We start from the raw sequence: 71,215 nt of genomic DNA, 5'->3' as shown, positions 1-71,215 counted from the left end.
TACCAACCAAAAATCGCGCGATTTTTGCTGCTAGCGGCCAAAAATCGGGCTATTTTTGCCGCTAGCGGCCAAAAATCGACGATTTTCGCCCCTAGCGGCCAAAAATCGTGCGAATTTCGCTGCTAGCGGCAAAAAATCGTGCGAATTTCGCCGCTAGCGGCCAAAAATCGTGCGAATTTTGCCGCTACCGGCCAAAATCGCGCGATTTTCGCCGCTACCGGCCAAAAACCGTGCGATTTTCGCCGCTGGCGGGCCAAAATCGCTCGATTTTCGCCGCTAGCGGCCAAAAATCGGGCTATTTTTGCCGCTAGCGGCCAAAAATCGACGATTTTCGCCGCTAGCGGCCAAAAATCGACGATTTTCGCCGCTAGCGGCCAATAATCGGGCTATTTTTGCCGCTAGCGGCCAAAAATCGACGATTTTCGCTGCTAGCGGCCAAAAATCGTGCGAATTTTGCCGCTACCGGCCAAAATCGCGCGATTTTCGCCACTAGCGGCCAAAAATCGCGCGATTTTCGCCGCTACCGGCCAAAAACTGCGCAATTTTCGCCGCTAGCGGGCTATTTTTGCCGCTAGCGGCCAAAAATCGGGCTATTTTTGCCGGTAGCGGCCAAAAATCGTGCGAATTTCGCCGCTACCGGCCAAAAACCGCGCAATTTTCGCCGCTAGCGGCAAAAATATCCCGATTTTTAGCCGCTAGCGGCAAAAATCGCGCGATTTTCGCCGCTACCGTCCAAAAACCGCGCAATTTTCGCCGCTAGCGGCCAAAAATCGGGCTATTTTTGCCGCTAGCGGCCAAAATCGCGCGATTTTCGACGCTACAGGCCAAAAATCGCGCGATTTTCGCCGCTAGCGGCCAAAAATCGGGCTATTTTTGCCGCTAGCGGCCAAAAATCGACGATTTTCGCTGCTAGCGGCCAAAAATCGTGCGAATTTTGCCGCTAGCGGCCAAAAATCGTGCGAATTTCGCCGCTACCGGCCAAAAACAGCATAATTTTCGCTGCTAGCGGCGAAAATCGCGCGATTTTGGCCGCTAGCGGCCAAAAATCGGGCTATTTTTGCCGCTAGCGGCCAAAAACCGCGCAATTTTCGCCGCTAGCGGGCTATTTTTGCCGCTAGCGGCCAAAAATCGTGCGAATTTCGCCGCTAGCGGCCAAAAATTGTGCGAATTTCGCCGCTAGCGGCCAAAAATCGTGCGAAATAAGCCGCTAGCAGCCAAAATCGCCGCTAGCGGCCAAAAATCGTGCGAAATAAGCCGCTAGCGGCCAAAATCGCGCGATTTTGGCCAATAGCGGCGAAAATCGCACGATTTTGGCCGATAGCGGCGAAAATCGCGCGATTTTGGCCGCTGACGGCCAAAAATCGGGCTATTTTTGCCGCTAGCGGCGAAATTTGCGCGGTTTTTGGCCGGTAGCGGCCAAAATCGCGCGATTTTGGCCGAATGCGGCGAATTTCGCACTATTTTTGGCCGCTAGCGGCGAAATTCGCACGATTTTTTGCCGCTAGGGGCGAAAACCGTCGATTTTTGGCCGCTAGCGGCCAAAAACCGCGCGATTTTCGCCGCTAGCGGCCAAAAACCGCGCAATTTTCGCAGCTAGCGACCAAAAATCGGGCTATTTTTGCCGCTAGCGGCAAAAAATCGTGCGAATTTCGCCGCTAGCGGCCAAAAATCGTGCGAATTTCGCCGCTATCGGCCAAAATCGCGCGATTTTGGCCGCTACCGGCCAAAAACCGCGCAAATTTCGCCGCTAGCGGCAAAAATAGCCCGATTTTTGGCCATCAGCGGCCAAAATCGCGCGATTTTCGCCGCTACCGGCCAAAAACCGTGCGATTTTCGCAGCTGGCGGGCAAAAATCGTGCGAATTTCGCCGCTACCGGCCAAAATCGCGCGATTTTCGCCGCTACCAACCAAAAATCGCGCGATTTTTGCTGCTAGCGGCCAAAAATCGGGCTATTTTTGCCGCTAGCGGCCAAAAATCGACGATTTTCGCCCCTAGCGGCCAAAAATCGTGCGAATTTCGCTGCTAGCGGCAAAAAATCGTGCGAATTTCGCCGCTAGCGGCCAAAAATCGTGCGAATTTTGCCGCTACCGGCCAAAATCGCGCGATTTTCGCCGCTACCGGCCAAAAACCGTGCGATTTTCGCCGCTGGCGGGCCAAAATCGCTCGATTTTCGCCGCTAGCGGCCAAAAATCGGGCTATTTTTGCCGCTAGCGGCCAAAAATCGACGATTTTCGCCGCTAGCGGCCAAAAATCGACGATTTTCGCCGCTAGCGGCCAAAAATCGTGCGAATTTTGCCGCTACCGGCCAAAATCGCGCGATTTTCGCCGCTAGCGGCCAAAAATCGGGCTATTTTTGCCGCTAGCGGCCAAAAATCGACGATTTTCGCCGCTAGCGGCCAAAAATCGACGATTTTCGCCGCTAGCGGCCAAAAATCGCGCGATTTTCGCCGCTAGCGGGCTATTTTTGCCGCTAGCGGCCAAAAATCGTGCGAATTTCGCCGCTAGCGGCCAAAAATCGTGCGAATTTCGCCGCTAGCGGCAAAAAATCGTGCGAATTTCGCCGCTAGCGGCCAAAAATCGTGCAAAATAAGCCGCTATCGGCCAAAATCGCGCGATTTTGGCCGCTACCGGCCAAAAACCGCGCAAATTTCGCCGCTAGCGGCAAAAATAGCCCGATTTTTGGCTGTCAGCGGCGAAAATCGCGCGATTTTCGCCGCTACCGGCAAAAAACCGTGCGATTTTCGCAGCTGGCGTGCAAAAATTGCGCGATTTTCGCCACTAGCGGCCAAAAACCGCGCAATTTTCGCCGCTAGCGGCCAAAAATCGTGCGAATTTCGCCGCTACCGGCCAAAAACCGCGCAATTTTCGCCGCTAGCGGCAAAAATATCCACATTTTTAGCCGCTAGCGGCAAAAATCGCGCGATTTTCGCCGCTACCGGCCAAAATCGCGCGATTTTCGCCGCAAGCGGCCAAAAACCGCGCGATTTTCGCCACTAGCGGCCAAAAACCGCGCAATTTTCGCCGCTAGCGGCCAAAAGTCGGGCTATTTTTGCCGCTAGCGGCCAAAAATCGGGCTATTTTTGCCGCTAGCGGCCAAAAATCGACGATTTTTGCTGCTAGCGGGCAAAAATCTTGCGAATTTTGCCGCTACTGGCCAAAATCGCGCGATTTTCGCCGCTACCGGCGAAAAACTGCGTTATTTTCGCCGCTAGCGGTAAAAATAGCCCGATTTTTGGCCGCTAGCGGCCAAAATCGCGCGATTTTCGCCGCTACCGGCCAAAAATCGTGCGAATTTCGCCGCTAGGGGCCAAAAATCGAGCGAATTTCGCCGCTAGCGGCCAAAAATCGTGCGAAATAAGCTGCTAGCGGCCAAAATCGCGCGATTTTGGCCGTCAGCGGGCAAAATCGCGCGATTTTGGCCGTCAGCGGGCAAAATCGCGCGATTTTCGCCGCTACCGGCCAAAAACCGTGCGATTTTCGCAGCTGGCGTGCAAAAATCGCGCGATTTTCGCCGCTAGCGGCCAAAAACCGCGCGATTTTCGCCACTAGCGGCCAAAAACCGCGCGATTTTCGCCGCTACCGGCCAAAAATCGCGCGATTTTCGCCGCTAGCGGCCAAAAATCGGGCTATTTTTGCCGCTAGCGGCCAAAAATCGACGATTTTCGCCGCTAGCGGCCAAAAATCGTGCGAATTTTGCCGCTACCGGCCAAAATCGCGCGATTTTCGCCACTAGCGGCCAAAAATCGCGCGATTTTCGCCGCTACCGGCCAAAAACTGCGCAATTTTCGCCGCTAGCGGGCTATTTTTGCCGCTAGCGGCCAAAAATCGGGCTATTTTTGCCGGTAGCGGCCAAAAATCGTGCGAATTTCGCCGCTACCGGCCAAAAACCGCGCAATTTTCGCCGCTAGCGGCAAAAATATCCCGATTTTTAGCCGCTAGCGGCAAAAATCGCGCGATTTTCGCCGCTACCGGCCAAAAACCGCGCAATTTTCGCCGCTAGCGGCCAAAAATCGGGCTATTTTTGCCGCTAGCGGCCAAAATCGCGCGATTTTCGACGCTACAGGCCAAAAACCGCGCAATTTTCGCCGCTAGCGGCCAAAAATCGGGCTATTTTTGCCGCTAGCGGCCAAAAATCGACGATTTTCGCTGCTAGCGGCCAAAAATCGTGCGAATTTCGCCGCTACCGGCCAAAAACCGCGCAATTTTCGCCGCTAGCGGCAAAAATATCCCGATTTTTAGCCGCTAGCGGCAAAAATCGCGCGATTTTCGCCGCTACCGGCCAAAAACCGCGCAATTTTCGCCGCTAGCGGCCAAAAATCGGGCTATTTTTGTCGCTAGCGGCCAAAAATCGACGATTTTCGCTGCTAGCGGCCAAAAATCGTGCGAATTTTGCCGTTACCGGCCAAAAACAGCATAATTTTCGCTGCTAGCGGCGAAAATCGCGCGATTTTGGCCGCTAGCGGCCAAAAATCGGGCTATTTTTGCCGCTAGCGGCCAAAAACCGCGCAATTTTCGCCGCTAGCGGGCTATTTTTGCCGCTAGCGGCCAAAAATCGTGCGAATTTCGCCGCTAGTGGCCAAAAATTGTGCGAATTTCGCCGCTAGCGGCCAAAAATCGTGCGAAATAAGCCGCTAGCAGCCAAAATCGCCGCTAGCGGCCAAAAATCGTGCGAAATAAGCCGCTAGCGGCCAAAATCGCGCGATTCTGGCCAATAGCGGCGAAAATCGCACGATTTTGGCCGATAGCGGCGAAAATCGCGCGATTTTGGCCGCTGACGGCCAAAAATCGGGCTATTTTTGCCGCTAGCGGCGAAATTTGCGCGGTTTTTGGCCGGTAGCGGCCAAAATCGCGCGATTTTGGCCGATAGCGGCGAAATTCGCACGATTTTTGGCCGCTAGCGGCGAAATTTGCGCGATTTTCGCCGCTAGCGGCCAAAAACCGAGCAATTTTCGCAGCTAGCGGCCAAAAATCGGGCTATTTTTGCCGCTAGCGGCCAAAAATCGACGATTTTCGCCCCTAGCGGCAAAAAATCGTGCGAATTTCGCCGCTAGCGGCCAAAAATCGTGCGAATTTCGCCGCTATCGGCCAAAATCGCGCGATTTTGGCCGCTACCGGCCAAAAACCGCGCAAATTTCGCCGCTAGCGGCAAAAATAGCCCGATTTTTGGCCATCAGCGGCCAAAATCGCGCGATTTTCGCCGCTACCGGCCAAAAACCGTGCAATTTTCGCAGCTGGCGGGCAAAAATCGTGCGAATTTCGCCGCTACCGGCCAAAATCGCGCGATTTTCGCCGCTACCAACCAAAAATCGCGCGATTTTTGCTGCTAGCGGCCAAAAATCGGGCTATTTTTGCCGCTAGCGGCCAAAAATCGACGATTTTCGCCCCTAGCGGCCAAAAATCGTGCGAATTTCGCTGCTAGTGGCAAAAAATCGTGCGAATTTCGCCGCTAGCGGCCAAAAATCGTGCGAATTTTGCCGCTACCGGCCAAAATCGCGCGATTTTCGCCGCTACCGGCCAAAAACCGTGCGATTTTCGCCGCTGGCGGGCCAAAATTGCTCGATTTTCGCCGCCAGCGGCCAAAAATCGGGCTATTTTTGCCGCTAGCGGCCAAAAATCGACGATTTTCGCCGCTAGCGGCCAAAAATCGACGATTTTCGCCGCTAGCGGCCAAAAATCGTGCGAATTTTGCCGCTACCGGCCAAAATCGCGCGATTTTCGCCGCTAGCGGCCAAAAATCGGGCTATTTTTGCCGCTAGCGGCCAAAAATCGTGCGAATTTCGCCGCTAGCGGCCAAAAATCGTGCGAATTTCGCCGCTAGCGGCAAAAAATCGCGCGAATTTCGCCGCTAGCGGCCAAAAATCGTGCAAAATAAGCCGCTACCGGCCAAAATCGCGCGATTTTCGCCGCTACCGGCCAAAAACCGTGCGATTTTCGCCGCTGGCGGGCCAAAATTGCTCGATTTTCGCCGCCAGCGGCCAAAAATCGGGCTATTTTTGCCGCTAGCGGCCAAAAATCGACGATTTTCGCCGCTAGCGGCCAAAAATCGACGATTTTCGCCGCTAGCGGCCAAAAATCGTGCGAATTTTGCCGCTACCGGCCAAAATCGCGCGATTTTCGCCGCTAGCGGCCAAAAATCGGGCTATTTTTGCCGCTAGCGGCCAAAAATCGTGCGAATTTCGCCGCTAGCGGCCAAAAATCGTGCGAATTTCGCCGCTAGCGGCAAAAAATCGCGCGAATTTCGCCGCTAGCGGCCAAAAATCGTGCAAAATAAGCCGCTATCGGCCAAAATCGCGCGATTTTGGCCGCTACCGGCCAAAAACCGCGCAAATTTCGCCGCTAGCGGCAAAAATAGCCCGATTTTCGGCTGTCAGCGGCGAAAATCGCGCGATTTTCGCCGCTACCGGCAAAAAACCGTGCGATTTTCGCAGCTGGCGTGCAAAAATTGCGCGATTTTCGCCACTAGCGGCCAAAAACCGCGCAATTTTCGCCGCTAGCGGCCAAAAATCGTCCGAATTTCGCCGCTACCGGCCAAAAACCGCGCAATTTTCGCCGCTAGCGGCAAAAATATCTACATTTTTAGCCGCTAGCGGCAAAAATCGCGCGATTTTCGCCGCTACCGGCCAAAATCGCGCGATTTTCGCCGCAAGCGGCCAAAAACCGCGCGATTTTCGCCACTAGCGGCCAAAAACCGCGCAATTTTCGCCGCTAGCGGCCAAAAGTCGGGCTATTTTTGCCGCTAGCGGCCAAAAATCGGGCTATTTTTGCCGCTAGCGGCCAAAAATCGACGATTTTTGCTGCTAGCGGGCAAAAATCTTGCGAATTTTGCCGCTATCGGCCAAAATCGCGCATTTTTCGCCGCTACCGGCGAAAAACTGCGTTATTTTCGCCGCTAGCGGTAAAAATAGCCCGATTTTTGGCCGCTAGCGGCCAAAATCGCGCGATTTTCGCCGCTACCGGCCAAAAATCGTGCGAATTTCACCGCTAGCGGCCAAAAATCGTGCGAAATAAGCCGCTAGAGGCCAAAATCGCGCGATTTTGGCCGTCAGCGGGCAAAATCGCGCGATTTTCGCCGCTACCGGCCAAAAACCGTGCGATTTTCGCAGCTGGCGTGCAAAAACCGCGCGATTTTCGCCACTAGCGGCCAAAAACCGCGCGATTTTCGCCGCTACCGGCCAAAAATCGCGCGATTTTCGCCGCTAGCGGCCAAAAACCGCGCGATTTTCGCCGCTAGCGGCCAAAAACCGCGCGATTTTCGCCACTAGCGGCCAAAAACCACGCGATTTTCGCCGCTACCGGCCAAAAATCGGGCTATTTTTGCCGCTAGCGGCCAAAAAGCGACGATTTTCGCTGCTAGCGGCCAAAAATCGTGCGAATTTTGCCGCTAGCGGCCAAAAATGGTGCGAATTTCGCCGCTACCGGCCAAAAACAGCATAAATTTCGCTGCTAGCGGCGAAAATCGCGCGATTTTGGCCGCTAGCGGCCAAAAATCGGGCTATTTTTGCCGCTAGCGGCCAAAAACCGCGCAATTTTCGCCGCTAGCGGGCTATTTTTGCCGCTAGCGGCCAAAAATCGTGCGAATTTCGCCGCTAGCGGCCAAAAATTGTGCGAATTTCGCCGCTAGCGGCCAAAAATCGTGCGAAATAAGCCGCTAGCAGCCAAAATCGCCGCTAGCGGCCAAAAATCGTGCGAAATAAGCCGCTAGCGGCCAAAATCGCGCGATTTTGGCCAATAGCGGCGAAAATCGCACGATTTTGGCCGATAGCGGCGAAAATCGCGCGATTTTGGCCGCTGACGGCCAAAAATCGGGCTATTTTTGCCGCTAGCGGCGAAATTTGCGCGGTTTTTGGCCGGTAGCGGCCAAAATCGCGCGATTTTGGCCGAATGCGGCGAATTTCGCACTATTTTTGGCCGCTAGCGGCGAAATTCGCACGATTTTTTGCCGCTAGGGGCGAAAACCGTCGATTTTTGGCCGCTAGCGGCCAAAAACCGCGCGATTTTCGCCGCTAGCGGCCAAAAACCGCGTAATTTTCGCAGCTAGCGGCCAAAAATCGAGCTATTTTTGCCGCTAGCGGCCAAAAATCGACGATTTTCGCCCCTAGCGGCAAAAAATCGTGCGAATTTCGCCGCTAGCGGCCAAAAATCGTGCGAATTTCGCCGCTATCGGCCAAAATCGCGCGATTTTGGCCGCTACCGGCCAAAAACCGCGCAAATTTCGCCGCTAGCGGCAAAAATAGCCCGATTTTTGGCCATCAGCGGCCAAAATCGCGCGATTTTCGCCGCTACCGGCCAAAAACCGTGCGATTTTCGCAGCTGGCGGGCAAAAATCGTGCGAATTTCGCCGCTACCGGCCAAAATCGCGCGATTTTCGCCGCTACCAACCAAAAATCGCGCGATTTTTGCTGCTAGCGGCCAAAAATCGGGCTATTTTTGCCGCTAGCGGCCAAAAATCGACGATTTTCGCCCCTAGCGGCCAAAAATCGTGCGAATTTCGCTGCTAGCGGCAAAAAATCGTGCGAATTTCGCCGCTAGCGGCCAAAAATCTTGCGAATTTTGCCGCTACCGGCCAAAATCGCGCGATTTTCGCCACTACCGGCCAAAAACCGTGCGATTTTCGCCGCTGGCGGGCCAAAATCGCTCGATTTTCGCCGCTAGCGGCCAAAAATCGGGCTATTTTTGCCGCTAGCGGCCAAAAATCGACGATTTTCGCCGCTAGCGGCCAAAAATCGACGATTTTCGCCGCTAGCGGCCAAAAATCGTGCGAATTTTGCCGCTACCGGCCAAAATCGCGCGATTTTCGCCGCTAGCGGCCAAAAATCGGGCTATTTTTGCCGCTAGCGGTCAAAAATCGACGATTTTCGCCGCTAGCGGCCAAAAATCGACGATTTTCGCCGCTAGCGGCCAAAAATCGCGCGATTTTCGCAGCTAGCGGGCTATTTTTGCCGCTAGCGGCCAAAAATCGTGCGAATTTCGCCGCTACCGGCCAAAAACCGCGCAAATTTCGCCGCTAGCGGCAAAAATAGCCCGATTTTTGGCTGTCAGCGGCGAAAATCGCGCGATTTTCGCCGCTACCGGCAAAAAACCGTGCGATTTTCGCAGCTGGCGTGCAAAAATTGCGCGATTTTCGCCACTAGCGGCCAAAAACCGCGCAATTTTCGCCGCTAGCGGCCAAAAATCGTGCGAATTTCGCCGCTACCGGCCAAAATCGCGCGATTTTCGCCGCTAGCGGCCAAAAATCGGGCTATTTTTGCCGCTAGCGGCCAAAATCGCGCGATTTTCGACGCTACAGGCCAAAAATCGCGCGATTTTCGCCGCTAGCGGCCAAAAATCGGGCTATTTTTGCCGCTAGCGGCCAAAAATCGACGATTTTCGCTGCTAGCGGCCAAAAATCGTGCGAATTTTGCCGCTAGCGGCCAAAAATCGTGCGAATTTCGCCGCTACCGGCCAAAAACAGCATAATTTTCGCTGCTAGCGGCGAAAATCGCGCGATTTTGGCCGCTAGCGGCCAAAAATCGGGCGATTTTTGCCGCTAACGGCCGAAAACAGCGCTATTTTCGACGCTAGCGGCCAGAAACCATGCGATTTTTGCAGCTGGCGGGCAAAAATCGCGATTTTCGCCGCTACAGGCCAAAAATAGCGCGATTTTCGCCGCTAGCGGCCAAAAACCATGCGATTCTCGCCGCTAGCGGCCAAAAATCGGGCGATTTTTGCCGCTAACGGCCGAAAACAGCGCTATTTTCGACGCTAGCGGCCAATAACCATGCGATTTTTGCCGCTACCTGCCAAAAATCGACCGATTTTTGCCCCTAGCGGCCAAAAAAGGGGCTATTTCCGCGGCTAACGGCCAAAAATAGGGCAATTTTCACCGCTGGCGGCCAAAAATCGTGCAAATTTCACCGCTAGCCGCCAAAAATCGTGCGAATTTCGCCGCTAGCGGCCAGAAACTATGCGATTTTTGCAGCTGGCGAGCAAAAATAGCGCGATTTTCGCCGCTACCGGCCAAAAACCGGCGATTTTCGCCGCTAGCGGGCAAAAACCATGCGATTTTCGCAGCTGGCGGGCAAAAATCGCGATTTTCGCCGCTACCGGCCAAAAATAGCGCGATTTTCGCCGCTAGCGGCCAAAAACCGTGCAATTTTCGCCACTAGCGGCTAAAAATCGGGCGATTTTTGCCGCTAACGGGCGAAAACCGCGCTATTTTCGACGCTAGCGGCCAAAAACCATGCGATTTTTGCAGCTGGCGGGCAGAAATCGCGCGAATTTCGCCACTACCTGCCAAAAATTGACCGATTTTCGCCGCTAGTGGCCAAAAAAGGGGCTATTTTCGCCGCTAGCGGCCAAAAATCGTGCAAATTTCGCCGCTAGCGGCCAAAAATCGTGCTAATTTCGCCGCTAGCGGCCAAAAATCGCGCGATTTTCACCGCTAGCGGCCAGAAACTATGCGATTTTTGCAGCTGACGGGCAAAAATAGCGCGATTTTCGCCGCTAGCGGCCAAAAACCGTGCGATTTTCGCCGCTAGCGGCCAAAAATCGGGCGATTTTTGCCGCTAACGGCCGAAAACCGCGCTATTTTCGACGCTAGCGTCCAGAAACCATGCGATTTTTGCAGCTGGCGGGCAAAAATCGCGCGAATTTCGCCGCTACCTGCCAAAAATCGACCGATTTTGGCCACTAGCGACCAAAAAAAGCGGCTATTTTCGCCGCTAACGGCCAAAAATAGGGCGATTTTCGCCGCTAGCGGCCAAAAATCGTGCAAATTTCACCGCTAGTCGCCAAAAATCGTGCGAATTTCGCTGCTAGCGGCCAAAAATCGCGCGATTTTCGCCGCTAGCGGCCAAAAAACCATGCGATTTTCGCAGCTGGCGGGCAAAAATCGCGATTTTCGAAGCTACCGGCCAAAAATTGCGCGATTTTCGCCTCTAGCGGGCAAAAATCATGCGATTTTCGCAAGTAGCGGCCAAAAATCGCGATTTTTGCCGCTACCGGCCAAAAATAGCGCGATTTTCGCCGCTAGCGGCCAAAAATCGGGCGATTTTTGCCGCTAACGGCCGAAAACCGCGCTATTTTAGACGCTAGCGGCCAGAAACCATGCAATTTTTGCAGCTGGCGGGCAAAAATCGCGCGAATTTCGCCGCTACCTGCCAAAAATCGACAGATTTTTGCCGCTAGCGGCCTAAAAAGGGGCTATTTTCGCCGCTAACGGCCAAAAATAGGGCGATTTTCGCCGCTAGCGGCCAAAAATCGTGCAAATTTCATCGCTAGCCGCCAAAAATCGGGCGAATTTCGCCGCTAGCGGCTAAAAATCGCGCGATTTTCGCCGCTAGCGGCCAGAAACTATGCGATTTTTGCAGCTGGCGGGCAAAAATAGCGCTATTTTCGCCGCTACCGGCCAAAAACCGCGCGATTTTCGCCGCTAGCGGCCAAAAATCGGGCGATTTTTGCCGCTAACGGCCGAAAACCGCGCTATTTTCGACGCTTGCCGCCAAAAACCATGCGATTTTTGCAGCTGGCAGGCAAAAATCGCGATTTTCGCCGCTACCGGCCAAAAACCATGCGATTTTCGCAGCTGGCGGGCAAAAATAGCGCGATTTTCGCCGCTAGCGGCCAAAAATCGGGCGATTTTTGCCGCTAAAGGCCGAAAACCGCGCTATTTTCGACGCTAGCAGCCAGAAACCATGCGATTTTTTGCTGCTGGCGGGCAAAAATCGCGCGAATTTCGCCGCTACCTGCCAAAAATCGACCGATTTTTGCCGCTAGCGGCCAAAAACCATGCGATATTCGCAGCTGTAGGGCAAAAATCGCGATTTTCGCCGCTACCGGCCAAAAATAGCGCGATTTTCGCCGCTAGCGGCCAAAAATCGTGCAAATTTCGCCGCTAGCCGCCAAAAATCGTGCGAATTTCGCCGTTAGCGGCCAAAAATCGCGCGATTTTCGCCGCTAGCGGCTAAAAATCTCGCGATTTTCGCCGCTAGCGGCCAGAAACTATGCAATTTTTGCAGCTGGCGGGCAAAAATAGCGCGATTTTCGCCGCTACTGGCCAAAAATCGCGATTTTTGCCGCTAGCGGCCAAAAAAAAAAGCGATTTTCGCAGCTGGCGGGCAAAAATCGCGACTTTCGCCGCTACTGGCCAAAAATAGCGAGATTTTCGCCGCTAGCGGCGAAAATCGCACGGTTTTTGGCCGCTAGCGGCGAAAATCGCAATTTTTGCCCGCCAGCTGCAAAAATCGCCTAGTTTCTGGCCGCTAGCGGCGAAAATCGCGCTATTTTTGGCCGGTAGCGGCGAAAATCGCAATTTTTGCCCGCCAGCTGCAAAAATCGCATAGTTTCTGGCCGCTAGCGGCGAAAATCGCGCGATTTTTGGGCGCTAGCGGCGAAAATAGCCCCCTTTTTTTGCCGCTAGCGGCGAAAATCGGTCGATTTTTGGTAGGTAGCGGCGAAATTCGCGCGATTTTTGCCCGCCAGCTGCAAAAATCACATGGTTTCTGGCCGCTAGCGTCGACAGTAATCTGTTTTGCCCTTTTAAACAATGGTTTTAATCTAGGTAAAATAATTGAGAATATCTGAAGTTTGGCAGACAAATCATTTAAGTGCTTTTATTAAATTTAAGTTACCAAAGACTTTGAAGCATCTATAGAACATGGTTTTCACAGTCACTTTTCTAATGTTTTGTAAATTTAACAATGATCTTTAGTTAATTTAATCATAGTTTGTACAAAGCTTAGGAGTTGCATAGCTTTAAATTTACTTAAAAATATGAAAACTAAAATATTTACTAAAGTTACTTCCACTTTAATATTTCAGACAAACTAACAAATATTGCAAATTAATGTGAATTGAATAGGTAGTCTACTTTTACATCTTTTCAATGCATTTTGCATGCATCTATGTAACAAGTTACAAATAGGTGTAAATTTTACCAAGTATTTATTTTCAAAGTAAAAAAATTTCAGATGTTTAAACATTGCATCAATAGTAGTAAACAATTTTCAGGATAAGGTATATAAAGTAGTTTCATTAAAATTGTTTTATTTAATAAGTTTTACATATAGTATTTATAATACATCTAATATTTATTACCGTTTCAGGTTGTGGGACAGATGCTCCTAGATTAACAGAAGATCCAAAAGGCCAAGACAACTCCAGAGACAATCACCTGTAAAAGAAAAATAAACATTAAACAGGGACACTACTTTTATTATCACCAATGCCTAATAATAAGCAAAAAAATCCTAACACCCAATCTTTTAAAATTGGCTCAGCAAGGCCTATACCTTCCTCTGATTTTAGTGCAGAGTTTGTTCCCTGAATGGGTGCATTACATCCACCACTTTAGTGCCATCAACACATTGTACATATGCTTTACTGAAAGCCCTGTACAATGCATGCCAGGCACTAAAGTTTTAGATGCATCCACCCATTCAGCAAACAAGCCCTGTGAGAATTAACAATGTAACCATTGTTAAGGGTCCCTAAACCTATGCAAATCTAGTCTATTAGATGGGTAGTAGAGCAAAGCTCTGAAAAAGCCAAGCCAGGGAAATCTGCAGGACTGCCTGGTCCCCTTTTATGAAATGGGGTAGGATCAGTACAAACTGCATCATCCCCTGTGGGTTCTAACGGTAGGACATGGTTACACACCTATAAATGTACTAGACAAGAGAATTAAGATTAGGTCATTGATATAGCTAAAACATCAAATTCAAACTCTCCCACTTTTGTAGATTTCCTTTTGCAGAGTAAAGGAACCTCACTCCAAGCCAGTCCATGCATCATAATCACTTTCACCTGAAAAATATTTCAACAAATTAATTTCAGATTTAAAGCCAATCTTTCTTTACTTTTCAAATTAGCATTCAGTAGTTTACAAATTCAGATGGAAAAAATTTCTTTAAGGAATTTACCTTTCCTACATATTCTAGTAGCAGTAGTAAAGATCTAATTTAGCAATATAAATATATATGGCATCAATTTGCCAAGTTTCAGTAAATGTCATTTGAGAAACTATCCACAACTGCACTTCAATGGCAACTTACATTTATCTTTAGCCAATGCAATATTGTTTAAGTTATTACTATTTTTTCACTTTTGCAAATCTATTCAGATTAACCTTTACTACAACTCGCCTGATTCTGTTTAAGCAATTAACTTCCAGAAGTCCCTCTGTCAGTTGGACTTTCCAAACCACATTCTGGAAAACTAAATAAATTTAAAACCAAGCTAAAGTAAACATTAAATATTTTTTTACTTTCAAGGGAAAAATACCATCACTTAGAACAAAACTTTTCCTGCCATTAACTTTATTTGACTCATGATTACCCTTAACAGTGTTATACATTTATAGATTAAAGCTTATTTAACAAACATTTAATGTTAACTAAACAAGATTTATATTTCATTAAAATTTTATTAATAAAACACCCTCAACTATGCTGTTTAAGATCTAATGCCCCACATTACAATTTTCACAATTTCAACATGCCATTCTATTCAATACATTCCTGAAAGGACTAAACTTGCAGATATGGTACCCACTAGCCTAAGCCTAGACTTCCATACCCATTCAATTTCCATACCCCTAATATTTAATAGGTTTTTAGCAATTAACTTGTACCCTCTAATTCCAATGAACACAACACTACTTACTGTAGATCTGCAAGTATTTTCCTGCAGCTCTGTTGCTAGGACCTTCCACAACCTGTCTTGTGAACAGTAAATATTACTAAAGTTATTTGCATAGCGATGTTATTTTGTTCATACCTGTACCACCAGTTTAACAGTTGCCCATTTACTGTACCACTTACATTTTAGTGTGGGCTTCATCCACTATCCTGATGTTAGCTGGAACATTTGTGCCAGCTGCTGGTTTGAAAGGGAGGCATACCATGTGCCAATTCAGGAAGCTTTCCACGTTCCTCACTGCATGTCAGCTCAGGACCTCACTACCATGTTGGGAGGCAGTTGAAGACTAACCAATCAACATCCCAGGCTGGAGAGCAGTGCCAGCTCAGAATTTACTACCTGCAAAAAATTTAATACTCTTAACAATCTACATTTTTTTTTTTTTTTTGAGATATATACAAGAGTTGTTACATTCTTTTACAGCCACTAGTACGCGTAGCGTTTCGGGCAGGTCCCTGGAATACGATCCCCTGCCGCGAAGAATCGTTTTTTCATCCAAGTACACATTTTACTGTTGCGTTAAACAGAGGCTACAGTCAAGGAATTGCGCCCAGTAAATCCTCCCCGGCCAGGATACGAACCCATGACATAGCGCTCGCGGAACGCCAGGCGAGTGTCTTACCACTACACCACGGAGACTTAACATCTATCTACATCTATCATCTTTACCTAGCCCCCAAACCTTACATTTGTCAGCATTAAACTGCATCTGGTAGTCTTAACCATTTCAAAACTATAGGGCATCGGTATTTTTTATTTGCCAATTCTGCAACTATTGCAGTCTAAACCATAATCTTGCGAATAACCGAGGTCCAAGGAGAGCTTTTAGGCACTACTTGCAACACTTCTCCCAACTTAACCCCATTTATACTAAATTTCCTTTGGTATAGCCATGACCTAATCAACTTTAGTCAGCATTCCTAATGATCCGAGCCCCCTATCAATTTTGCGCCACTATCAAAATCTCTGCTGAAGTCAAGGTACACAAAATCCCAAACCTTATCACCATTTCCTCAACTATGCAACCTAATCCATGAACATTTAGTAATAAAACTATGCGATTCATGTATCTAGTCATGTTTCTCAAAAAGAGAAAAGAAATGGCACTTGCAATGTTAGATTCTAGTAACTTTCCTCACAATAGACTAAGCTAATTGGTCACTAACTTAAGCGTTAAAGTTAACTCAAACTTTTCCTTTAAAACTTGCTTTATTAGTAACTTCCCACGACCGGCCTTTACCCGACATAATTAAATAGGGTAAAAACGGTATATTAAGTGCAGTAAAACTACGGTAAATTCAATACGATAAACTTGCATTCTTTAAGCATGGGCTGCATAGTAAGTGAACTAAACTAAATGTTAAGCACCCTGGCAAACCACTTTGTTCTATTCAATTTCTTTATTTAATCACTTTGTCCGGCTAGAATTTTTAAGATTAGATTAAAGGACACCCTCCCTGGTAACGGCTGAACTAGTTAACCAAATACAAATATTTAGGCAAAATACTTTCATAAAACCCGTCTACTTCCCCCACCAGTAGACTTTTTCAGCTAAAGGCATAATATAATGTACGTTCCACTTTAGTAAATAAAGACTTAAAAAAAAAACTACCCCATCTGTATAGTTACCGGTTACCTGACATTCTACGCTTAAAATAACCCATCTATTCCCCATAATTGTTCGATATAACTTACCTCTCACCCGCTGGTCGAGCACACAGCAGTATATATCCTCCTCCATCACTCACCGCGTGGATACTATTTCACTCTGGCCGCAAATTGCCTCATATCACCTACGTTGTCCATAAACATATATAGAAGAGCAACTGACCGTAACACCCGTATAGCGATCATCACATAACGTGGGAACATTAGTAGTACTGCTGTCAAATATAGATGGCGCCAGGACAAACGGTAATTCCTATGGACTCGCCTAGTTATGCGTAGGGAATTGAGCTTCAGCTGTTTGGTCCCGCCCCTCAGCTGTATTCACCTAGTTGTACTCACCTAATTTGTGCTTGCAGGGGTTGAGCTTTGGTTCTTTGGTCCCGACTCTCAACCGTCAATCAACAGGTGTACAGGTTCCTGAGCCTATTGGGCTCTATCACATCTACATTTGAAATTGTGTATGGAGTCAGCCTCCACCACATCACTGCTTAATACATTCCATTTGTTAACTACTCTGACACTGAAAAAATTCTTTCTAATATCTCTGTGGCTCATTTGGGTACTAAGTTCCCCTTGTTCGTGTTCCACCCGTGTTAAAGAGCTGTCTTTGTAACTATCAAAATGCATATATCTTTGCTTTCACTTCAGTTATATTTATGACAAGGGATTTAAAATTTGCCTATATTTCTGCTTCTCTGATGACATTAAAAACTTTCGTTTATTACAGTATCTACATAAAATTAACATTTATCTTCATTAGGTTGTAGTTCTCATCAATAGGGAGAGCGTCGGTAAAAAAAAAAATTGTTTAAATATAAATATCTTTCCTCTCTCAATAATATGCCCGAAACGCTATGCGTACTAGTGGCTTTAGGTATTGTATGTACTAGCTCTATCTATAAATCCAATATTATGTTTGTAAATCGACTATTTATGTACTTTCCTGAATAAAATGAACTTTACTAATATCTAATCTCTGTGACTAAAACGTAAGAACGACTTTATCTATGCCTTTTTGATAACATATACAATTATAAGCTTTGTTAGTGAATCTCTATTAATTAAACAATATATCAGAGAGTGTGTAAGGTTCGGTGTTCCATGTGCGAAGAGTTAGTTTAGTTCATTTATTATGCACCCCATACCCATCTTGTGGGCGGTAGTGGAAAGGGTTACAGAGGCACATAATGGGCTCAGGGACTGAACCCCACAATTCATTTAGCTAAGCAAGTTACAATCTTGATGAGCTAGTTACAAAATTCAATATAAGTCATCACATCATCAATGGGTTCGAAGAGACATGGGAGATTTTACATCAGTACAGTAAATGTTTTAAGTAGCGAACGCATACTAACGAATAACGATTAGTATAGACCAACGCTATTGTTCTATGAAGTCGACTTAACTTCCAGACATGTATTTTTCAATAAGTCTTAAATATTTTCTGGCTAGTTATGTTAGATATTATTAGAAATACGTATTCTACTTGTTAATATAATAAACTAAATTTGCGATCATTTAAGGAGAGAAGTGCGACGACTGGATCACTGTGTACAGAAGGTTGATATGCCAACAAACACTTTCCAGACAACAATATATCTTGGATAAGTCGCTCCACAACATTGACACCTGGACCGTTGACTTCCTATGAAGCCACATATTTACTTATTTCATAATGGAAGTATATTAATTTCTAGTAAATATATGTTTTCTCGTGTTCTGCATTAAGCACCAACATTATAGTGAATAAATATACCATATTTCTTCATTATTTAAGTAATGCTAGGAGGCTTTGAGTAGCTTTGGGTCATTAGGTGAACAGAATCTCCAATAGATGGGGCGAGAGTCGCGCTATCTCTCGCCCGAGCGAGTCGAAACTTATTTTAGAATTGATATGTCTTTGTCCTCCAACAAGATATATTTCCTTTGGTGCACTCACAATAACTAGCATATCTCTGTCTTTCTGAAGGCATATAATATTTTAGGCTTTATAAGCGTATCTTTGTTAATTACACACTATATTGGCAAGTGCGTAGGCTTCTGCATTCCATGACCGACAAGCTACTGAATGCCACTATAAAAACGTATGTATCTTCACTTGAGCTTTATATATGTCTATGTTAAAGTATTTAAAATGAAGCTTATATTTCTATCTTTCTTGAGACATATAAAACATGTGTGTTTATTAATGAATTTACGTGAAATAAGCATTGTTCTGAGAGAGAGTTGCTCTGTCGATCAGTCTGTGCGGGGTCGGAGCTCGGCGATTATTAAAATACATGTATCTTCATTAGAACTTTATATATATCTATGGTAAAGTATTTAAAATGAAGCTTATATTTCTATCTTTCTCAACACATATAAAAACATTTGCGTTTATTAACGAATTTACGTGAAATAAGCATTGTTCTGAGAGAGAGTTACTCCTTTGCTCGATCTGTGCGGGATCGGAGCTCGCCGATTAGAAAAATACACGTATCTTCGCTTTAAATACAAATATGCCCATGGTAAGGCATTTAAAATGAAGATTATGTTTCTATCTTTCTTGAGACATATAAAAATCTTACGTTTATTAACGATTCTGCGTGAAATAAGCATTGTTCTGAGATGAATATTGCGGATTTCCGGCTCTACGACCGATGAAAAATGCAACTTTTATACAACTACAAATATCTTTAGTTTTACTTTAAATTTTGTCCTGAAAGAGTTTTCATATATAGATCCAGTTTCTGCCGTTCTTCTGACATAAAAAGACCTTTGGTTTAATAAGTTATTAAGATGTTTTCAACAATATTACTAGGGCGTTCACCGATTCTAACATGGGCGACCCTTTTGGAAACGCAACACATGGGTTGACCTGATTGATATATGGGTCAGATTCCATTAAGGTTCGGACGTCACAGCCCGAGCCTACAAATTCGCACTTGAATATTCTATTTCATTATATATACTTTAAAGTTCTTTAGCGTATCTTTTTATATTTAATAAATATTGACTTTAATTTTAAGACAATGATACAGATGTAGACTGATAATTGATTGATGAAGATTAAACCACCAAAGAGGTGGCACGGGCGAGAATAGCCCGTAAGTTGTCGATTTATTTGAGTGAATGTGATCTTTGGTCGTGAAAAGATATACTGTGCTGAGCTTGCTTTTAAATCTTCAGTCCTTACTATGTGGTTGCTATCGCGGGGGAGGGTACTGTTTGATGATTATGATTCTGTTTTAGATTCAGCTACTCTGAACAAAGTTGCAAGTAGCACGGGCTATGGTGAGCCCATAGTGGACTTAATTAAATTAATTTGCTCAGGAGCGGGGCTGCATGAATGATGATTCGTCGTCATTTAAGATTTAGCTACTCTGAACTAAAATTTCCATATAGCACGGGCTATAGTGAGCCCGTAAAATGATGATTCGTTGTCGACTGCTTATATTGCCAACCTCACCTGACCATTTAGGAAGAGGTATTAATTTTAATTAGTGGACTAAGAATTTACAGCTATTTTATCTACACAAACTAATAAGAATATGGTGCTAAATATGTTACTGACATTATACAGCAGAGATATGAGAGAAGTGTATCTGAAAAAATGATGATTAAATGGCCGTATGCAAACCGTATATATATACCTATGTAAAAATTGTAATCAAATCTGTAATTATGATTTTGTAAATAAAATCTGGTGAATTAATAATGACTTACGAGGGTTGTGAATGCTGCCTGGTGTCAACACCAAGGTTGGTGGCTGCTGGAGTTGGCTCTGCTCGACCTTGGTATTTTATCCCTGTCTGCTTCTCTCCCACCAGTCTTGGCACCCCTGGTGAGTTCCACACACTCTTGAGCCATACACGTTCATGAAATAAAAGAAATTGCAGAATAAAAAGAGTAGAATTCCCTACGAGGAGTATAATAATGGGCAGTCCGTCCGTATTGGTCTGGATCTTGCAATATTTGTAATCGCAGTATCTAAGGAAGTGATATAATTTTTTCGTATGAATAAATGTATACATATTTAATATGTATGGCGTTTTGTTATGCATGTAGAACTAGTAATACATAGGCCTGCAATAGCTTGAATCTGGTTCATGTCAGATTTATTCAAATCAAACTTGATTTAACCTAGTTATGGTATATTGGAAGCAGTTTTATAAGAATCTGTAGCTGAAATTTTAATATAGACCTGTTAGGTATATGCTATGTTGTAGTATACAACATTGGCTAATGTATCAGTAACATAGGAACTTTGCAATATACTGTCCAGCATTTTGGATTATTGCAATATGGACACAAATCAGTTTTCCAATAAATTAAAAAAAAAGCTATCTACCCCTCTGTCCCATCCCAAGTCCACATCGTGATCCCTGTCAAGTGCTATATGTCATAATAGCTTGGCACTGTTGCCTGATAGTTGCCTCCCCCCCCCCCCATCCAACCAAACTCTTTCTTACCTTGCCCAACCTAACCAAAACTATGACAAAGCTATAATGAAAACTATGACCTGATATATATATATATATATAGTTTTTACAATTAGAAAATGAGGTTTGTTTAAATGACTGATTTGATTACCCCATGGAGACATAATAAGAACCGCTTTGTTTACATCTGTTTACATCGGACCATTTTAACCTATACACAGAACATATGATCAACGCACTATTAAGATCTGACCCAACCCAGATGGGTCAATCCATGTATTGGGTTTTCAAAATGTGCAACCCATGCTGGAATACACAAATGCCCAAAGAATATTGTTGAAAACATCTTGATAACTCATTAAACCCAAATTATTTATGTCAGAAGAGAGACCAGAAAAATATTTTAAGTTAAACCGAAGATATATGTAGTTGTATAAATGTTGCATTTTTCATTGCTCGTCGAGTTCTTAACCCATAATATTCATCACAAAACGATGCTTAATTCACCCAGATATATTAATAAATGTAAGAGTTTTATATGTTGCAAGAAGCTAGATGGGGTTCTGGGAGTTCTTCGCTTGTGAGATGTTAATTTCTTTGACATTTTTAATTATGGAAATTGTTACTTACACTTGATGATTTTGTTCTGACATGTTCTCAGGATACATCAGTCAACAGCTACTAAAGAAAAGTTCCACCACTGGTTGCTAGTAACACATGAGGTACCTTTTACTGGATAAGGCACTAAGGTTACCCCAAATAGTTATGGCAGCTAAGGTAAGAAATACTAGTCGTCAAGTTGTTTAAGACATATTTAAGACTATCTCAATTATATCAATTATTGCTACATAATTCATATTGTTGGCAAAAGAAAGCATGTTCAGTACTTGGGTTTATCGAGGTCTCCCCAAGCTAGCTAGTGACCTTTTCCGAGATGCAACTCTAAACTTTTAAGTACTTGTACCTATTTAACTGCTAGGTGAACAGAGGAATCATGTAAAATGGAAACTTGCCCAATCCTTTTTATCCTGCCCAAGGATTGAACATTTTAATATTCAAAAGAACTACTGTATTTAGAAAACAATATGGTGAATATGTACAGCACTGTAATTGGAAATAATTGTCAGTGAAACAATATACAAAATATTTTGTTAATTTCCAGTATACTGTATAATAATTATCAGTAATATCTGCACTTACTGTTTAAAAACATCAATGTTATATAAAACAAAAAATATCTTGAGTATTTATTAAGTGCTCTCTCTTGTCAATATGGAACATAAAACAGTATTGCACGATGAAATCACAAGAACGTGATAAATCTGAGAAAATATTGAAGCCCATCATGGCCCAGTGGGTGATGTGCATGCTTGATGAGTTCAGGGACGCAGGTTTGATCCTAGTATATGACCAATATTTGTTCAGAACTGTATTGGTTCAGTTCATATCTAGATACAATTTACATCTAGTACTCTACTGTTATACATGGCTTTTCCTTGTGCAATAAATTTTGTTTATGATGGCTGGTGCTGATCTTTATTGCTTTCAGGCAGATATAGAATGTCAAAGATTGACAGCAGTAACTTATGGGAGTAAAATGAAATGGTGCCATGGTGGACTTTAAACCAATCCTAATCCACCAACACCAGGGGTCTCCAAATCTATTGTAAATACTGAAACTTTTATTTATTTTTGTTTTATTTATTTAAATATACAGGAAGGTACATACAGTAGGGTTTGTGAGAGTACATAATATTGGTGCTTTTATACATTCTTGCAAAGCCACTAATACACACAGCATTTTGGGCAGGTCCTTATTCTAACAGATAATTGTAAGCAGATACATTGTAGCAAAATTTGAAGAATATTAATAGGTACAATGTAGCAAAATGTGAAGAAACACTGAAACATACTGATATGCTATGTTACCATGTATAATAATATTAGATCTTGAACTTTAATGGACTGCCACCTTGTTGTGTGCTAGACTGGAAACTTTCTGGGCTTCTCAAGGCCCTTTCAGTGATGTCTAAAATGGTTATACTCTATTTACATTTTCTAAGTTACTGTTTTGGGTTATTTCTATAAGTTTGGTGCCAAGATGTTTGCAAATTATTGTTGCAGAGTATAGATGGAAAAAAGGTGCATTAATAATACTATATTACTGCACTTGTGTGTTGGAGTTGAATATACAAATGTTTATGAACATTTCAACATTCCTGACAAATTTTAAATGTTTTAATATTTTTTAATAAAAATGGAAATGTGTGCACATGCTTGAGCTATATATGATAGCTAAAAAAATTAACATAACTTTTATAATTTTCTATAATATTTTGTATAATTTAAAAAGAAAAATGGATGGAAAGGTAATTCTTGAACCGGAAAGAAATTAAAAAATAGAATGATGAGATGAAGGAGCAGAAATGCAGATTTGAGACCTACTATAGTTACAGTACTGTGTGTTTACTACTAGTTATTTCAATCTTTTAAAATACTGACTTTATAATTTGTTATACGTAATTTTCGTCATGGCAGCTGCTATGCACTGGGGACCGTGGAGTTGTAGTTTATGCGAGAAGCTTACAATCTGTCTGTGCTGGAATCAGGAAATTTTCAAGTCAAGGACGCAACAACCCTAATGAAGCCACACCTAAACCTGATGTTAAGGAAGTTGCAGCAGGTAAGGTCATTTACTTATAATACTACTACTACTACAAATACTACTATTAATAATAATAATAATAGAATTCAGAACATGTATAGTAATTCTACTGTATACTGTACTGTATTCAAAAAAGATTCTATGCAGTATAAAACTATTTTATAAGGCTTAAAGTTATCTTTTACCCAAAGACTAGCATTAAGTTGGCAGACTTAGAGTGGTGTCATCAGTACAGCACCTCGTAACACGTAACTAAATGGAGAAACAGTAGAAGATTGGGAGTATCTGAGGGGGCTCTTATTAATGGCTCCTTGGTGCTTGCTACCTGGCAAGCTCCATCCAATTCAGTCCATGCCAGGTCTTTGCCGTGTCATATAAGCCTACTGGGGACCAGCTGAGGGTCATTCACTGTCAAATCATCACAGCTCCGAACCTGATCACCTGAGATTTAGATGAAATTTAGTTGTATGTTGGAGTACATGAAGTAATATACATATGCAAAATTTTAATACAGTACTCAGTGATGCACGATACAGTATTCATACAGCAGGGTTGACAAATGTGATAAAAAAATTCGAAAGTTTTGCTTACAAGCTTTTCAATACTCAACTGCTACACATAAAGGCATAACTGGCCAGCCTCTCACCGTGTTCAAGAGAGAACTCGATAAACATCTCCAAAGGATAATTAATCAACCAGGAGGCCTGGTCGGAGACTGTGCTGTGGAACGTTGATCCTCAGAACATCCACACGGTAGCCACAAGATAGGTAGATAGGTATGCTAAACAAAAAACAAAAAAATTATTACTTTGCTTCTAACCTTCATATTGTACTCATTTCGAACCTAACGAAGCATTGTTATAGTTGAAAATAGTTTTTCATTAACTATTGAATTTTTACATTTCAGAATCACATGATATGGAATTTGACCTTGAATATACAGTATAAAAAGCATATCTTCGCTTTTTTTTTGTAAATGTATGTCATACAGTTAAATATATTCTCTCTTTGGTATACGTTTCATTTTAGGATGGCTTTGGGAACAGGATTAAATTAAAATTATAAACTTGGTGTGTAGCAGTTAAACACTTCTTGCACCAAACAGGCATCAGGCAAGTTCAGACTTGATTGATAGTATCTATCTGTGTACTTCTCAGCAGGGTTGCCTATTTAGCTCTTTTGGAGCTGAATTTAGTTTTTTTGGGGTTCAATTATCCACAGATTGAAAAGTCCACTTTTTTGTGATAATTTGGCATGGACTGACCCATTACCATCATATAGATACTGTAGTAACATTACCAAAAGAAGGCTTTGTTAATGTTACCATCATCTTGATGGTGACATTGTGAAAGGAAGCTCGAGTTAATGTTAACATTATCTACATTTACAGAGCCACTCAACACATGGTTAGATATTAAAGCTGGAATATTTGGGCCAAGCGACCAGCGTCTTCCTCTCCCTGGCAATATTGGGCTGTGTCAGAAGTTGGAGATGAGTGAGCAGCGTCCCCTAATATACCAGAGGCATAGCCACTGGAAAATATCTCCAGATATTCTCACTCGTAAGACTAATCATGAACACCAGATGCAGGTAAATGTGTGAATGAATGCCATTATCATCATCTTCATGACTTATTATATATTTTTTACTTGTTGCTAATTACAAATTAAATTGAGTAGATTCCTGGTTTTATATACGATTGCTTCTCTCATGGATCTGTTTAAAACTGATTGTTTTAATATTTTGCTAAAGCTATGATGGAGAAATCTATGCATTGCAGGATTTAGACTTCTATTAAATGCAGAATTTAAATGTTGCTCATTTAAATGAGCAACTGTTGTCAGATGTATCCTGGGAAAGGTCAGCAGTTGAGCTATGGGGGACATCAATATGCCTGAGTACAGATCTTCTGTCCCTAACAATGGATATTTGCAAAATTGGCAAATATAAGTCAGTGCCTAAGGAGCACTTATTATGAGCTGCCGATAATATTGTTTGTTTCTTTACAGGCACTTGGCCAGTGTAGTCCTAGTGAAGTTAAAAATGTCATTGAAGAACACATACATAGAAATAACCCATCGATGCCTAATCCATCAGATATCTTAGAGTGCAAGGCCCAGCAGTGTCCTGATCTGGTCAAAAAAGGTATCTAATGCTTAGAGCTATTACATAGTTTATGTCCTTGTGTAATGTTGTAATATGGAGTAAATCTGTAGTCTTTGGTTGCAGAAGCTATACTGTGAGATGGATTTTATAGTTTAATGTAATATTATATTATATGGTAAGCAGTCCCTGAGGCGCAGTGGTAAGACACTTGCCCGGTGCTTCGCGAGCGCTTTGGCCTTGGTTCGTATCCTGGCCGGGGAGGATTGACTGGGTGCCAATCTTTAACTGTAGCCTCTATTCACCCAGCAGTGAATGGATACCTGGTTGTTAAATGATTTGGCAGGTCGTATTCCGGGAAAAATTAAGATTAAGGACCTGCCCGAAACAATATGCATGCTGGTGGTTTTACAAGAATGTAAGAACTCTTGTACGTACTGTATATATAAATAAATAAAAAATTAATAAAAATACATACTGGTATGTTAAATAATTAAATTGGCTTAGTGCCTTCGCCTTCTAATTACTGTACCTACATATTTATTACGTCTACCGTGTCTTTTTAATTAATCAATACAGTACCTGTACTTCTGTTTTTTATTTATTTCACTTACATTTTTTCATACCTGTGTCCATATCTTATAATTTGTCATTCTACTTCCTTTCGTATAAACTGTTTCTTCTTATTAATTCCTAGCTCATTAACTGTTTAATAATTGTAAACAAAGACACCAAAAATTGCGAAACGATGTACAGGTTCGTAAGTGCTTGCATAACTGCTTTGTGAATCTGGCCCCAGCTTCCCCTCCACCACCTGACCCATCTCTTTGCCCTCATTTTTTTTCTTTATAAGCACTAGCCCTGTGTATCTGTTAAATTTGATAAAGCCCAATAGACAAACAGTTAACAGTACTTACAAATTGTCTAATCTTGAATTGATTCTCCACATTTTTGTCAGCATTGTATTCTACAATATCTGTTCTTATAATGAATGGTATTTCTGTTTAGGGACTGTTTTGTGTTATATACAGACCAGAGCCTGTGCATTGTATAAGTGTTTACCTTGACATAGTGGAGGGGTTCCTACAAGCTGAGTGAGAAGTTCTGAACTGGCAACTTTTAATTAAGAGGAATTTTGTTGTAAATTTGGCTAATTGCACAGCTGGCTACCTCAGCACATGAAACAAATTGGTTATAATTTCCCATACTGTATTTGTATTAATCTTTCAGATTTTCTTGATTTGTTCCCTGGGCGTAACTTGAAGGATGGACCCCTGGCTGTAGTGACTTTAAGCCAAAAAACTCAAAATGATATGAGTAGCTGGTCTGAAGATATGGAGCTGGAGCGAGAGGAGCTTATTGATTATGTAATGAATGCTAATGTTTCAACTTCAATTGTTTTGTGTGTAGATGAATATATATACTGTAGTGTTCATGGCTTCATACCTTCTTTGATACTTAGGTTCTATAATATACTGTACTGTGTGTAGTTAAATTATTGTATTCAAATGAATACAAGTGTAAATTAGGTCCTATAATATACTGTACTGTGTGTCGTTAAATTATTGCATTGAAATGAATGCAAGTGTAAATTGGCTGTAGTTATTTTTTTTATACTATACTTATTTTTACAGTTTATTCTTGCTGCTGAAGATATATGCAGTAGCTTACAAGCAGAAGGATATTGGGCAGATTTTATTGACCCCACATCTGGGCGACCTTACCTTGGAGCGTTCACTAATGCTACATTATTTGAGGTTGATGAACGTTATCGGTACTTAGGCTTTCTCATTGAAGATTTGGGATGCTGCAAAATTATTTCTCACCGACTCTGGGGCACTTACGTATTTGTTGGTGAGTTCCGACTATTTCTAAATATACTATTTTGCTTTCCTCTTGCAACATCTCTGTGTACCACAATTATTACTCAAATTCACTGATAAACATGACTTGAAGGGTTCAGATTAGCGTCTTTTCTTCATGTAATTATTAATTACTTGCTGAGAATTTCTAGAGAAAAATTGCACAGTACTATTTGTAGGTATTTGTGATTTGATAAATTTCTGCACTATGCTCTTTAGGGGGTACATACTAGTGATAGGATTAAATGTTGCAAAATACTGTTTAAGGGTACTGTTGATAGGATTAAATACTGCACAGAACTATATAAGGGTATTATTGGCAGAATTAACTGCTGTAGAGTTCTGTTTAAGAACATTTGTAGTAGGATTGTTAACTCACTGATGAACTACAGTACTGTATTTGAATAATATGTTTCCTTCACAGGGGCCATCTTCACCAATGCTCCTGTAAACTCGGATGCCTTACAGCAAGCCCTTGGCAAACATCAGAAGGATCAAACATCGAGCTAAAACCAGTACTGTATATAGAGAGCTCATTCTGCTTTCTATATGTACAGTATACTGTATATAGGACTAGTGTTGTATAGATATTACAAAAAAAAAAGGCAGTCCAGTACTAGGTACATATGTGATACACACAGTAGTGTTTACATGTTATTATGTCAGTATGAAATACTTTGGCTACATTTTTTTTCATAGGCTGTCATCTCAAGATCTATTTGTTAGCTGGTTTACCGAAATACACAGTGCATTTAATACAAATTTTTCTTTGCATTTAATACAAATTTTTTCTTTGTGTAAAATTTATTGTCAGGCAAGGAGAAATGTGAAGCATTTACATAAATTGTATTTATATTTGGATACTTAATAATAATTACATTCTAAAAACTCAAATAAGTTTTATTGTAATATCAATGTACTTAATGTAATTCATAGAATATAAAGCATTGCATAAAATATTAGATTTATTAAGTCACTCAGTTAAGCAGCAGAGGTAAATACCTGGAGTCTCCCAACTATAAATGGGTTATTTTTTAAAAATGTTTTCATAAAGCAGTTATTCAGAATGTGGAACGAGACTTCTCATAGGTGCAATGGTATAAATGGGGGGAGAATGTGTTTCTGCACAACCAAAAATCATCACAAAACCAATACAGGTATTATATTTACCAATATTAAAAAAAACAGCATGTTATTTACCTTGAATGATGTAGTTCTCCTGCTTGTCAAAACTGGCTGGTTTTGAGGAGAGAAGAGGAGGCTCCTCTTCTCCTTGTCCTCTCCTCTCCTCCTCCTCTTTTGAGGAGAGAAGAGGAGAGAAGACTGGAGGAGGCAGCAGTAGGTGGTGATGTGTGGGCAGTGAAGGTTGGCGGGTCACCTTTAGTGTCACTGGCTGCACTGGCATCACCCACATGAGCAACATGTGGGTGATGATGCCTGGCTGGCAAACATGGGGTGGGTCATCGTCAGTATCATAAGCTGCCGTAGAAATTGATGTTCTGGGTTGGTCATTTTGTTGAAGATCGTTAGGGCTATTGATAGTGACTCTTTGAGAGGTGACTGCTAGGCTGGAGACTTTTTCAGGAAATATGCTCTCGTTATACTGTACAAATATCTTTTTTCAAAGTAAATTTGCGGGTAGGGTGCAGTGATATTTAAAAAAAAGTTTAGTTTTCTCCCGACATCATTGCTTTGCTCTTCAAATATTGCCAGTGCATCATATATCAGCTTAAGTGCCTCTTCCATTTTCTTGACTGAATTATCTTCCTGGGGGGTGTTTGGACCACCACCTCTGGAACCACTTCATCTGCAATCTTTGTTGCCTCAAACTTTATAAGATTCTTTTTTATCATTTTTTTAATCATCACTAAATACTGTTATCTAATAAAAGGAACCAAAACTGTCATATTAAACATAAAATGAATGGCATTAGCCACTTATGCTAACCATGTTCGTTTTGGTTAATTTTATGAGGCAGCATTGCTATGGAGTATTTCTCATAATTATTTTCCATTTTCAAGAGGTCTGGAGGCATCAGAAGGATGGCCTTGCAGTCCCCATGCCGCAGTGGTAATATACTCTCTGCACTTCGTGAGCGATTTGTCTCGGGTTCATATACTGGATTGGGAGGATTGGCTAGGATCCAATCCTAGCCAATCTCATCTCTGTAAGCCTCTGGTCACCTAGCAGTGAATGGGTACCTGGTTAAACGATTTGGCGACTTGTATTGCAAGGAAAATTAAGATTAAGGTTCTGCTTGAAACGCTTTGCGTGCTAGTGGCTTTTACAAGAATTTAAGAACTCTTGTATATATAAATAAAATAAAAATAAAACAGAAAATAAAAAAAGGTTTAAGTAGTCAGAGTTAAAACAATCCACTCGTCCACAATTCATTTTACCATTTAGCCTCAGATCCTGTCATTGTTTTGATGTGGTGAAGGGCTCATGTACTTTGACACAAAAGGCAGTTTGAAGTGACTTATAAAACTCATCTGGGCTAAGGTGAGGGGGTCAAAAAAAAAAAAAAAAAGAGACAACTTGGTCGGCTTGTTTGGCATCTATAGAGACTTATACAAATGTCTTTCAATTTTCACATTGGTTATGTTGTTTCGAAAACCATGCCCATAAAAATCTGCACAAATGAAACTTGAAGATACTGTACATGGAAAAATTTGGGTTATATTATTCAAGAGCATTCCAAAAGTCAATTTTATTCTACTTTTTGCTCAACAAAACACCAAATTTATCTTTATTTAATGCTCTTTTTACTTACCAACAGCAAATACAACACACATTAAAGCTAAGAATGCTTGAGATGTGCATTGTTACAAAAATATAACCCAAAGGTTGTGTAGTAACCTGACTAGCTGATGAGAAAGTGGTAGACACAAGGATTATTATGAATTATCCTCACTAATCTATGTTAATCAGTTCTTAAGCAATGTACTTCTAAAATTCTCCTGCTCACTTCCAAATTTAGTGTAAAAGTGCTTACCTGTGTAATCCAATACTGTGCAAATATTGAGCTACCTGTGTATTCCAAGTTTCCCTTCATCTGGGAGTGAAATTTCATCTGGAAGTCTGAGCAGAGGCTGTAACTCTTGGGAGTAACATGATTCTCTGGTGAGGGATAAGGTTAAATTGGAAGTTAAGTGCAAATTGACTGGTCTATTTTAAAGCAGACATTGAGGGGTAGGTAGTCTTCTTACTATTTAGCCTCAGATCCTGTCGGTTTGCTGTCAGACTCCTTGATGATATGCGTATACTATCCCTGGAATGCTTGATTTATATTTGCCCTTGTCTCCTAATTGGGCAATGTAGTGGGTGGGGAGGCACGGATGTTAAGACTTCATCTGTGTTTTTATGCTTGTGTCTTCACCCCTGAAGACTTGTGTGATGAGCAATCAGGCCTACAAGTCTTCTCCATTTGGATAATCTGATTCTCCAGTTTACTGGGTGGAATTTGCAGGTAGTCCTACCGGCTCCCTAGGTAGCCCTCGGTAGATAGCCGAGCAGACAGCACGCTGGACTTGTGATCCTGTGGTCCCGGGTTCGATCCCGGGCACCGGCGAGAAACAATGGGCAGAGTTTCTTTCGCCTTATGCCCCTGTTACCTAGCAGTAAAATAGGTACCCGAGTGCTAGTCAGCTGTCACGGGCTGTTTCCTGGGGGTGGAGGCCTGGTCGAGGACTGGGCCACGGAGACACTAAATCCCCGAAATCATCTCAAGATAACCTCAAGATAGCTGTTGCTATCCATGCACTCTGACATTTGCTCAGACTTTGCAATCTGTAGCCAGCTCAGGGACTGCCATAGTGGTCTATCCCTTGGCTTTCAGGAATTTTCTGTTTCCAAGGTTATCCCCTTTGTGCATTTCACATTCCTTTCCTTGAACTCTCTATTGATGCATCCGGCATAGAATAATAATGAGTGCTATCTACTGCTTCAGACATGTTTGAAAAGAGTAAATCTGTCAAACATGATTGTACTGTACTTTGTAAAGCCATGTTGTGGCTTGTTTATTAAGCTGTATTTCATGATGAATATGAATGAACTTTGACATTAGCACTTAAAATTATCTTCAAACACTTGTGTGTAAGTAATTGGATGATAAATGTCATTTATGTATCCCCCCTTTTAATAACTGAGACTACATTGGGACTACTGAGACCTTTACAATTCTGGAACAGTGCTCAACTCAAGTTATTTTTTGAATAAAATATGGGTTGACTAGGCAACTCACATTATTTTGACCCTGCAAAATACTTTGGCTAAGGGTTTTGCTTCAATTGATATATTTACTTAAACACAATAATGAAAATTAGGCTGCAGTCTATGACAATTTGTTGTTGCAGATGTGAACTGTAGTAAAAAAAAAACCTATATGAAATTCAACATTAGTCGAGTTACATAAAACTTTTTTTACTACAGGGATTTATTACTGCAGTTTAGTTTATTTTATTGGAAAATGTATTATGAAATGATGTTGGCTATTGATTATGCACAGGGAAGGTAATGGAATCTACAAATTTGTATAAAACGTTTCATTCAAATTATGAATCAAATCAGCCTTATAATATATGTATAATACACAAATCAAACATTTTGTCATTTTATTACAAAAAATATATATATAAATTCTCTGTAGTTAACTTTGAAGTCAGATAATCAATGTTGGGAGAATGTAAGCATTGAAAATTTCAATAGTAATATATTGCTGCTAAATACTATGGAAGCATTTTGTTATCCAGGAGCTGTTTATGTGCTGTTTATGCTCTCTGCATATGAAGCAGCAGCACTGTAGGCTGTTATTTGCTACTGTAGTAAGACTCAAAATACTGTGTCTCAATATTTTTGCAGCACAAAAGCTGTAGTATCAGTGGCTTTTTGCTCCTGAGAGTCATGCAATTAAATGTGTGGGAATCAGCTTTCAGTAGAAGCTTTTAGTTTGTATGCTCTTGGAAAAATGAATGAATATTAAATATGGGGAAAACCTTAATGAATGTACAGTGCACATGTTGCACTGCCATAGTGGTCTGAGCACTGTTGATTTGGGCATGCATGTATGTGTGCGTATTTGTTTTATGTGTGTGTATGCGAGGAAAAGAAACAAATGTAATCTTTTGGATTTAGACTTATTAAAATGGACAGCTAATTGATCCCTGAGAAGCAGAGTAATGCACTAAGCATTAAATTAAGGTATGCATTGGACATGAGGTGGGCTAGAGTGGTTGAGACAACGTAATTCTTCTGGTGTTAAACCCCAGCGGGCAACGTGACTAATGCTCTTCAAGAATGGTAGAAATGACAACACTTTCAGAGAGGCAAGAGTGAGGAAAGGAGATGATGCTGAAAAGGACTGAACAGAACTGATCATTCCTGAAGTCACTAGGTGTTTTATATGTATGTCAGTGAGGTCATTTCCCTCCCAGTCAGAAGCTATGTGGTCAAAGCTTAAATTGACTAAATTTGAGCTTGCCGTGAGAAGTTGCATTGTGCATTTGGGGGGAAGAAACTGGAGAGAGAGATTTTCCAGATGAGGAAATGGTTTTTGAGGGCAAGTTTGTGGGTTTGATATCCACGAGTTGTGCAGTTCCAATGATTTTAATACTGGTAACTGGGAGAGTTCATGTAGAACTTTGCCATTTATGTTAAAGCCAGTGAGGCTTAGATATTGTATTTGTGGTTTAAAGTACATGATGATAGGAAGGATTTCTCTTCCATTTATTTTTGGAATGGATGAAGATAATGGTGGGTAATAGGCAAGCTCAATATGGGTTAATTGTTTGCATGTGGTTAGTGCACTCAGGGTCTCCATGCAGTCGAGCTCAACAATTAGTGATATTTTCTCTACAGCTGGGCAGACTTGACTCATTTCTGAGATTTCATTTACAGTGGCATGGCCCATGTTTATTCTTTCTAGTTTTAGAGTAGGTAGATTGTGAATAGAGTTGCCATTATTGATATATTGGAAAACCCTTGCATAACTGTGAACACACTGAATGATATTTATGTGTGGATTGTAGTATTGCAAGTTGGGAAATATAAACAGGATTGCATGGTACACCAGGCTATGTATATAACGGAGAGAAATAGAAAGTCTACACAAAGATTTTCTAAGAGGGCACAATTTGTTGTCCCAGAAATTGCCACAAGCAGCAGCCTTAAACACATCACAAGCTGTACACAGTGATAACCCACAAAGCCCTTTAATAATGTCTTCCTCTTTTGCTGTACAGCTTGTAATATCCAGTTCTTGGAGGGGTAGTTGTGAGAGGAGGCTTAATGTCTTATCATCACATACATTAGAGTTTAAAGTGAGACTTACTAATGAAGTTTTTTGAAGAATATCTTTGAATACATCAAAGCTTTCAGTTTTAACTTGTGCATTAAGGTTGAATCTCATTTTTGGTAAAGTTAATTTATTCACTTGTTCCAAGGGTAGGTATTTGTGCATAAAATTCAGTATATAGTCAAAGTTTTCTACTGCTATATCTGATATATTTAAGGGGAACTTCTTATTTGAAATATTTGCAGCAATTAAGAGCAAAACAGGAGCTCTTCTGGTCCAGTTAGCTAGTTGGTAATTAAAGATGTAATTTTCATTGCTTCGGGCAACAAGTTTTTCTTGGCACCTAATGATCATTTGCTCTGAGACAATTCTCCAGGCAGAGGTCAATATTTGATCAATCAGTAGAGGTGGCAAGATTGATTTAAGGTATGTTGAGCAGTGTTTTATGTTCCCTTTTAATGTGTTTTTGTGGAGCTTTTGAGGAATGGCACTTGGATAATATACTTGGTTCAAATTCTCAGTCTTTGTTACTTTTTCACTACACTGTTTTGTAACTTTAGGTACACTGCTACTGACAAATTTCATTACTATAGTGCCCAAGTTCTGTATGTGCACTTTTGTTAGCGAATGAACCTGATCTTCAACAATATTAGAGTCAGTAGTTTGAGTATCATATTTCAAGACAGAATTTTTGCTGCAGCATCTTCCATTGGTTTCACTTACACATGACGTGGTAATTTTCTCTGTATTTTCCTTCCTTTTGTGACACTGTTCAGGTAGATTTTGATTAAGACTGTCTGAGGAGGGAGATGAGATCACGTGCGTCTCTAGAAATGCCGCCTGAGCGGCAACCTCACCCAAGGTGCCCGACCACTGAATGAGCCAGGCAATGGCAGCTGCCTCACACACCTGTTGCAGTGATGGTGGGGAGGTTACTGTAGCCATCACTGCACCTGTAGGAACAACTAAATGTTATATCACACTTCAGAAAATATTTTTCATTTCAAACATAGTAGGAAATCAAACGGCTTTTACTTACTACAGTATTGGCAAGGAAAGGTTTTAGACGTTTGATCATTGTCAGCTTAACTAACATGGATATTGAAAGTATGGAAAGTTTAAAAAATGATGAAGCTGTACGATTCAATGAAATCCGTGCCCCTGAATTCAGGCACACATACTGCTGAATGAACAATGATTGGCTTCAATGTGCAGTACCTCATCATTGCCCACCCAGTAGTGTGCCTGAAGAGTTTACGGATGCAGGTTTGATCCTATCATACTGTTTCAATGTTTTCTCACAGATATATCACGTAATTTAATTGTGCATGGAAAATATTACTGTGAGCTTATGTGGAAGGGTATTCTCATTAGATGCAAGAAGAAACTGTTACCGATGGTTATTGCATTTACATCTATACCTGTTGAAAGGCATATACAAGTAGGGAAGTGTTTCATAGGGTACCCCATTGTTAAGTTCTCATTCACCAGCTGTACAGCTGATGGTCTATAAGAAGGTACTAAGCATGGATTTGTTGGTATGAATCACGCATGCATGTGAAGTCGAGACAAACTGTTGTGAATAATTAAGCAAATTTTTAAATTATGTACTATTGCATATACTGCAGCAGTCTAAATTATAAATGATTTCTGGGAATTACACAGTGTATTGGCATGGCATTCATTAGTGTAGTTTCTATGATGAGCAGGATGGTTGTGCTGTGAGTGTTAAATGCAGATAAAGTATTACAAAATAGCTGGCGGGTAAGGTTTACCCACATTGTTGAATAAGTATAGCTATTTTATGTATATTTTTCAACAGACTGCAATGAAATATTATTTGTATTTAGATTGGTTTTAATAGGTTTTAGTAAATTAATATAGTTCCTCCTGACATAAATTATATCCTGTTCTATATTTCAGTATATGACAACCAGAAAGACTGTTTAAATAGTAAAGCATATTTAGACATTAAATTGGCAATGTATTTTTCATAGTACAGTACCATACTAGTACAGTACTGCATAGGATTATATTAGAAGAAACTTTTCACCACCTAGTGAATTCAAGCAGTGGATATATAAGACACACTTGGCCCTGTAGTACAGTGATCTACATCCTTGAATCATAATTGACAATTCTGTGTTCATTTTCTGGGCGGGGCAGAAATGGTTGGGCATGTTTTTTTTCACTTTCTTGCGTAATAGCTCTTTTCACCTAGTTGTAAATAAGTATCCATGAGTTAGGTAACTGTAGGGAATTGCATCCTGGAAAAGGTCAGTAGTTAACCTAAGTTGGACCTCAATTTAAAGCCTAAATACAGGATTCCTGTCTCTGACAATAGGAATTAAACCAACACTGAATTAATGCTCGAAAGCTAATTGAAAAGCATCTAGAATTCAAATGGAAATTATACTGCCAGCATTCTAAGCACAAACCACTTTGTGATGATTAGTAAGTCTTTGTATAACGGCATCTCTAAAGAGCATAAAGCAGCATTCTAAAGCTTATAAAGTTGAATAAACAGTGCTCATGAATCGATTTTAAAGATACTGGTATTTGTGTGTGTGTGTGCGCTGCAAAATCCAGATCTGTTGGGGGAATTCTGTTTTCTGCAAGTTTTCTGCTGTCCTGAAATGCAGAATATAAACTGACAGCTCTAGAAGAACATATGAAGAAACCTGAAAAAATAGTTATCAAAATTAAAGCAAGTTTTGGAAAGTTTTAGTTCAAGACAGTGGGAATGGTTTTTGACAAAGAGACTTGTTGAAATTCAAGTAAAGTTGGTAATCTCATTTGAATTGTGCCATAGTTTAGCTACATATATTTATTATCTTTTATTTTTTACTTTTAGAGATTAATATTAATGAACTTTGGTTTTTGACATTTTAAATGACAATGTGAACCTGCCACAGTGTCTTCATACAAGACTACTTCAGACAAAAAAAAAGAGGATTACTTGTAATTTATCTCTAGAAAGGATGCCTTAAATTCAAGTGAATTAGATTAAATAATAAAGATTTATACAAGCCAATATATTTACTGTACAAAAATTGAGTACAAAATTTATGTGATTTAAAATGAGAATGAAGAAAACGTTTTATCAAGTTGTCAAAAAATGTGTTTTGACTGATAAAATATATATTTTTCAGATATAATAAATACATTTGATTTAAAAGTGCTCCTCCTCCAGTGAAGAATGGAAGATTGTAGGAAATGTTGGATTTTAGGTATATCCTCATTATATATGCAGCTACCCCTGACTATATGAAAGGTTAGTTTGTGTCAAGAGCTATGACATGTGAGACTATGTGAGACTAACAAAAACCCCAACTCGTACTAGAATGGCCATAGCAATCCAACACCAATCATGGAGGCGTGGGACCTCCTACTCTAAGGGTCATTGTCCCCTTACTTGGCAACTTCCGTTTTCTTTGTGCTTAAACTGGGATATTACATCATCCTTTTGCGAGTATTGCTTATAAAGTGTCGACTATTTTGGTATTGTAAATAACACTGATAAGCGAATGATACTCTACTACTACTGATAATAATAATACAGAAATCCTTTCATTAAGACAAATGCAAACATTGCAAAAGTTGTTTGTAACTCTGGACAATTTAAACACCGGACTTGACTGTAGTCGCCTCAGCTGCAAACATCTCCTTCCCTTCTTTTCTATTGTCACCCTTCTACTACCATCACAACAACAGCCTTCACGACGTAACCATCACCACCAGGATTAATTAACCTAAGCTTCACAACCTCTCTCATCTACATTGCCTATAGTACTTACACCTAAATCCCTCACCGACTTATAAGCGCTGAGTGACCCATTAATGAGCTCAGTTCTTGGTCAAGGGCATTTATTTATAGGCACGACCATCAAAAGTAACAACTTTGGTATTAAAGGCATCATATCCTCACCACAAAGGTCTGCCACCTCTATACAGTACTGTCCTCCTGCCTTCCACATCAGCACAAACTACCACCTGTACCACCATCACATCCTCCTATCACCACCTGCACTACCACCCTCCATGCACCACCTGTGCCACCATCTGTCCCACCGCCCTCACGCACCACCTGACTCTTGCCACCTGTGTCACCAGCTGTCCCACCAGCTGCTGCTAGTACAGTTGCCAAGATGTGGATGCCTTTGGTCACACAGGATTCCTGGTATGTTGTGGTGAATATTTCCTGTTCTGGGTTTGTTTTAAAACGCAGGCATTGTTTTTGATGCGAACGAGATAGATATGGATATATGTACGTGTATATACAGAGTGTATATACACATACATATATCCATATCTATCGTCCCTTTGCTTTCACATACACTTATTAGTTGGAGAAGTTACGATTTGGGGGGTCAAGGTTAAGATGACTTTTTAAACCAAACTATATCAGTATTTGTTAGGTAATAGATCAAGAAGAAAGTAAAATGATCCACAGTGAACATTTAAAACCACGAAGGTGTCAGGATTTTTAACTAGCAATGGTTAAACCTTCGGGCAATTAACGTGTCCCGTTCACAGGTGTGGATGAACGGTTTTGGGCCAAAAAAAATGCGTAATGCGCATGAGGATTTATATATACATAATCGATTAATCAGCATGGACAGTCTTTCAGGAAGCAAGCCAGCTGGTGTATGACGCAAATTCTTGACGCAAGCAACCGTGTTTGTAAACAAATATTAAGAGCCTTGTGATATACCCGTAAATGTTTTTTTTTCGATAATTGAATATTCAACGCTAGAAAATGAAAGCGGCTGGCGAAAGTGACGTACTGTCCCGTTCTCTGTTTTGGGTCCTCTGGCAGGTTAGGACACTTTATATTGAATGTTTTCTTGACGTTGGAAAGCCTTAGGAGGACGGGCTAGAGGAATAACCCTACCACCCGGCGTATATTTTAACGATAAATATATGGAAAATCGTCATAAATATCTAAGATTTGTTATTTAATATTTCTCCTATTTGTTCATCTTTCGTTAGCTCCCTCTTCCATCCCTATTTGATCTGCCTCTAAACATGTCTTACACCCCCTCAAAATTTATTAAACCTTTCTTCCGCCTCATTCTTTCTCCCCTTCCCCACCAAGCCAAATGCGACACAGTGTTGAGCAGGTGAGACACAGGGATGACCAGTATTGACTCTAGGGGTGACCAAGTGCGACACTGGGGTGACCAAGTGCGACACTGGGTGGGCAAGTGCGACACTAGGTGGCCAAGTGCGACAGAGGTCACTAATTAGTGGTTCAGGGTGACACATGGTTAACCACTTAGCCCTTAGTTAACAGGCTTTAAAATTAGTCCCTGGTGGTGTGGTAGCACGCACGATCCACTCTTCCCCAGTGGTTTTGTCTGGGTTCGATGACTAATGAAGATTAAGCCACCCAAAAGGTAGCACGGGCATGAATAGCCCGTAAGTGGTGGCCCTTTTGAGCCATTACCAGTATCAATAGACGATACTGGATATCTGTTGAGGTGCGACTGCGCCCTGCGTGACGGGAGATGTCTCCCGTGTGGGTTCGATGCCTGGGCTGCAATCCTTAACTGCCGTCGTTCACCCAGCAGTAATTGGGGACCTTGGTCGTTAACCAATTAGCGGATCGTGTTCCAGGGATAACTAGGGATAAGGCTAATGATTCCAGGGATAAGGCTTAAGATGAGCTATGGAAAGGGAAAGCTCTCAGCCTGCTAACAGGTGTCTCAGGTTCGTCTACTCCGATACTAAACAAAAGTGTCAAATATTTACCTGAATTTACCCGAGGGTCACTATTTCTCTAGTGGCTTCGACGAGGACAGGAAGTCGGCAGCTTGTCTAAGATCCTCCCTATTTGTCCTGATGATTTTTTTCAAGATGGCATTTACAATTCAGCAGTGTTTTGACATTTACGGCTTCGGCGGGTAGGCGGTTCCACGGGCTTATAGCCCTGTGGGTGAAAAAAAGCAACTCCTGTTTTCAGTCCTACACTGTGGCTTGTTGAGCCTGAAACCGTCGCCCCTTGTTTGTGTTACTTCAGACATTTAGAAGAAATTTTCAGTATTTTAAAAGTTTCGATCAGATCAGCCCTGTCATGTCTGATTTGCAGTGTTGTTATAACTGGGTTACCTGTTTACTGCTAGGTGAACAGTTCATTAGGTGATAAGAAACGCACACAATCATTTCTGTTCCGTCCGGCATATGCAGAGAGGTGGGTATTCGGCTGCAGCACGCTACGGGCTCACCATAGCCCGTGCTACATGGACACTTCGTTCTGAGTAGCTAAATATGAAACAACAACAACAACAACGTGCTGCAGCACAGTTACAGCCCCGCTCCTGTGCCAGGTAAGTCCACTACGGGCTCGCCATAGCGCCAGGCAAGTCCACTACGGGCTCGCCATAGCGCCAGGCAAGTCCACTACGGGCTCGCCATAGCCCGTGCTGCTCTGAACTTAAGTTTCGAGCAACTGAAGCTAAAACAACAAAGCGCTGCAGCACAGTTAAGCTACGGTATTAAGCTCATTACCACAGTCCTTTATAACTATCAATCTTGGATGTTTTCTCGTTTTCAGTTCGATCGGAGGTTTGTTGGCTAACTATATTAATTGAATATATATTTTTAAGATTTCTCTACATTGTCGGATTGAAAACATTTATATATATACTTGCATACTACTTGTCTAACTACCGCTGAACTAAACGGGCGACTCGTCTGTTAAGTTGCCTAGTAACCTGTTCCATAAATCTAACACTATTTCCAAGCATTTCCCCAAATCTTTTCTGAATATGAATTTATCCAATACATATCCTTTGTTTCGTACTCTTTTTTTTTTGTTTATTTAGTACCTTATTAATAGTCTCGTTATAGCCTTTCAGCCATTTGTATATTAAAAACATGTCTTACATGCATTTGGATTTTCTACAGAAAGTATTTTAAGTTTTCGAATCTCTACATATAGAAGGTTCCTAATGTATGGGATAAATTTCCTCAGAGTAATTTTTTGTTCTGCCTCCACAGGCAATAGTCATTATCTATGTGTTTTCCTGAGAATTTATATATATCCTATAGCACGGTACCCAAAACTGAACTATATAATTTCAAATCGGGTCAAAACAACACCATTTGTGATATATTCGCTCGCTCCTCTTATATATGAGGAAATGTATATGTTTATCTCTCAGAATGTTTGGTAATATGTTTATTGTTTTTGATGTGTGTCTATGTATGTATTAACACGATTTACTGAACGGGGTGAGAATAGCTTGAGCTACCTCATCCCTTTGTGTATTTTACCTCAATAAACTTATTTCATTTCAATTCTTATATATATATGGCTTCCGCATACATGACCCTGGAGCTGTGTTCACGGACACGGTTTTACCAGGGACCCTTATATACCCTTAAGCATTTCCACAGACACGCCTCTGAAACAGAGCCAAAGACACGTTTCTGAAACAGCATCAAATACACTCTTACAGCAAAGAAATAAGACCCCCCCCCCTCCTGATACAGTGGCATAGACCCTCTGAAACAGGCCCGTTAGACTCATTAACCCAAGAGATTTAACAACATTTGGGTGCGCTACAGCCACGCCCCTGAAGCAGATCAGTTACGACCCTGAAGCAACGCCATGTTGGTAGAAATAACAGCCTTCACTAAAGATGATTCAGACTGCAGCCTTGGTGCTAATCTTGGTGTCAGTGCTTAACTGTCCCGCCGCGATGTACGCTCACCTTGATGCCTAACCTTTCATACTGATTTGTGCACACCCGCACTCACGAATATTCCTTTCTGTGCGTGCAAGCAATTTGCGCATCTGTAAATGCTTCAAAACGTAAACAAATGCCTTGTGTAGAAGATATGATAGCATAACGTGTCATATGCTCTCTCATCATGCTGTTAAATAGCTCAGAATATTGCCGAATCTCAGTGTTGAAAACAAATGATTTACAAAAATTATATAAAAAAAAATAACATTCCACTTAGCGTCTAAACAACGCTCAAAGCTACACTATCAATGTCTTACCTTAGATGTTCACACACAAGCGACACAACGTTTGAGAATCACCATAGTAAACATTCACAGTCCGTGTCATTCTCCGAATCAGGACGAGACGAGGCGTTCTATTCACCTTCAGTTAGTGGAGGAGGCAGCGGACGACACGTGCAGCTCCCCCGGCGGCCTACCTTCCACTGGCCAGCCATCACCATCACCCACCACGCCAGCTGCTCTTCACTTGTGAACGTCACAAGGTCACTAGGGGCGGCGGGAGATGCTGATAGCTAGATGCTGTAGAGGGGATGATGGCGGGAGATGGAGATGATGGAGAATGTATGTATGTATGTATGTATGTATGTATGTATGTATGTATGTATGTATGTATGTATGTATGTATGTATGTATGTATGTATGTAACGGCTGTGTCTGTTTTGGGGATTGGAAATGAACCACTCTAAGTTCATGTAAGTTTATCGAGATAATAAGAGACATCCCAAAGAATGGATACAAGTAGCTTAGGCTATTTGTACCTTCCTCTGTTTCAGGTCCCTCAAGGGGCTCACAAATCAATGCAATACAGAAATTACAATATTTTATATTGCAATTTTATAGCTTCATTTAACATTTCCACGTGTAGAGGGATCCACATATGAATCTTACTTTAAAACTATGTTTCTTTGTTTTTTGACGTTCTCTCTATACTTGTTCATAATATGCGGGACTTGTCCAGAATATGCATAATAACATAATAATCTACTATTTGTTGATTCTAACGTGTCTCTATTATATATAAAAAAACACCCATCTTTACAACTCTTTTTCACGGGGGAGACATCTCCCGTCACGCAGGGTGCAGTCGCACCTCCACAGATCTCCAGTATCAGGTAATGATACTGGTAATGGCTCCAAAGGGCCACCACTTACGGGCTATTCATGCCCATGTCACCTTTTGGGTGGCTTAATCTTCATCAATCAATCTTACAACTCTTAACCAGTCTTTAGGGAGGTGGTACCCTGGAGGTAATCACTTCAAAACCACTACGTAACTAGTGCTATTATCTGCTCTCTATGCTTTCAGACCATCAGATAACGGTTGTTTGAGTGAGCTTTGATGCCTCGTTCTAATTACTTTACCCTGAGAACGGTAACCGGCCTCCTTAATTACTTCTTTAAGGTCGCTAATACAGATTGGAGTTTAACCTGCGATGAAAAGATACTCTCAGAAGTCCAATAACACTTCACCCTGTGCTGATGTCAGTGTACTCCCTAATCAAGACCGCACATCCTAGGTACGGGTCCAACGTTGTCCTAGGTACGGGTCCAACGTTGTCCTAGGTACGGGTCCAACGTTGTCCTAGGTACGGGTCCAACGTTGCCCTAGGTACGGGTCTAACGTTGTCCTAGGTACGGGTCCAACGTTGTCCTAGGTACGGGTCCAACGTTGCCCTAGGTACGGGTCCAACGTTCTATCAAATCAAGACTGTCCTTGAACGATATTTTTCTTTTTATTCGGGTCCGCTCTTCATGCTATCTAACAAGATTTTATGTTCATTCCACTACCACCCACAGAATGGGTATGGGGCGCATAATAAATGAACAAAACTGAACTACATCAGTAGAATGACATGATATTAAATATAATAAATATATAATTTCAGTATCGGTGAATACATAAATAAGGAAAACTGGGATTCTGTCGACAAGCGTTCTTCATATCAGTCACTTGGAAACCGAGATAAGGATTATGTAAGTGATAAGGAAATCCCTATCAACAGTCAAATCTTACGATACATAGTAATGACATCATTAACAGTAGAACAAAGGAGCTTGTAATCCAAACATTATCTAATGAAAGGGATGAGTAGTTTGGCCTTGAAGGAATTTACACAAGTTTGCCCCTCATGCGTCAGTTTTCTCTTGCTAGAAATAGTATCCGGAATTAATAAAATAATAGTACTAATTATTATCAAACAAATAATAAGTAAAAGTATTATGATTTCATTATGCATTATTTAAAATGTTTAATTGGTCTTTAGGATGTAGATAACGTAAATGTTGTGTTTGTGCATGTATATTATATCAAGTTCTTCCTTTTCTCTTGGCCTTTTAACTTTACTACCTCAGTAATTTTTATATGAATAGCCCGTGTTGGCTACTTTAAATATACGGGCTCTCCATAGCCCGTGTTACTTGGAACTTTTTGTTTCAAGTAGCAAATCTTTAACAACATACTTGTAATAGTAGTGTATTGCAATAGGTTAATAGTTTTATGGTGTATTTTTAGCATTAGAGTATTCCTATTGGGTGGTCGGTAAGTAATTATGGATTCCTTTAGTAACTATCCACAAGGCGATGAGCATTAACCCCAACACTAAACAGGATATATTCACATAAGAGGTATTCCCGGCTTCTGGTGTATAAATACTGAGGTTAATTTAGTTTTATACCATGTTCAGGATTTAAATATACCTACTGGTTGGTCAGGAAACTATTGTTGTAGGTTTAATAACCCTCCAGAGATTGACAGGTCTTACAAGCTAATTAACATCCAACCAAAAGAATATACAAAGCGATAAGATAATCCCCCGAGGATAGAACAAGATTCTAGACTATGTTCAGGAGTAAAATATACTTGTTGAGGAGAAATAAACAATTAAGTCTGCCCTCATAACGCTCTAGAAGTTGATAGGCTTTTAGCTAAACATTAGACCAACAGAATATACACAGGAAGAGGTGCACCCCAACACCTCGGAGCATATACTCGGAAAGATTGATTTGACTGCTGCTACTGGAGGCGGTTAGCTTGTCCACCGTGGAACTGTGGTGGCCTTAAAGATCTTCCAAAGGTTGATAGTTCCTATGATCAATAACAAACCAAATCTTCTTATGCCTGTCTCTGTATCAAGTTGTCCAGACAATGGGCGACAAGGTAGGAGGTGCATAATAAATGAACTAAACTGACTAAAACTCAAAACTCTGTATCAATCTGTAACGCCGCAGGCGTCAAAATATATATGGCCCTTTGTCTACCTGTAGCCTGTCATCCGTAGTTAGTCCAATTTCTGTACCCTAGTCTTGTTTTTGTAACCCGTCAACTAAATCCAGCCCATCCAGTAGCCCGCCCACTGTCTGTCGTCGCGTGAAAATCATCGACTAACAATACACTAAACAATAACAAACAATTATGAAATCAAGGAAGGCATCAGAGAAAGGGCGCGCAAGTCGTCAGGGACGACAACAACAAAGGACGTTCAAGAGGACCCAACGATAGCTCACTTGCCGTTACCTAAGTGGCCTTCATCACTGACACAAGGGCCCACTTCCTCATCTGGCGACACGTAGCCCTCCCTCGTAGTGGCATCCAAAACCTGTACCGGGTGTTAAACCTCTGACGTCATACACCCTAATGCATATAAAACATATATTTAAAACGTATATAAAACAACATTTTATCTTTGTATTCAATTAGGTTAGTATAGGATACGCTAAATTGGGTCAGGTTAGTTTAGGGTAGTTTGAGTTAGGTTTGTTTACAGAAAGTTTCAGTGACGTAGAGGTGCCCATAATTTGCTCAGGTGTTTTCTCTTCCGTGCTTGCTTACCACCAACATTGACTGAGGTCACTGCTTCACGCGTTCAGTTTTTATATAATCCTAAATATATGACTTAACGTATGTAGTTAGTGTTAAGGCAGACGACGAAAAAAATTATTTAAAACTGTTTGTATATCAAAAAGTGCAAGTGAAGGTTAAGATTTGAATAATCTCTGACTCAATTTCATGTATTCGGGAAGACTTCATATATATAAACTTATGTGAATGGATTGGCGTATGCATCTGGTGTTACAACAGACGTTAATGAAAATAGTAAAAGTAATAGTAAAATAGTAAGTCGACAGGTGAATGGGAAGCCTAATAAAGATTTGATGGTAATTTTTAATGTTTATTGGCGATAAAGTTCTTCACTGTCCTTGTTGTCTTTTAATATCTTTACTATCTCACTATATCTTACTGTCTCACCATCCTTGTCTCATAGTATCTCTCTTACTGCCTCTCAATATCTAATTTATTGTCTCAGCATCTCTTACCGTTTCTCAATATCTTTGTTATGTCTCAGTATCTCTTGTTGTCTCTCGTCTAATCTTATACTGTCTCTCCTACGGGCTCACCATAGCCCGTGCTACTTGGAATTCTGTTCCAGGTAGCGAATCTTTAACAACAACATACTGTCTCTCACCATCTTTGTTGTCTATCTGTATCTCTTACTGTCTCAGCATTGCCGAAATCTTTCAAAAGTCTTAGCTGTCTTTTGAGCTGTTCAAGAAGCATATAACGGTTTCTTTGTCTCAGTTGAATTTATGTATCTCACTACCTGTTTTTATGAGCGTTCAGGCTACGTGTGTCGCGATGTGCGTGTCAATAGATGATGTGAGCAGACCGGGAGATATTGCATGTACCGCGTGATATTATACTGGGTTGTAAATATCTGAATACGGAGTACGTGCCTTAAAACTGAACTAGCCTCAAAACTGTGTACGTGACCCAAGATTGTGTACGTGCCCCAAGACTGTGTACGTGTCTTAAGATTGCGTACATGTCTCTAGACAGCGTGTTAACCATAATCGCATCATCCATGACCTCTAAAATTATGACAGACAGAAAACAACTTTTTTTGTGCTGTCTTTGGTGAAGACTTGCGATAGTGTACAGGGGGAGTGAAGGCGTAAACACAGTAGAGTGTAATCGTGCAGCTCCTTCCTCCGAAGGTTTCCCAACGCCAAGAAAGGGTCGTACTAAAGTGCCTTTATCCTAACCTACCAGAGGATCTGAAACATAAAACGGAACGGTATGTCAATTTCGCGAGCCGTTACCATTATCTATTACGACAATTTTTGGCTTTGGGTAAAATAAGCGTTAAAATGCGACGCTCTATTAGGACGTACTAATGAACGTCGAACAGTCCATTATTGGACGTTTAACCAAATAATTGCTATACATACTATCATTACTGGAGGACGGGCTGCTAAATAACCCTCTCACGGCTAATAGGCTTTAGACCTAACACCAAACGTTTGTTTTTTTACATTCATTCACTTACACGACACCCGGTAAATAATATGATACACAACCCTTACTCATAATAACAGCAGCATGTGAACTTTATCATGCACACATACGCATGTATGAACACTCAATATTCGACCATTCACATCACTAATATACGACCATGAACATATATTTTATTTTATTTATTTATTTATATACAAGAAGGTACATTGGGTTTGTGAGAATACATAGCATAGTACAGTATTTACACTCTTGTAAAGGTACTAGTACGCCCAGCGTTTCGGGCAGGTCCTTAATCTAACAGATAATTTTAAGTAGGTAAATTCTATCAGAATTAATAAAATGATAACAAATACATTGCAAGAAAAAAAAATACATGTTGACATGTACAAAAATACATGACATGTAAAATACAATCATACACAGGTGCTATACGACCATACGCTCACACATCGAATATCTGAACATATAACATAAACAAGACTCGATACAAAACGATATAAGCAAAAGCAAAACTGTTTATCCTGTTAATTCTCACCAGGCTGCTGGCGCTCCCAGCAGTGTGTTGCTGGGGCCGTCGGAGGATGAGGCTTAACCAGGTCCTCCAACTCTCACAGTTCCTCACTGTATGTCTGTACGCGAACGCGTGAACTTCAGCTAAAACATACACCTTGATAGACTGAAAATGCGTCTGGTCTGCAATCTATCATAACTACTGCGTATTCTGTTGCTGATTCGGTGGATATTTTAGTTCAATTCACCCGGCTGATAAAGGTTACTTTCCCAGGCACTGGTAATTGTCGTTTGGTGTTGTGCTTGAGGCCTATCAAACTGTGGGGTGTTATTAAGACAACCACAATTACTGACCCACCAGCAAAAATATTTTAGTCTTGAGCTATAGAAAACTCAGATCAAATACATCGTGAAGTGGAGTACACTTTTTTGGTGTACATATAGTTAATCTTGCTAGTGCAATGCGGTCATTGCACTAGCTTCACCACACATGTGTATCTGAATAGTGACAAGCGTCGTGAAGTAAATATTTCAGCGCCATAACACGATATCTTCTGCCATATCTCACAAGGGAAGTGCTCCAGGCTATCACCACAAGGGTAAGTACCATATAATACCATTTAGCGTTCGAATTCCCTGTTGGCATAGGAGCTTTATGGAGGTTGAGAGGGATAGAAAACTCGCTCTACAGATAAATTGCACCAATGATTGCTCGCCTGGACACTGGTGGCGGTGGACGCGGCACTGTGAGCTTCAGGTTTTGCCGGCCAGTGACTGTTCGTGTTTGTGAGCGGGGCCTTGGGGCCGTTCCGGCTGGGGGGATGACGGTGCCCTTGCTCCTCTGTGAATCGGAGGGATACGATTGTGCTGGAGTTCAACAGCCAGGCGTCCTACCCGGCAGATGAAGCTGGTCCTGTTGGATCTTTCGAGGGTGGATGCGACGGCGCTCTGTGGCGTGCAGCTTGTGTCCGGTCGTCGGGCTGTGGCGAAGTTCGGCTCCGCGGCTGTTTACCAAGATTTTGCGGAACGATATGACGGACGGTCCTTCCTGCTGCTTGAGGGTGATGGTTCGGTGGAAATGTCGGACCGGTGCAGTGAGACTACTTATGTTGCGGTGCATGGTGCTGCAATTGAGTTCCCTGAGGCCCTTCTACGACGTCACTTCACGTATAAGGCGGGTCTTGAGTATCCGAATGAATGCTGTCTCCTCCGGGAGGTGGAAAGTGTCCCGAATGGGACTCGTACGCTGGAGCTGGTACATGCCTGTATGTACACACATTGTCAGTAGTACGAAACCAAGCAATTCACATTACCTATAGATTTTGACGCATAGAAAACTCAGATACTTGTGAGCCGTTACTTTTCATAGTCTGTTGCATTTTTAACGTTGGTGTCCATATCATAACGAAACCTCGACCTACTAGTTGAGAGGACGGACTGGGCTTCATGTGGGGATTCCACGCAAGGGCTACATAGTCTAGTGCTGGTCTAACATAGGTTGTATATAATAGGCACTGAAGGCACTAGCAATGTTCGTAAGCGTCGCACTTTGTGTGCGACGCTTTCTGTTTATACTCGCCTAATTGTGCTTGAGGGGGGGTTGAGCTTCGGCTCCTTGGTCCCGCCTCACCCGTCAACTGGTGTACAGATTCCTGATTTTTGTGTGTACTCACCTATTTGTGTCTGCAGGATCGAGTATTGGCTCTTGGATCCCGCCTTCGGTTGTTTAAAGCAATGACTCCTGTCCTACTTCTCTATCATGCCTAGTTTTAAAACTATGAATAGTGTTAGTGTGTCCTTTAGTTCATTCCATTTCCCCATTGCTCTCACTCTAAAAGAAAACTTTCTAACATCTCTATGACTTAGAGGTACAGTGTGTGTATTTATTTACTATTTGTGTCTGTTGAATCGAGCTAGTAGCTCTTGGACCCCGCCTTTCTAACCGTTGGTTATTCAATGTACTGATTCCTGATTAAATTTCTCTACCATAGATATGGTATATTGCTCTCACATGCACAAATTCTCAGGATACAGCCTACGGCAGCTATCTAATTCCCAGGTAGTTATTTACTGCTAGGTGAACAAAAGATTGATTGATCGATGAAGATTAAGCCACCCAAAAGGTGGCACGGGCATGAATAAGCCCGTAAGTGATGGCACTTTTGAGCCATTCCCAGTATCAATAGCTGATACTGGAGATCTGTGGAGGTGCGACTGCACCCTGCGTGACGGGGGATGTCTCCCGTGCTGAACAAAAGCATCGGGTAAAAGTAGTATACCTAATTGTGTGGTGTCGCAGAAGGGTCGAGAGTCCACTGAAAACAAGGAATGAGTAGATACAGAGAGCACAAGACACGTGCGAGGTGCGATACGCAGCCACCCAAGGTTAGGAGGCGAGGCCAGGCATAATGCCAAGCACTGTGTGGGGGAGGAGTAGGAATGGTGGGTGGAAGCTTATGTTTTTTAACCAAGATATTTTTATGTTGGTATAGGATAGGCAGGATGGAGTAGAGAAGTTACAGAGAACGTATCATGTAAACATTTGGCATAACTAGAACATTCATGATTCAGTTTATATCACATAAAGTAACATATATCATGTAGCATTTATCATAAAACCTCTTATACATAATTATAACAAATTCGAAAATGTTACTGATGACGCCAACTCTGTTTATAATAGCGACTCCAGACGTCACAAGGTCAGAACAGATAATGTCAACAGTAGGATAGCCAGTGACGACGTAACGGGTGCACCCACCCGGAAGTCAGCAGTCACACCACTACATAATCAAACTTTGCTAACGAGAATATAAAGCCCATTACGGGCTCACCATATCCCGTGCTGCTTGGAACGTTTTGTTCCGAGTAGCTGAATCTAAAACAAAAGAATATTTATATAAAATACATTATGTGTACTTCATTTTGAAATGTATATACACTTGGTATAGAGGTCATTAGACCTGGTGCCATCTTTAATACCAAAGAAAACGTTATGTGTTGATGGTTAATTAACTATTGCGGAGGCTTTAATATTCCTGTTGCAGTTGATAGGCCATTAAGACCATCACCAAACCAGGCTATTTAAGACACTAACACAGCTTTGATAACAGCCCCCAATAACTTCGATTGTGTTGTAATACTTTTTTTTAATAAACATTGAATATATTTTATATATGATTAAGCAGTCAAATAAACCAGTCGAGGTCAAGCGCGATAAATAGTGCTGCTGAGACGCGCAATATTAATACTTATTTCGAACCGAGTGTATATATATATATATATATATATATATATATATATAGCAGGCCAGATGAAAACTGCCACTTTTATACAACTACAAATATCTTCGGTTTTACTTAAAATATTTATCTGGTAGAGGTTTTACATATAGATCGCGTTTCTGTCTTTCTTCTGACTAATAAATAATTTTGGTTTAATCAGTTATCAAGATGTTTTCAACAATATTCTTTCAGCGTTCGTCTTTTCCAACTTGGGCGACCCTTTTGGAAGCGCGATACTTGGGTTAACCCATCCTATAGTTGGGTCTGTTTCCAACTGGGGTTCGAATATGGACACGTAAAAATACAAGCCAATCAAGCCTCTACTGAAATTGAAAATTGAAATTGAAATAAGTTTATTGAGGTAAAATACACACAAAGGGATGAGGTAGCTCAAGCTATTCTCACCCCGTTCAGTACATCGTGTTAATACATATAGACATACAAGCCTCTACTGCTGCCAGTAAATTAGTATAAATAAATATTTTTTTTCAGGAGAAAGCGTCAAGCCATTTCGACTATATAGCAAAAATTAGTATACGCAATTTATTTTGCTCACTTCATACGGCCTTGTGGCGCAACGGATAACGCGTCTGACTACGGATCAGAAGATTCCAGGTTCGAATCCTGGCAAGGTCGCGACAATATTTTTCACGGCGTTCCCTTGTGTGTAGTTTACGTGGGTGCTGTCAATGTCTTCAAAACAGTAAGATGATCTTATATAATAATAGTATTTGAAGTCTATTTTGTAGTAATACTAATTGAAGCCAGAAATGGGTGGGCACGTATTCTATTTATTTACCTAATGTTCATCTAGCAGTAAATAGGTACCCGGAAGTTAGTTAAATGTTGTGGGGGTTGACCTAAAAAATGCCTGCAAATATATATACTGTATATAGTAAACTGTATAACAAAATAATAACAAAATATACACAAGCTTCCTGTCCCCGACAAAGGGGAAACTATTATATCTGCTTGATCAATATCGAATTATAGAAAACGAGACAACTTATAGGATTAACTCTATTAATTGAATTTCTTAGCTCAATTCTGTATGAGGGCCGCCATGATCTCTAGCAGGAATCGACGGCGGGCAGGAAGGTAGCGGCTTTAAATATATTAAAGGTTTTTCACATAGTTCCTGAAAATATATTTGCGACCTTGCCAGGATTCGAACCTGGAATCTTCTGATCCGTAGTCAGACGCGTTATCCGTTGCGCCACAAGGCCGTATGAAGCTATGTCATAATGTGTTTGTACAATTTGTATTGCTAGTTAATTTGATAATTTGTTGGGGGGACAGGCAGTCTGTGTATATATACACTATAGACTTGTATCAAGGTACCTCCCAAGGCCGAACTGTTGCCCTTTCCCAGGGTGTAACCTCAATAGTTTCCTCGCTCCTGGTTACTGCTAGGTGAACAGTGGCATTAGATGAAAGAAAACATGCCTAATCACTTCTGCTCGGATGTTACAGTTATCATCTTGAACAAAAATATATTGCAACAAATATTAATATTATTGACAGTAAAATTGTTTATTTGGAAAAGAATTAATAGCTGATGAATTAATTTGTTTTCTATTTACTTCGATTTGTTTCTTTGAAGTTCTCAGGCTCAAAGGGATATAATTTTGCTGCAAGACTCTGAGTTCTTAGGAGAGTAATATTGGTAATTATATTTATTAATCCTTTATGTAGTAATATATATATATAAAACATTACGATATATTAATATACTAGACATTATGTGTAAAGTTACACAATTCTATAATCGAAAAATGTTTATTTTCAATACAAATGCAGTTAAACGAAAAATGTAAAGACTTAAAGAGTACACATGATTGGTGTAATAGAAGAAAAACCGAGTGAGGCGGCGTGTGAGTTGTAACATTTCTCATTCTCACCACCTCATTGACCTCATCTCGCCTATGTCTCACTAACACCTCTTCTGTCGGTCTTATTTTTCATTAACACTAATCTTGTATACCTGTTAGATTTAATACCTTGAGTAACTTGCCGTGTACTCATATATCTTGGCGTTTCTCTACCAGGATCGTATTGCTCAATAGGCTACGTAGGCCAGGACATTCGTCCTCCCAGCACTTTTGTTTTTGGTACCAATAAAATGGACACGTATCAATACTTGGAGTAATCAGTCACTTGGTAACACTTCCCCATTATTTTTTCGTCCAATTAATGTACTGTACACGATCAACAGAGGGTGGGGTCCATTTAATTGTTTTGGTGTAGGGACCAAAAACAGTTAGATCAATCCCTACTTTACATTGTACTGTTAATTTAACAATTCCCACCACCTCATGGCATAAAAGGATGATTATAATTAGCAGTCAGGTATTTAGAGATACTAGTGGCTACAAATGACCCCATTCCTTTCCGTTCGGATACCTAAAGATTTCCTATCCTAATGACTGAGCAAGGATTGCAGCATTTTAAACAATATCTATTTTAAATGACACGAGGGTAATCGCAAGATTTGTATTAATAGGCTACAGATTGACTTTCAACCCCTACCAGCACCCTTGGACCCAAACCCTACCAGCACCCTTGGACCACCAGATCACACACCAACTTAAAAAAACAACAACTCGCAACCACAGTGAAGGTACAAGACAGCTATTTATCAGGTGTGAGGTGTCTTTCGCAGCCGAGCCTCGTACTCCGACCCCTTCTTGACAAGTATGAGGTCCTCCAGTTTCCTGGCAACCTCAACGTAGCCTCGCGAGCTCAGATTTCGAGCTACATCGTCCAACTCGTGCATTTTCTTCCATTCAATACACAGCACCTGTTAAAAGATCCGAAGTCCTCTCCAGCAAACTGTTGATTTTCTTAAGAGGTAAATCTTAGGCTCTAAATGTCACTAACCACTAAGACAAAGCATAAAATCTTCTAGTTTTAAGTAACATCATCATATAGGCGACGTTATCTGGATTTGGCCTATGCCGGTTAAGTTGTAAATGTAGATGTAAATGAAGAATAACAAAAATATTTAACGCAGCAAAGAAAACAGAAAATGGATATAGAGAATATGTAAAAAATAACGAGGTGACACTGCCATATAATTACAAAAGACCTGTGGTGGCATCTTTATACACAATTAATATACACTTTAACGCGCCGCGGTCGTATCTGAACGACTCCTATTTTTCTCTTGAATGCGCGCGAGCGTCGTATTTACTCGACCGATGAACAAATATTTCTATAAAATTAAATTCTGTTCCGATCGACTTGGGGATAGTATGAACATGTTTGCCATGAAATTTACGTTTTCTCTAATAGTCACATAGCCTATTTGGGAGAACGGCATTGTATTGTATCCTAGTGGTAAGACTATTGTATTCTTGACATGACTAGTGTAATCGATGTAGTTTCTTGATCTGGTGGTGATCTAATTCATGCTTTGGTGACATTTTATACATATGTTCTTCTAGAATATTCTTTTTCGAACATATTGGTACAAAAATTAAATTTGTACATCGAAAAATAAGGTCAGGACAGTGAAAATAGGATACACTTTTCAATACTGGTTTCGTCGATGTGCGGTAACGGGTAACACTTCCCACACTCTTTCGGGTGAGCCACAATCATGATTCTACATTTATATGCATATGTCCGTGTAGGAAATTTTATTGCGATCTCAGTGATACCAAATTTAACGCTGTAGAACAAGTGTGGAGTTGACAACCCTGAAAAGAATGGAAACATCTCGTCGCTGTTTGGGGCTCACGGCTAGTGATCGACGTAGTTTCTTGATCTGGTGGTGGTCTAATTCATGCTTTGGTGACATTTTATACATATGTTCTTGTAGAATATTCTATTGCAAACACATTGGTACAAAAGTGAAATTTGTACATCGAAAATTAAGGTCAGGACAGTGAAAATAGGATACACTTTTCAGTGTTGCCGCTCGATCGCCCGAACCGCCGAGAGCACTTCTGGGCTAGTTTTTTTTCAGTTTGCCGAGAGCGTAAAAATGATAATTATTAGGAGTGAAATTGGTTAGTGTAAGCGCTGTTCTCTGTGATGCCATTTAGTGTGAAATATAAGGTGAATGGATGAGAGCAATTCCTTTACTCTCCTTAACCTCCTTTGGATATACTGCTTAAACATATTCTCCGGGTCCATCTGCAGTACCCATCACAACGGTAATACCTTCAACAATTACTGCAGTGCCTACAATAGCAAATACACTATTTACAACAAAAATGCACTGCCAACAACGGCAACTACACTACCTACAGCAACACCTGCAGTTCCTACAACAGCGATTGCAGGAGCTACAACAGCAACTGCATTACCAACAGCTCGAAACTTGCCTGAACATCGAATTTCTTCAGGTCGAAGTGGTCCAAGATGGCGAGCTCGGCGCCTTCAACGTCGAGGCTAAGCAGGTCGACGCGGGTCACCCCCATGGCCAGCAGGAGGGACTCTAGCGGAATGCACTGCACCTTCTGGAACCACGAGTTGCCATTTACCTGTCCAAGTAAAGGTCCAATTACCCACAGAAATCACAATAGCGTGGCGCATCAAATGAACAAATCCACAAGGGCCGTGATGAGGGCTTAAACTATCATGTGCAACATTAATTTGCGCTAGTCGATTATATTAGAATGGACTCATCCCATGAAAGGTTCAAACCTATATTAACAGGAGCAATGCAACTCCTTGACAAGTCCAGTACTCTGATCAAATGGCTGCTAGACTGTTAAAAGTCGTTAATAGCCGAATCTTTTATCCAATGACCCAACAGCACCAAGTAGTCATAGATCAGAAGTTCGTTTTCATTGACACTATTCACTTATATGAGAGAACACGGGAGTCACAATTGTAACATTAACTTACACAAACACCCAGGCCGTTTATATCAGTAAGGACTCCTCCCGTGAAGTTTCATTGCTCCTGTCAGTCTAGGTTTGCCCATATGTCCCATATATATAGGACACATGGACAGTGTTCAAGACTAAATTTTATGCTTTCCGATTTGTCAATAAGCTATTGTGGTGGCCAGAATAACCTTCCCGTGGTTGATAGGTATTACGTTCAACAAAACAAGAATTAGGCCAAAATCTACATTACCCAACACGAGGCTGAAGTATGCTACTGACCCTGTCGGAGGCGTAATGGGTAAGGCTGTGCATGGCTCTCGTCTTGAAGCCCAGAGCCACAGCCATGGGGCCGGGGAAGTGAGGCATGATGGTCAGCATCTCCTACGGGAAAACATTATTAGTCTTGCAGGCGATGAGTCACAATAACGTGGCTGAAGTATGCTGACCAGACCACACACTAGAAGGTGAAGGGACGACAACGTTTCGGTCCGTCCTGAACTATCGACTTGAGAATGGTCCAGGACGGACGGAAACGTCGTCGTACCTTCACTTTCTAGTGTGTGGTCTGGTTAGCACTATCAGTCTTCATATTCCAGTTTGTAAAACAAATGTAACGTTGTATTGATGAAGCTGTTAGCATTATGTAAGTACCTACATGTCATTTTTAACTACTGGAACACCTCGGCTCGCGTAATGATAGTTTGTTGCGCTCTAAGTAGTTATGCTAGGATACTGTAATGTACATAAAATTAATATTTGTGGCTTGAATTCTCTCTGCACAATTCTACCATTATTCGTTCAATATGACAAAACCATCGCAGTACGATGTCCTCAATCTCGATGTTTGTTGGTTTGAAAAGTCATAGTAGCAGAATTTAGGTACATTAATAGAGGAAAGATGACGAAACTTGATGGATGTTTAGATTTGGAATTATAACATCTTATGTTCAATTATAATGGAGAATAACGTTAATGGGACTGATTCTCTGCCATATGTGGGAAGAAGACAGCAAGGGAAACATTTCGGGGTTAAGAAGAAGAGGTTGTGACGGATGTAATCTATGTATGATAATATATTTCCCAGTGGGCTCTACCTTCGATCTTTTGCTATAATGGTATAATGTCTCTTGTATTGAAATGCTTCATGACTGGTGGGCCAATCTTCAACTATACTTTAGAGAAATGGGGGAAGGGGTAAACCCCGGCCCAAAAAATACCTTGGAGGGGGATGGGTTTAACCCCCAACTATACTCATTGGGAAAAGATGGGGGAGGAACGCACTACAACCATACCTTGGAGGGATAGGAGTTGGGCGAGAGACAAACATTGGCGGACCAGGATCGCCTGTGCTTGGAGACGAGGCTGAGGTAGTTGGGGACATCAGGCTCCACCAGGAGGCCCGTCCAGGCCGCCTCCTGTTCCAGCCACAGCGTGTTCGACATGCTCTCTCCGTCCAACGCTCCGGCTTCCACGAAGAACCCACCATGCTACAGAAACACTTTTGAACCTTAGGTGCGGAACCCCCCATGCGTGAATTTTAGCTTTGAACAAAGAATTCCCTTAGGGGAATCATCTCAAGAAGGGTGTCAGAACATAGCCTCATTCATACATACACCCACATTCTCTAAAAACTTATAAACACACTGCAGGCAGTTAGACACGATGGGATACAACTACTTCTTGTACTAACCTTGTCCTTGAAGAGAACTCTGAGGGATTCGTTGTAGAAAATTTCACTCTCTTCATAGTCACGATTGGCAATATTTTTGTCTCCCAAAATATTATAAGGCTTGCTCGATGGTGCTCTCAGCAGCTATAAACAATAGGAATAAATTAATATACAGTATTTATGCAGCACCAGCGAGTAAAGAAACAAATTATACAAATATAATATTTGGGAAGAAATTAGAATATTTTGCCAATTTGGTAAAGATCTTTACTAATAATTTTTTGTATTTTCCAATGGGTAAATCATATAATCGTATAATACTCATCCCAAGACTCCCAGTTACACGCATAACCTCAGTATTTTCTCATAGATATAATCTTGTGATTTCATTGTACATTAATACCTCCTCTTGAATATAACGAAGCAGTTCCGGATCGTCTGCAGCTAAAGGACCCTCTAGTGCACGTAGAATATAATCTGAAAAGTATCATAAGACTATTATTAATCACACAGGCTCATCACATACATTTATTTTATATTACAATGATATTCATATTTGGGTCATCATTAAAGCACGTGTAGAGGGCTTACCGCTGTATGAGAATGTAGAGGCGACGACCATTCCCGTGAACACCACCAGCGCCCCCACCAGCGCCAGGGACGCGCCCACCAACACCCCCCGGCACGCCCACAAGCGGTATCTGGACAACCCACGAATTGTGATACCTATGAAAAATAAAGAACTGCGACATTTTCATGAACAATAAAGGGCCAAATAAAGCTTTTTAACGCTATAAACGGCCTCACTACCAGATCTCGGTGTTCAAGGAGCCCGTTCAATCGCCTCGCGACACGTACAAAAAGCCTCCGTCCTAACTTTACCAGAAATGCACAGAATCCATTCCCACCTAAGCTAACCATGCATAGAAAACGATGATTTTTGTAACCCACTACTTTTTATATCACGTTGCATTTGTACATTGTATACCATAACGATGTATTAGTTGATTGGACTGGTTGCTCGTTATGCCTGGGTTCGTATCCTGGCCGGGGAGGATTGACTGGGCGCCAATCCCTAACTGTAGCCTCTATTCACCCAGCAGTGAATGGGTACCTGGTTGTTACAAAGATACAAACTATATATATGTTGTTAAGGGCATTCGGTCATTTCATTGACCAAAAGTAAACAAGGAACTGATTATTTTGTAATGATCAAACATTTTCTGCACTGTAACACTATCTAGATAAATTAATTTCTTGCCCCAAGTGACGATCAGAATCGATATGTGAATTACCAAACTGATGTTTAAAAAAATATGTAAATACAGAAAAGATACATACAAAGTATATTCTGCTTATTAATTATATAAATAAATAAACGACGTAAATGATTTCACAATACTACTACTACTACTAATAATAATTTAGGGAAAAGTACGTACATACAAAATGGGATAGAGGAATGCTGGGTTTCTGGGTAGGGCAAGCATATTTTTTTTTTTTTTTTTTTTTTTTTTTTTTTTTTGCATAAAAATATATGCATATGCATATACTATGCATAAAAACCACTAATAAGCACAGCGTTTCGGGCATAAAAATGTTTCGAGTATATTTCATGATTTACTCTTGCTGACTGTATCACGTGGCAATAATTATATAGCCACATTAATAGTAACTTCCATCATTCACTATACAATGAGTCAAGTTGTATTATTCACCGGAATTGTGATCACTTAACACCCGGTAAAAACCAGTCACTGGGTCACTACTCACCACCGAATCAATATTTAATCCTGGCAATGTCGGACCTCGAACCCTTACCTTCCTTTAACGTAGACCTGTTCGCCATGATGTTTCCTTGTGTAGTATTTTTGGGGAACAAATCGGGTAACCTCAAAATAAACGCTGAAATCTGTGCAGGATTGGCGGTGACGACTATGTGACGTCACTGCGGGATGGCTGCTTGCCGGGTGGTGATTGGCTGGCAGGAGGAGGAAAGAGAGTTGTGATTGGATGGCTGTGCCCCTTGGCAATCATGTGTCGTGTTGACTGCCTTGGGGGCCTCGTTAAATAAATTTGTTGATTAAGGCTACCATTTCCTGTATGTGGGCATTAGCCGAAGGGATTCTTTCACAAACAATAGGTCTTGTAGCTGGATCACAGTGTACTGTCAGCTAATGGCGACGAATATATTTAACACGTAAATTTGCTAACAATTTCCTTATTCAAGGGTGTGAAAGAGTTATAAAATGAGAGGTGTACCTTGCTTCTCGTTGTAGACAAGCAAGAAGCAAGAGGGATACAGTGTATATATATATATATTATATATATATATATATATATATATATATATATATATATATATATATATATATATATATATATATATATATATATATATATATATATAATAGTTCAACACGGTTATAAGTTTGTGTGTGTTCAAATAAGCATACGGGAAATATGTGAAAATAAATATTGTGAATATTATTAAAATATTGTGTATATATAATATTCAATAATATAAAATATTATTGAATATTAATAAATATTGTGAATGGTCTGCACCCTGCAAGTTAACTAATGTCTCTCATAAGTTATAGTTAACCCTAATACACTTTGCTGTTTTCTCTGAAAGGATATTTGTATATAGAAAATGAAGCTTGCTCTTTTATGGGTAGCTAAAATATTTCCATACTGTTATTGGTTATTGTCTGCGATATTTATTTATTATATCTATTTAAATAGCACAATGGTCTACGTCGTCGGCTCACAACCGAGGGTCCCGATTCCGATTTCCACACAAGACAGAGACGGTTGGACTCGTTTCTCTCCACTTGGTCACTCTGTTCACCTATCAGTAACACAATCGACTTGAGAATGGTCCAGGACGGACCGAATCGTCGTCGTCCCGTCACTTTCTAGTGTGTGGTCTGGGCAACATATTTCAGCCACGTTATTGTGACTCCTCGTCTGCATGAGATATCCACGCTTGGTTACAGTAGCCCAGACGGCGGTGCACAAGTGACTATCACAGTTGAACAACTATTATCTTTGCCTTCTTGAGATTATCTTGAGATGATTTCGGGGCTTTAGTGTCCCCGCGGCCCGGTCTTCGACCAGGCCTCCACCCCCAGGAAGCAGCCCGTGACAGCTGACTAACACCCAGGTACCTATTTACTGCTAGGTAACAGGGGCATAGGGTGAAAGAAACTCTGCCCAATGTTTCTCGCCGGCGCCTGGGATCGAACCCAGGACCACAGGATCACAAGTCCCGCGTGCTGTCCGCTCGGCCGACCGGCTCCGCCTTAAGTCAAAAGTTCGTTTAATTATTCCTGAGGTTTGGTTAGCTTTGTTTTTTTTACTGCAACTTGTTGTGCATCTGTCAATGACTGGTGGATCTTAACTCCTAGGTCCTTTTCTTCACTAAGCTGCTGCATGGTAGAAGTGTTGATACGATAGTTGTGATGTGCAATGTGATGCCCTACATGCAAGATCTTGTATTTTTCAATATTATAAAACACTTTCCAGTCTTCTTGCCATGTGTGGAGGTCATGTAGATCTCCTTTTAAAACCTCAATGTCGTTTTTGCTTCCTAATTGCATCTAAGGTCAGTAATTGGCCTATTGAGACCTCGACAAGAATATATAGTTTCTTGTCCACGATAAGAGGAATTACTTCGCAACAACTTAGCAAATAAACCTCATATATAAGACACTCCGTATTTTATTTTCTTATTTATGTTAAAGTATATACAAGCGAGAGAAGTATTACAGAAGTTGGTACATTTATTTCGCCGGTGTCTCCTGAGTGAGAAATGGAAAGGCCTGTGTCAAGTTTTAAGTTTCTGGAAGTGTTTGTTGATTATGGACCTCCAAACCCATTCTGTAAGCGAGCGGCAGAAGTGTTAGCGTCATATACTGTGGTACAAGTGCCGGGCCTTGATTTATCAAGCATTTACACGTTGACTTCATACATCTTTCTTCCATCATGGTGACGTTGTATTAAACAGTTTACGAGTTTGGAAACGCTGCGAGGTCGTACTCGACTCTAAATTATTATCGTTATGGGCAACCTCTTAGTACTTTAGTGCTCGTAAACTGTTTAACATATACAAACTAAGCCACTATGACTGAGGAAAGATGTACAGGTTTCTTCAGTGGACACGCAAATGCTTTATTAATCCTGGACTCTGGTGTTTATACATATCCTCTGTGGTAACCTATGGGTTCCTTTCCTTTCATTTTGGATGTGATTTGTATTTTAATTTCTCTTATAATGTCCTTTTGTTGGAAAGTCAGAAACATCACGCGTTTCATCAACACGTGATGAAAAATGTGACAGTGTCAGACCACGAAGGAGGGATTGAAACAGGAATTTCCTTAAGTACTTTCGCATTTAATAATACATCTCCAGAAAAGTGTCCCTCCATCTTCACCCTTCTGAAGATGTTTTATGAAATACGAAAGTACTTGAGGAAATTCCTGTTTCAATTCTTCCTCCCTGGTCTGACACTGTCATTATATATAATAATATTATTTGAGTATAATATATTATACTTGGCATTTGAGTATACCATGTTGCAGCAAAACATAAGCAGTTTATACCTTAAATGGTTTAATTACATCAGACTAGTTTAGAAGAGTGGCCCACATGACCAGTGACCCAGTTCCGTAGGCCAGACACAACCACACTTCCATCTGAGTGATGGCTGTACAGCCCACATGACCAGTGATCCAGTTCCGTAGGCCAGACACAACCACACTTCCATCTGAGTGATGGCTGTACAGCCCACATGACCAGTGATCCAGTTCCGTAGGCCAGACACAACCACACTTCCATCTGAGTGATGGCTGTACAGCCCACATGACCAGTGACCCAGTTCCGTAGGCCAGACACAACCACACTTCCATCTGAGTGATGGCTGTACAGACCACATGACCAGTGATCCAGTTCCGTAGGCCAGACACAACCACACTTCCATCTGAGTGATGGCTGTACAGACCATATGACCAGTGACCCAGTTCCGTAGGCCAGACACAACCACACTTCCATCTGAGTGATGGCTGTGCAGACCACATGACCAGTGATCCAGTTCCGTAGGCCAGACACAACCATACTACCATCTGAGTGATGGCTGTACAGACCACATGACCAGTGACCCAGTTCCGTAGTCCAGACACAACCACACTTCCATCTGAGTGATGGCTGTACAGCCCACATGACCAGTGATCCAGTTCCGTAGGCCAGACACAACCACACTTCCATCTGAGTGATGGCTGTACAGACGTCACCCCCAAGTTCCATCCACTTGTTATCCTCTAACAAAACAATATATTTTAACTCCACGATCAACAACACTCCTCTGGGGAAAATTAATTATCTTACCATGAATTATAAAGAAGGAAAAAAATCCAAAAGCGAAACATAGGCTGGAGCACCCATGCAAATGTTTGTGTCAAAATAATCTGGTTTGTAGAAATATGATGTGAAATTTAATATATATATTATTTTGGGCACAAGGTGCAGGGGGGTCTATGAGTGCTTCCTATAACAGTAGGGAAGGGGTAGGTGAAGGGTGGATCCGTGGGGTTTGTGGGTAGGGGAGGAGTAGGGAGAAAGAGGTAAGGGGTAGGTAATGGGGAAGGGTTGCCGTAGTGGAAAGGGAGAAAGGGGGGTTTAGAGGTTTGGAGAGAGAGGGGTGGGGGGATGGGAAGGTGAAAAGGGAGGAATGGGAAAAGGTGGAAAGGGGAGAGGTGGGAATGGGTATTGTGAGGAGGAAAGATAAAGGGAAACGATAGGAAAAGGGGATGGGTAGCGGGGGGAAGAGGGGGGTAGGGAGGGGGAGAAGGGGTTTGAAGGGGGGAGGTGGGAGAGGGGATTTAAAGGAAAGAGGGGGAAAGAGGGGGTTTGGTGAAGGGAAGGGGGAATAAGAACTTAAAGAACGGGAGGAGGTGAGAGAATTTTGTGAAGGGAGAAGGAGTTTGGAGGAGAGATGTATGGAACCCCCTTTTCCAATTTTAGCGGGAAAGGGAGAGTGGGATGGCATGGGGTCAGGTGGGGAAGCTAAGGGAGCGTTTAATTGGAGGGCTAGCGAGGAAGGAGAGGGGAAGGGGGCAGGGAAGAGGATGGTAGGGGGGGGGAGGGGAGGAGGAAGAGGGGGGCAAGAATGGAGAAATACTTCAAGGGAATTATAGCAAAAGTCGGCGGCGTCCAAGACAGTGATGGATCGTGGCAAAAATCTTCTTCCTTTCAATACTGCTTCTCTCACCAGTCTTCTGGCTAGGAGGGGTTAGGAGGGGGGGAGATGGGGTTTGGGGAAAGGGGGGGGGGGTAGAGGGAAGGGTGTGATAGAGGGGGGGAAGAAATGGGTGTGGTAGGGGAGCAGTGATAGGAAGTGGTATGGGATTATAGGGGGTGGTCTGGGGTGTAGTGGTAGGGGGATAGTTTGGGTGTGGTGGGAAGGGAGAGGGGTGAAGGGTTTGGGTTGGGAGGGGTTATAGGGGAAGAGTGTGATGGGGTGGAGAGATAAGGGAGGAACTGGGAGAGGGGAGGTGGGTTGGGAAGAGATTGGAGGTAATGGGATGTAGAGAAAAGGAGAGAGGAAATGGAAAGGTAGGGAGAGTTGGGAAAGGATGGACATTTGGAGAAGAGGAGGGGGGGAAGGAAAAGGAAAGAGGGAGAGGGGAGGGAAAGGTAAAAAGAGAGAAACTCGAGAGGAGAGAGGGATTAGATAAGAGAAGGGAAGAAAGGGAGGAGAGAATGACAGAAATGGAAAGGAATATGGGAGGATATAAGAGGAGGGAGATCAGAGAGAGAGAGAGAGAGAGAGAGAGAGAGAGAGAAAGAGAGAGAGAGAGAGAGAGAGAGAGAGAGAGAGAGAGAGAGAGAGAGAGAGAGAGAGAGAGAGAGAGAGAGAGAGAAGAGATGAAAGAAGTATTGGCCAATTTCTTTTTACAGTAACGTGACCAACCCCACAAAAGCGATGTCATTGGCACTGAGCACATCAAAACTAAGTGAGGCTATTAAAAAAAGGTAATAATTACTGTAGAAACCAACCTGTTGATCCCGAGTTCCATCCTATAACTGGCAAAAAAGCCGCACAGTGAAATCCCATCCATTCGGAAAGCTGCCCGAGTCTTCAGCACCAGGAACAATAGGTATTTCGAATTGTTTTAGCATATACACAAGTAGCAGAGCCGGGGACCCGGTGCCCACGCCTAAACGGAAGGAATTGGCGTCACAAGTACAAAAGAAGACTTGAGATTGGGGGAGTTGTAAGTTGTTTTAGAGTCAGCAACTCGGAATAAAAAGTTCCGAGCAGCACGGGCTATGGTGAGCCCGTTGTGCTCACCTGGCACAGGAGATGTGCCGATTGGGAGCCCGTGGCTAGGTGAATGGCCCCCTCGCAAATGGAGGATCAGAACTTTATGAGAATATCAGCACCGGAATGCATTACCCGAAATAAGTGCTGAGATTGGAAAAGAAATCCACTTTGCTTCCTATGCCAAATCACTATTGAGTTCATCTTTTCAAATAATCTCCACTAGCAAGTAGTCAGTGCAAAGGCACGAAAGTTAGACCCAATGGTCCGAAGCTTGCACTGCCTTGGGTACAGGACGACTGTGGCCACCTGCCACCCACAGGGAACACACCATCCTGCCACCTTCTAATGTATTTTATATACACCGCCTTACAATATATAATAGAACAGTAGCCAGTCGCTCCACCTACTGAGCCACGAACACCCCTTAAAAAAGGAAGGATTCCAAAGGCACCTAGTAAGCTTCCACCTTTGGAATCCTAGGATCCCAAAGAAGGAAGTTTACTCCACCTTTGGAGCAAACCTTGGTGGAATGTGATAAGTAAAGAATATTTAATTTTTATAAATTTCAGCGTAATATAGTTCCAATAAACCAGAGAAGAAGACCAAGGAATGAGTACTTGAATTGAGAGGCGAGAGAGAGAGAGAGAGAGAGAGAGAGAGAGAGAGAGAGAGAGAGAGAGAGAGAGAGAGAGAGAGAGAGAGGGAGAGAGAGAGAGAGAGAGAGAGAGAGAGGAGTGATGGTTGTGTAAACTGATTCCAAGGAAACTTTACTCGTGGCAAGTGGCTCAGTGGCCACAAGCTTACCACGAGAGCTGAAACAACGGATATAAATCGGCTAAGTTTAAATTTAGAAAAGAATTGCGTCAAAAATGATTTTGGAAATGGGTTTGTGGGTTTATAGAAAACGTGGCCTGGCAACATTATCATGGGATCATTGAATTGTCTAAAGTTCGGGTTTGATATATGTATGATTGGTTGTGGTTGAATACATATATATATATATTTTAGCCATTTTCCATGGGAAATAAATCTTCTGTTGCCTCACTTAATATGTGCTGTTGCAAGTTTGCAGTGAATTTCAATTGCACTGATGCAAGGATACTATAGCGGCTGAAAATTACATCATAACCGACTTTCAGATCCATTCTCGCTGCATGTCTAAGACAGCTGATGATATTTTTTCAGGTTTATGATAATAGCCGACAACTTGTTTAGCTAAATGAACTGTTGGGGTTCAGTTCCTGAAACCATTATGTGCCTCTGTAACCCCTTCAGCCACTGCCCACGGGGTGTGTATAGGGTGAATAATAAGTAAGTAAACTGACTGATTGGGGACACCGAACAACGTTAACTGTGGCGCCTTCACCCTACACTGATCATGGACGACACCCTCACCCTACACTGACCAGGGACGACGCCCTCACCCTACACTGACCAGGAACGACACCCCTCACCCTACACTGATCATGGACGACACCCTCACCCTACACTGACCAGGGACGACGCCCTCACCCTACACTGATCATGGACGACACCCTCACCCTACACTGACCAAGGACAACACCCTCACCCTACACTGACCAGGGACGACGCCCTCACCCTACACTGACCAGGGACGACACCCTTCACCCTACACTGACCAGGGACGACACCCTCACCTTACACTGACCAGGGACGACCCCCTCACCCTACACTGACCAGGGACGACGCCCTTCACCCTACACTGACCAGGGACGACACCCTTCACCCTACACTGACCAAGGACGACACCCTCACCCTACACTGACCAGGGACGACACCCTCACCCTACACTGATCATGGACGACACCCTCACCTTACACTGACCAGGGACGACACCCTCACCCTACACTGACCAGGAACGACACCCCTCACCCTACACTGACCAGGGACGACACCTTCACCCTACACTGATCTACCCACAAAACGAATCCATCCAAACACAGTGTGCTGTTTACAGAGAAATTCCACAGGAGATCGATAAGGATGAGTGGTCATAGACTTGATGGAGCGAGGGGGAGGAGGCGCCGTGGGCGTGGGGGAATGGAAGGAAAAGAAAAAGAGGAATGAGATAAGAGTAAAAATGGGGAAATTGGAGTTAGATGAAGTGGAAAGGCACGGAAAAGGAATTAAATTATATAAAAAACGGTAATTAAATATATAAAAAACTATTATTGGAAATGGAGAGAGAGAGAGAGAGAGAGAGAGAGAGAGAGAGAGAGAGAGAGAGAGAGAGAGAGAGAGTGAGAGAGAGAGAGAGAGAGAGAGAGAGAGAGAGAGAGAGAGAGAGAGAGTGAGAGTGAGAGAGAGAGAGAGAGAGAGAGAGAGAGAGAGAGAGAGAGAGAGAGAGAGAGAGAGAGAGAGAGAGAGAGAGAGAGAGAGAGAGAGAGAGAGAGAAGGGATCTACTTCAGAGTAGACATGGCGGATACAAGTCACATGTTATACTTGTACCATGTTAACAGATTATATAACCAACCCAACCCAGTCCATCTGAACTTTACACAGCTTAAACCTAAGCTATTACATCCCAAGAATCGACTTGAGAATGGTCCAGGACGGACCGAAACGTCGTCGTCCCTTCAATTTCTAGTGTGTGGTCTGGTCAACATACTTCAGCCACGTTATTGTGACTCATCGCCTGCATATTACATCCCAACCTTATAAGGTATATTCGGTTAGCGACAATCAAAATTCAAGTTTTGTCGAACAGTGTTTTGTACGATTTGTCCATAAACCGACTTGGCACCAAGGAATCACTCAGCCTGTCTCTGTACACTACAGTGTAATTGTCATGTTCTCTGTCAGTATATGTTTGGTTAGTACAAAGAGTACGAAGATCCTGTTATTTTCATCATATTAAGCAGGAAGAGCCACTTATTTATGAAGGCCCAAAATTCCCACCCAGGATGGGTATGAGGTAAATGTTAAGTAAACAAAATAAATTCTTTTTTTCTTCACAGTTAAATCAAAATAATATATAACTAATTAAAATCTTTAATAGGAGGATACAGGTCATCATAATTTTTTTCACAACTTGTCATTCTCGAATGGCAGTTACGTATATAAACTATGGATAGCTGCACAAACTATAGACTTGGACTAAAAATTCCACATTGTGTTCTCATTGCCACTGAGAAAGAAGACTAGCACCTAAACCTAACGTTTCCTAGGTCTAACGTAGTACATATATGTACTAAATTAGGCTTGAGATTTCATATGTGAGGTCAAGGATTGCTCATTTAGGTCTAGTGTTTGGTTAGTGTTCTACACTTTTCGGAAGTTCTTTTGTGTTGCAAATAGAACAAAACGTGAATTTCTTGTTTTGTAGAACAGTTTTACGATCTGGGCCAAGACTCAGGTCGTCCCCATGACTAGCACTATGTCTCTCATTCTGTGTTGCTGCTGCTACCTGGTTGGTTGATACCTGGTTGATGGGGTTCTAAGAGCTCTTCTACTCCCCAAGCCCAACCCGAGGCCAGGCTTGACTTGTGAGAGTTTGGTCCACCAGGCTGTTGCTTGGAGCGGCCCGCAGGCCCACATATCCACCACAGCCCGGTTGGTCTGGCACTCTTTGGAGGAATAAATCTAGTTTCCTCTTGAAGATGTCCACGGTTGATGCTCTCTATGATTCATCTATGTCTGTTGTTGTCATCGTATTCCTGTCTGGGGTCGTATGTTGTTTGCTGAGGGATTGTAAATTGCCAGGACCACTATCCTTTTCCCATCAGCTGTCAAGAGTCCCAGTGATGGAGCCTGTGTATCCATTTGTATCCTAATTTTCTAGTTCCCAAAACTTCCAATTTCTTTTCACAAAGATTGCCACTCCCCCTCCTTGTCTTTGTTTTCTTTTTCTCCTTATTACTTGGTATCCCCTCTGGAAATATTACATCAGATATCATACAGTTTATTTTCGTTTCCACTATTGCAATTACATCAGGCTGTAGTTCACTAACCGTTTCTTTTATTTCTTCTGCTTTGTTTGTAACTCCATCAGCGTTTGTGTGCCATACCTTGAGACTCTTCTTGGACACCCAGAATTCTCAGGGAATTCCTCTCTATTTGCCTCTACTGGTGTAGGTTGTAACTGTGAGATGGCTGCAATGCCAGCTGTGATGGGTGGCTGTGAGGAGGGTGAGAGGCAGAGTGAGGACACGAGGCAGAGCTGGAGGGGAGAGGTAGGACTGGGTTAGGGCACGAGGTAGAGGGCGTTCCTGCCACCCTCATTTGTTTCCGCCATCGCCGGGGATCGATCCCCGGACCATAGGACTACGAATACCGAGAGCTGTCCACTCAGCCGTCAGGCCCCTGTGTGTACTCACCTAGTTGTGTTTGCGGGGATTGAGCTCTGGCTCTTTGGTCCCGCCTCTCAACCGTCAATCAACAGGTGTACAGATTCCTGAGCCTACTGGGCTCTATCATATCTACACTTGAAACTGTGTATGGAGTCAGCCTCCACCACATCACTGCCTAATGCATTCCAATGTGTGTGTGTGTGTGTGTGTGTGTGTGTGTGTGTGTGTGTGTGTGTGTGTGTGTGTGTGTGTGTGTGTGTGTGTGTGTGCGTGCGTGCGTGTGTTCACACCTACACTCGTGCCACAAGAATAAGCACAAGAACCACAGAGACAAATTCAAGAAAATACAGAGACAAGGAGTGGACGCCGTCAATTGCATTCCTTTCGGTGTCCCAACAAAACTAAAACCCACCAGTAGTTACCGCCGCCACTAACACACACCCGCCAACTGTGTTCCATAACTGCCACGTGTCGTCTCTCAACTCTTGGCTGCCAGCTTCGCGAAGCGTTCCATTTTAACCCCCGCAGCGTGAGAAGGAAGATAGAAGTAGCCTCAATAACACCAAGGAAGACCAATGGAAGCAGACAATCGGGGGAAAAAATAGCACAAAAATTACAAATAACACACAGGCACTTAGAGTTGGATCTAATAGCATGGCCAAGCCTGCCAGTTCAGTTTTCAACTTTAATAACCTCGAGGAGGAGATAATCTTGATCAGATCCACCAGCGGAGATTGAGAGACGATTCTAATGACTTGGTCTGGAAAGGAAACACAACAATGGGGGGCATCTTAGCCTCACACAGCATTTCCACCTACAGAAGAGAGGTTAAGTGAACAGAATGAAGCCGTGAGAGGAGAAGAGGGGGTTTGAGAGTGATGTTAAGCAAGTGGTGTGTACGGAGGATATCCACTTATGCAGTGGGAGGATCTGGTAGCGAGAGGCTTATTGGGGAAGTGGCGGGATGGCGGCCAATGGGCTGCTCGTCCTCATCATCTTAAAAGCCAGAATCACACCACCTTGTTATCGCTCCAGTTAGACTTTATTTATAGGCCGATCCCCCTCGTTCACGGCGGCTCCATGATGCTAGCTGCAGGGTATTTTGTACCTGGGAGGTGTGGAGGTGCCTGGGAGGTGTGGAGGTGCCTGGGAGGTGTGGTGGTGCCTGGGAGGTGTGGTGGTGCCTGGGAGGTGTGGAGGTGCCTGGGAGGTGTGGAGGTGCCTGGGAGGTGTGGAGGTGCCTGGGAGGTGTGGTGTTGCCTGGAAGGTGTGGAGGTGCCTGGTAGGTGTGGAGGTGCCTGGGAGGTGTGGAGGTGCCTGGGAGGTGTGGTGGTGCCTGGGAGGTGTGGAGGTGCCTGGTAGGTGTGGTGGCACTTACCAATCAGTGCCTACGAGGGAGTGAAATATAGCTCTTTATGCTTCGCCTTCTTCCCTTCTTGAACCTTTTGCATTACAATTGAACTAGTCTGACTGTCGAATTTGGCCTTAATTCACTGTCGAATCTGCCCTTAATTCACTGTCGAATCTGGCCTTAATTCACTGTCGAATCTGGCCTTAATTCACTGTCGAATCTGGCCTTAATTCACTCTCGAATCTGGCCTTAATTCACTGTCGAATCTGGCCTTAATTCACTCTCGAATCTGGGCTTAATTCACTCTCGAATTTGGCCTTAATTCACTGTCGAATCTGGCCTTAAAGTTGTGGGTAGAGGTGGCTTCCACTACTTCTTCTGTCACTGCATACAGGGTACGTAAGTATTTCCTTACGTACTTTCGTCTCATTTACGTTTCCAGCTTCCACGTTTTGATTGACAGTTGCCACCGTAGGCGGCAAGTCTATTGTGCAACCCATACTTATCCTGTGAGTGGTAGCGCAAAAAGGATTAGTTGGCACGAAATGTCTTTATCAGACCTCAACGGAGATTATTTCATTTACATCAATCCTGCACACCTTATAATTATAGTGTCCTACCTTGAGGTGCTTCCGGGGCTTAGCGTCCCCGCGGCCCGGTCGTCGACCCGGCCTCCTGGTTGCTGGACTGATCAACCAGGCTAGTTACAGAGATTTGTCCGTATCAATAGCTATGTGTTTATTATTAAATACTAATGGTAGGTCTTTTCGTTAATGCTAAGCTGTTTTAGGTATAGAGGTATTACAGAGTCATAGGGAAACTGCTGTTTATTATTATTAGTCTTCACACTATGTTGTTTGTTCTTTAATCTAATTTGTCATTTATGTACTGGAAGCAAAACATGGATACAGAACAAGGATTTCAGATATTTTTTTCCATTGTAATAAATTGGTTTGCCATTTGATACAGCGTAAGTCTGTGTCCTCTTGTTCTGCTTTCTCTCAAATTGAAGAGGGCTATCATTGTTCAACTTATCTATTCCCCTCAGTATTTTATATGTTGTCATCATATCCCCTCTGTTACTTCTATCTTCCAAGGTTGTGAAATTTAGTTCTATAAATCTATTCTCGTATCATAACCCTCTTAGCTCTGACACAAATCTTGCTGTAAACCTTTGGACAG

The 71,215-nt window shown here is 42.1% G+C and overlaps 4 protein-coding genes, 1 long non-coding RNA gene and 2 other non-coding genes across 14 annotated transcripts in view; 3 read left to right on the top strand and 4 right to left on the bottom strand.

Annotated features, from left to right (window-relative positions):
* Window positions 1-13,007: 13,007 nt before the first annotated feature.
* Window positions 13,008-20,181, bottom strand: LOC138354733 (uncharacterized). 3 transcript variants are annotated; one of them, XR_011223674.1, is made up of 7 exons: window positions 20,051-20,181; window positions 16,373-19,793; window positions 14,800-15,016; window positions 14,642-14,693; window positions 14,122-14,194; window positions 13,712-13,783; window positions 13,008-13,151 (listed from the first exon to the last, which is right to left on the bottom strand). It is a non-coding gene; the product is annotated as an uncharacterized lncRNA (long non-coding RNA). The 3 variants fall into 3 exon arrangements; XR_011223672.1 differs by having other exon boundaries at window positions 14,122-14,186; XR_011223673.1 differs by lacking the exon at window positions 13,712-13,783 and having other exon boundaries at window positions 14,122-14,186.
* LOC123769018 (cobalamin trafficking protein CblD) lies at window positions 20,015-28,353 on the top strand. Its single transcript, XM_045759965.2, has 8 exons — window positions 20,015-20,168; window positions 21,428-21,543; window positions 23,305-23,449; window positions 24,822-25,021; window positions 25,441-25,576; window positions 26,765-26,901; window positions 27,169-27,388; window positions 27,821-28,353. The coding sequence occupies exons 2-8, from the start codon at window positions 21,484-21,486 to the stop codon at window positions 27,904-27,906; spliced, it is 984 nt and encodes a 327-aa protein (XP_045615921.1). The 5' UTR covers window positions 20,015-20,168; window positions 21,428-21,483; the 3' UTR covers window positions 27,907-28,353.
* A 3,641-nt stretch (window positions 28,354-31,994) lies between these two features.
* LOC123769017 (uncharacterized) lies at window positions 31,995-41,891 on the bottom strand. Of its 4 annotated transcripts, XM_069309202.1 has the most exons (3): window positions 41,700-41,866; window positions 39,443-39,620; window positions 31,995-34,641 (listed from the first exon to the last, which is right to left on the bottom strand). In XM_069309202.1, exon 3 carries the CDS (start codon window positions 34,631-34,633, stop codon window positions 32,591-32,593), a length of 2,043 nt encoding a protein of 680 aa, XP_069165303.1. In that variant the 5' UTR covers window positions 34,634-34,641; window positions 39,443-39,620; window positions 41,700-41,866; the 3' UTR covers window positions 31,995-32,590. The 4 variants fall into 4 exon arrangements, 3 of the variants coding, with proteins under 3 accessions (XP_069165303.1, XP_045615918.2, XP_045615919.2); XM_045759962.2 differs by lacking the exon at window positions 39,443-39,620 and having other exon boundaries at window positions 41,806-41,891; XM_045759963.2 differs by lacking the exon at window positions 39,443-39,620.
* Window positions 41,892-47,298: 5,407 nt separating this feature from the next.
* LOC123769078 (lachesin) overlaps window positions 47,299-71,215 on the top strand; it is a 216,021-nt gene continuing 192,104 nt past the window's right edge. Inside the window, exon 1 of one of the 2 annotated variants that reach the window (XM_069309198.1) lies at window positions 47,299-47,849. The gene's annotated coding sequence lies outside the window, so the exon portion shown is untranslated. The remainder of the gene's footprint in view (window positions 47,850-71,215) is intronic. The other variant, XM_069309200.1, reaches the window with a different exon arrangement.
* Window positions 51,098-51,170, top strand: TRNAR-ACG (transfer RNA arginine (anticodon ACG)). The gene has a single exon. It is a non-coding gene; the product is annotated as a tRNA-Arg (tRNA).
* On the bottom strand, window positions 51,688-51,760 carry TRNAR-ACG (transfer RNA arginine (anticodon ACG)). Its single transcript has one exon. It is a non-coding gene; the product is annotated as a tRNA-Arg (tRNA).
* LOC123769016 (carbohydrate sulfotransferase 3-like) overlaps window positions 52,205-71,215 on the bottom strand; it is a 243,026-nt gene continuing 224,015 nt past the window's right edge. The window contains exons 1-8 of one of the 2 annotated variants that reach the window (XM_045759961.2): window positions 58,866-59,181; window positions 57,636-57,770; window positions 57,448-57,521; window positions 57,066-57,188; window positions 56,668-56,862; window positions 55,655-55,756; window positions 54,866-55,024; window positions 52,205-53,334 (exon numbers count right to left, since the gene is read on the bottom strand). In XM_045759961.2, coding sequence (XP_045615917.2) covers window positions 53,173-53,334; window positions 54,866-55,024; window positions 55,655-55,756; window positions 56,668-56,862; window positions 57,066-57,188; window positions 57,448-57,521; window positions 57,636-57,770; window positions 58,866-58,893 — 978 coding nt within the window. In that variant the 5' untranslated portion in view covers window positions 58,894-59,181 and the 3' untranslated portion in view covers window positions 52,205-53,172. Of the gene's footprint in view, window positions 53,335-54,865; window positions 55,025-55,654; window positions 55,757-56,667; window positions 56,863-57,065; window positions 57,189-57,447; window positions 57,522-57,635; window positions 57,771-58,865; window positions 59,182-71,215 lie in introns of those variants that run through there. The other variant, XM_069309201.1, reaches the window with a different exon arrangement.

The sequence above is a fragment of the Procambarus clarkii genome, chromosome 64 (assembly GCF_040958095.1).
Source record: "Procambarus clarkii isolate CNS0578487 chromosome 64, FALCON_Pclarkii_2.0, whole genome shotgun sequence".
Taxonomy (NCBI): Eukaryota; Metazoa; Arthropoda; class Malacostraca; order Decapoda; family Cambaridae; genus Procambarus; species Procambarus clarkii.
Note: the sequence above shows the minus strand (reverse complement) of the source record. Positions and strands in the feature narration are given on the sequence as shown.

Bases quoted from the DNA above. Each gene is read 5' to 3' on its own strand.
- LOC123769018 (XM_045759965.2), top strand. From the start codon at position 21,484: ATGAGGTACCTTTTACTGGATAAGGCACTAAGGTTACCCCAAATAGTT. The intron at 23,450-24,821 runs GTAAGGTCATTT...CTACATTTACAG, and splicing joins TGTTAAGGAAGTTGCAGCAG to AGCCACTCAACACATGGTTA. The intron at 25,022-25,440 runs GTAAATGTGTGA...GTTTCTTTACAG, and splicing joins ATCATGAACACCAGATGCAG to GCACTTGGCCAGTGTAGTCC.
- LOC123769017 (XM_045759962.2), bottom strand. From the start codon at position 41,884: ATGGTGATGGCTGGCCAGTGGAAGGTAGGCCGCCGGGGGAGCTGCACG. The intron at 34,642-41,805 runs GTGAATAGAACG...TTGTTCCTACAG, and splicing joins GCCTCCTCCACTAACTGAAG to GTGCAGTGATGGCTACAGTA.